Consider the following 71541-nt stretch of genomic DNA (forward strand, 5'->3'; position numbering starts at 1 on the left):
AAATGGGAGTTTTATTTCCCTTGTTTCTTTTTTGATGAAAGTTCTGGAGCTTTCTCCATCTTCCATTTCAATATCTCGATAAGGAAAGACTTTTCTTGTCTTTCTGAATTTGAATTCCTTCATTTCTTCGATTAGTTTTTCTAATCGTTCAGGACTTTCACAATTCTCAGCTTCTTCATAAAGATCATAGAGCCTCTCAGCTCTGAGCAGATGGACTGGTCTGCATAGATCAGCTTCCAGATCTTCTTCTGATATTGGTTCTTCAATAGTGGGTTTTGTACCACTGACACCTGCTTCTCTGGTGCTGTAGCTTCTTCTCAGAAGACTGCTATTTATCCTGATGTTCTCAGGACAGACATCACTTTTCCTGTGATCGTCGAAGTTGAGGCTGATTTCTCCAGTTCTTCTACTCTCGTAGATCTTTGCTTTTACTCTTTCCGGTAGCTTTTTTGGACCGGATAATTTCCATTCAAGAGGAAAAGTTACTTCATTCCAAGCAACCTTGTGAATTTGTTGTGAATGGTTCTTCTGGCTGGTGAGGAATCCAGTAGTGAGACCAGGGATGTTGGAGATCCGTGTCTTCGGCTCTACTGTGATGCTCATCAGTTTGTAGTATACTCTGTATACTATGGCCAATTCTTGCATTTCTTCTTTCATAGATATTCCATCTGTCTTGACTCTCAGTCTGAGACAATGGGCTGCATCATTCAAGCTGGTTGAGAAGTTGGGGAAGCAGTTAAAATATGCTACCTGGTTGCATAGTGATGCTTCTAGAGTTCCCAACAGACTAGCTTGGAAGTCTGTTAATCTGTTGTCTTGCAGGACACATAGGACTGAACAGTTGATGCCTTCTCTTGCCAACAATTTTATGCCGACTTGGACTGCTCCAATGTTCATAAATTGATACTGCTTTGCTTGTGCTCTGGCAACTTCAGCAGGGGTGATCATCAAGAGATCTGTTTCTCCTGTTGTTGAGGGGGTTGTAAATTCAAGTACTTTGAAATGATGGCTATCCATCAGGTCAAATGTTCCCCTTCTGTAGATCTGTTTAAAATCTAGTTTTGGAATTGAGGCGTTTTTTACCTCTTGCTCGATTTCATTGTATTCAAATTCTTCAGAATTTAGGAGTTGAACTCCTTTCTTTTTCCCAAAGATGCTTAACATCTTCATTTCTCTTTTTTCCGGGTTTTCATACCGGATACTAGTCTGACTAGTAGATGGTTCCAGAAAAATCATGTTAGGAACACGATTTGTATCTGGTTTTTCTAATGGTTTAAATCCATTAGTCTTCTTTTTTACTGAGGGCAATTTCTTTTCCTTCAGTATAGAATCCAGCGTTTTCTGCTGTTCTTTGATTTTTCTACTAACACTCGTTAGTTTTTCTTCTTCCGTTTTTGGAAGATATTTGATATAATGCAGTTTGTTTTCCAATCTTTCCAATTGGTGGATTATAGCAGGGAATTTTTCTAGAGTCGACTGACATCTAGATATTTCTAGTAACAACTTCTGATATTTCTCATCAGAAGATTTCAGTAGAGAATTTATTTTTTCTAATAATAATTCTGACATTGTCCCCATTAAGGAGGGGTTCTCCTTGAGCTATTTTACAAGCTTTGATACCAGTGATGTGCGGATCTAACCAATGCTCAAATAATCAAGAGGTTTTTGTTCCTCTTTCAGAACATATAAGAGATTTTCTATCTCTTCTTCTATTTTATAAATTCTATTTTGAAGTCTATAAATGATATCCCAATAGTTGGGGATTCTCTATCAAGATTGTCTCTATAGACCTTCAACTTTCTCAATTTTTCCTTTTCTTTTTGCAATTCTTTTTCAGTATTTTTGCAGATAGCTACTAATTCGAGTCTGTTAACGATCGAAATTATGAATAATAAGGTATACTGTTTACCTTTGAGATAGAGGATGAATTCTTATCATGCTTTCTGATTTAAACAAATAAACAAATGGGCCCACCACGTTTCATCAAAATTTTAAAAGAACAGAATACGTTATGCATAAAGTAACGAAAGGGTATTAAAGGAAGAGAAAAAGGAAGAGTTGGGTGAGAAGGAATGAAAGGGAAAGAAGTCTGGGTAGAGAGGAACAAAAGTAGTTTAGTGGGGTTTTTGGGAAGTATTTTGTCAAAAGCAGGGTGTATGAGCATTAACCCTATATATATATATATATATATATATATGTACAATCCAAATGCCATACATGTATATAGTGCTAGCTGATTTTATTTTTTTCAATTGCCTTTTAATTTTATTTTATTTTCCTTTTAATCATTTAACCTAACTAGTGGATTAGCCACTTACCTTAGTGGATTAGTCACTTACTTATTTTAGTGCCTAATTCTAGCCTATATAAACACATGATCTCTGTCATATTTCCTACAAGCTTAAAAATCAAGTGCAAAACTGATTTGAAGCCTCCTTAGTTGTAGAGAAAACTCAAGATTCCCACACAAATCCTTCATCCTTTTTCTCTTTAGAAGCTCCCTTTGTTTTTCTTAAATAAGTCCAAGCTTGAATTCAAGACCAAAATCTTCACCTCACCCCTGATTTTCTTAAGTAAGTACATGAATACATTTTTATGTTCTTTTGTCTTTAAGATTTATCAAACTACATAATCAATGATAAGATGGAAAAGGATCTGCTTTGCTGCAAACCAGTATTTTCGTATATAACAAAATCTGTTTTGTCAAAACTAATTATAGTATTAAATTCCTCATCAAAAGTTCTTCAATTTAGGCTTTTGAATCACTAAAAAAGGTTAAGAAATGAAGAAGTTATGGCTAATCAAAGTTTTCAACTTTTAAACTCGCTGGAAATCTCATACAGCCATCACAACTTCAAAAATTCATATCCCCCTCATTTCTTATCCATTTTCTACAAACTTTATATCAATTTGAAGCTTAGGACCTCTACTTCTGATATGGAGAGTTTGAGAAGTAATGGTAAAATACACAGTACGTAATTACTTAGACATCAAAGGACAGTATTAAAAATATCGGTTTCTGCACTGTTATGGTTCTTCACCATTTCTGGACTATATCACTCTGATCTGGACTACATGACTTATTCCATTGCATTCCTTGTGAAAAACCCTTTGAAATTGTGTACGCAATTGACTAATTCGGACTTGTGATGGACAACATAACAGATCTTGAAGTTTGATGACTCTAATCGGAGAAACATGAACATGGTTGAAGAACTTCAATGGATTTGGACATAAGGACTGAAATACTAACTATAATATAATTTTGTTAAATTGTTTATAGTTACTTATTTAATGCTTGTGCTTTATTATTACCTATTTTAGGGCTAGTTTGGGATTGCTGTGACTTTTAAATAAAACTATTGCTGCTGTGTTGTGAGAATAATCAGCTGTGAATTAAAACAGTTTCGTGTTTGGTAAATAATATTTTTAAAAGTGCTGTCAGTACATAACAACTACAGAGCGTGTTTTTATCCATAGCAGCTTCTAAAAGCAACCTCTAGGCTGCTTCTAAAATCTGCTGCCAGTGACCTGTAACTTTCAATTAAAGCTGTTTTTTATTTGTTTACCAAACACATTAAAATCTAAAATTTTGAACAAAAGCTGATTTTTTTAAAAGCAAAGCAATCCCAAACGGGACCTAAAGAATTCATGCTCAATAACCCTTAGATTTACATCCAATGCTGGAAAACAAAACACCTCAACTGACCAAATGAACATTTTCGAGTCCACCCATACAACTATTGAGCCACATTTAAAAAAAAAAAAAAAATTATTCACACATTGCAAAATACTGAATACACATCCATTTTTTCATACACCCGACATAAGAATTTATGAGTATATTAAATTACCAAAAGAGACATTTATATTAAAAATAAAGAAGCATAGTTGGAATATATCATCCCGCTTTAAAGTTTTCTTATCACGTACATGAATGACGTGAATGAAGATGCACACTTAAAACCAGTCAGAAACAGTTAAAGAGACCGATTGATGAACATCCATAGTTCCAAAAAAAATCAGCAACAGCGTAATGGATTATGATATTGGTGTTCTCAACCCTCAATTGAGGTATGACTAGCTTCTCCATCTTTGACTGAACTTTAGCTACAAAATTTAGGTTTTGAATTTCAATTGTTGTTTGATAGTATTGAAACTTGTTTGATAAACAAGGTCCCAGGTTCTCCATATATCAGTTTTATAGGGTGTATGACGATATCGTATCACGTCCTTATAATTTAATCTCTACTCTATAATTGTTATATTCACACTTTTGAAGGTTCCAGTACGTCTTTGTCTGTTGGCATCTTATTTGAAATGCATACAATGATTCTAGGAAGGACTAATAAGCTGACATTTGTATTGGAAAATAGCTTTGCCAATCAATTTGACAAACTAGGAGTTTTGCTTCAAAAAGAATTCGAGAGCAGAGAGAATAGTTGGGCAACTTTAGGTCAATGGAGGTAAAGATGAAACTAGATATAGTGATCTTAATTCCAAAGATTAAGGGTTTTTTTTCTCTTCAAATTAAGATGGTATATAAATATATATATAAAAAAATAAAAAAAAGATGTGTACAGTGTATTGTGAATGAGGATTGTTTAAGAAGTTTGAGGTTGTGTTTCTAATAAAATGTTAAAATAAAAAGTTAATAGGTGGTGTATCTGAGATGTGTATCTAGTATTTTACAATGTGTGAATAAAATTTTTTTAAAAAAAATTATTAAACAAAGTAAGACTCTTTTCTACTATCTTCGAAAGGCCCAGCCCTAATAGGTGGATAAATAAGCCTTGGTCCGGCCTAATGCTAAATTTTATTGACTTTATAACAAGGCTTGATCATGCCTGACTCTAAGCCTTAAAATTTAGGGTATATTATTCAAAAATTTAAGATATGACCGGCCCATAATGACACCTACACAGTTGAAGCAAACATGGGCAATGGTGGCTGGAACATCTGCCTTTTACGTCATAAAGCATTAAACCGTCAAACATAACGACGATGCAGCAACATTTGATGATAATGCGGCAATATAAAATCTTATCTTTTCTATAATTACTTTTGCTTTTGCTTTTCTATAAGTTTGTTTTTCTATTTGATTGAGTTCACCTTTTATCTCTTTGCTTTTGCGTTTAACGTTACACGAATAATTCATATGCTTTTATCATCTGTATTACTGTATACAATTATTGCTATTTGGTAACGTGGTCATACGCCTTTTTTTTTTTTTTTTTTTTGAGAATGTGCTCATAGGCCAACTAGTTGATGATGATGAAAAAGAAAGATTCCCAAGTGATAAGAACCCAAATCAATATCATTGAATCTATGAATGTTAAATTCTAATAACAATACAGTTGCTTTCACTTTAAAAAGAGAGTATGTAAAAATAACCCATGCTTTAGCCCAAGACGTGACATTTGAGTTCCTTTATAGCTGCAAACCAAAAGAGTTGCTTTACATTTAGCTTCTTCTATGCAGCAAAAAAAGCACTAAAATGAAACAGATCAGTTACTCTTGCATTCTTATGTCTGAAAGATTAAAGCTTCACTGCAGTGAAAGAGGTTTCGCAACTTACTTTGCTTCAAGTTTCATTTGTATTCTGATTTGATCTCTCTGCACACTTGCATATTTAGATTCAGCCTGGTTTTCGTATCCCTTGATTAGATTATGATAATATCTTCATTTTCCGGTCCTTTTACTTTGCCGCTGTTCTTCAAGTTGACGGATTACATTCTTACTGTGGTGTTCTAAGCGAAGGAAACTGAGAACCAACTAGATTCTTTTCCAAGTCATAACCAAAAGATTGTGGCATACAGGTACGTCCTTCAATTTCTTTCTTTCTTTTCTGCATCAATTTCCTTCTTCGTGTATGTTCTTCAATTATTTTCATGTGAAGGAAAATGCTAAATAAGACGTAAGATTTTGAGACCTTATAAATTGGTGGAATGTCTATGAATAAAGTCAATATTTGAACGACAATAAATAAAATAAAATAGATTGAGAACGATCTGACCTATTATCGATCAGAGATCAATGTTTTTTTGGATATACGAAGTGAGGTTTTACTAAGTTGATTATGAGGAAATCTTGAACTCGACCATTTATCCTTGCTTCAATAAAGGAAACTTGGGCCTCTTCGATAAAAGAAATAGTTATTCTTAGTCGTTTGCTAAATTAGTAGTGTACAATTTACGTTTATGTGATCCCACTTCTCTTTGGCAGTTAAATTCTGGTATAATACTTTTTGGTTATTGGGAGAACCCAAGTATTTTCTTTCGGATCCAGAAAGCAGCTCATAATAGTTTTGACTTTGAAAGCTGGCAAGTCTATAGTCTATTGGGATGCTAATGTCCAACTAAAAGTATCATATATATGCTCTTTTTTCTTAAGAAATATTACTTTGCTATTTAAGTTCAAGAAAAAGATAATCTTGTTCTCATTTGCAGAATTTTTAGTACTCCTACCTTCTCGGTGTTTCCTTGGAAATTTGAAGAGCAACGATCTTCATTTATAATACATAGGTACGTGCTTTGCTTTTATTTTTTATTTACTTGATCTAATGTGCTGTAGCAAACTATGAAAATTCTAAATCCATATTGGAGACATTCTGAGATATGAGATTCAGCAACTAGGTGTCTTGCTGTTATTTTGTCCTTCTATGGTTGATAAATCTAAAATAGGTTTATAAATAAATCCCAGCAATCACAATTAGGAATCGATGGTAGTATAGACAAGAGGGTGCCTTCCCAGAGAATTGTGGCTTAACAATAGCAAAACAAACTCTAAAAACAAAAAGTTATGAAACTGATACTAGACAAAGACGAAAATAAAAACTACATCTAAACTGAACTACAAATTGCAAAATTAAATCTACATATACTAGACTCGCAGACAATAATTTACACAAAATTTGGGGGAAATAGGAGATCGTTTACTATATTAACAAAAATAAACAAAACAGAGGATAGAAGAATCTACAAAAATAAAAGATTGTATTTGGGGTTTTTGGTTTTGGAAATCAAATGTAAGAAAACTAGCTAGGAACTACTTCTCACCACTATACAATGACTACACCTATGATGTATTTACTAACATGTTTCAATTCATTAGGATATCCTTACTCTAGCAAAGCCAATGATGTGCGGAAAGTAACATATTAAACTTTCTTACTTGGTATATTAAGTGAATGATGTGTGCATCCCAACTTAGCTTCTAGAATGAAAACTAGAGTCATGTTCTCGCATAGCTCTCCCCTAGAAGTCATTAAGATTGAAAAGATTGTGAATAAGGCTAGGCAATGTTGTACTTGTTAGGGAGTTACAATCCCTCCCGTCAAGGCTCATAGAGTAGACTGGTAGAAAAGTAAACAAACCACAAGACAAGCATTAAGAGAATACCAAGATTTAACGAGGTTAAGCACAAATTCAAGCCTAAGTCCTCTCGATAGTTACATGTTCTTCACTATGAGAATAATTACAGTAAGAGATACAATTGAGCTGAATCGTCATAACCCAACCTCGAAACCCTTGTACATCCACATTCATAGAATTTCTCAAGAACTCAAATCTCATCCAAGAGATATACTCACTCTTGACATCTATGCTTCCTTACCCAAGAGATTTACACCCTCTTCTCCATAATCGTATGTATCGACTATACCTTGGTTTACTACCCTTGCCTTGTATATATAGGCATCCCAATTACAATCGAATTAGTCGTAGGAAAACCAAACTTTCTCAAATAGGAGAAAACATCCTATTCCTGATAGGAATAAACTTTGACATAAATCATGTCCGATTACGAAGTTAAACCAAGTCCAAATAGGACTTACTTTTCCTAATTAATTCTCATCACATTAACAATCTTCACCTTGATGAAAAATGTCATGCTACCTTGCACCACTTTATCATTGGCCTTTTCTTGTACCAGCAAGACATAGCCCAAATCAACTGGAGTCCTCCTCGATTCGTAACAGCCAATCCTTTGTGTAACTGCACTGAGTCAACAACCATTAGTTGACTCTAAAGAGAGACCTCGAAACGACCCATTTCCTAGTGAGATTCTCCTTCTCACTATCGTTTAAACCTGGAAACTTGTCAACGACGTCTCTGTTGTACTCGCAAATGAAACTCGCCTTTAATTGTGCGCTCCTGTTTCCCACTATCCATCGAGGTATGACATACTAGATTATAACTACCAGATTGTTTTCCATGTACGAGGACCATATTTTTATGTGTGATTTTACCGTCTCCACCTGCTATAAAACACCTATAGCCCTTGGAATCCAACTGGCTCCTAAATATCAAGTCCTTATGTAGCTTTGGGACATATGTCACACCACTCAAAGTACACATCGCTCCAAATCTAATATCCAATCTAAGAACATGTTTCACTTATGGAGATTGTGAGAGCAGATCCTTATGAAAATTGTTTTCTGCTACCACAATGTCATCTAAGCCTTCCGCTCCATGTGACCCTAGTCATGGCACTTGTAGCACCCCTGCCCTTGGATTTAGACCTGTTATGATCACTAAATCCCCGACAGTTTCCCATGCATTATCCCTTGTCTTCTTCAGTTTCCCATCATTTCCGTTCAACACTTTGCTAAGTCCCATTGAACTAGGATGTCTTTTCCTCTCTTATACTCAAAGCGTGAAAATCCTTTTTCTATCAAACTACTGCACCTCAAACTGTGAGGTAATACTTGAAGCCATGACGAGCAACCACGATCAATATGCAAACCTTCGGCAAATGAATACCATGAACGACGAACAAGCACAATCATTGACAACAGGAACCACCTTCATGAGATAATACACTCTCACCACCCATCATTCCCTTGAGCCATATCCTGGTCCTTTGTAACTCCACATTTGATTAGGATTTTTCATGAGTATGGTTTGCACCACCTAGCCTCTGAGTCACTCCACCAATTGACTACCTCCTATAAGGACTTTCTTGAGTTTCCGGCCCACTCGCTCCACCTAGCTAGAACTTTTCCCCAAGCTGGCTTCACCTAATGCACCTTTGAGTTGTCACATTGACCGTCTGCCTGACTCCACCTTGAATGATAAGGTGTCCCAGCCGAACTTGGCTCTGATACCACTTGTTAGGGAACTACAATCCCTCCCGTCAAGGCTCATAAAGTAGACTGATAGAAAAGTAAACAAACCACAAAACAAGCAATAAGAGAACATTGAGATTTTACAAGGTTCTGCACAAATCCATGCCTACGTCCTCTCGAGAGATACTTGTTCTTCACTATGAGAATAATTACAGTACAAGATACAATTGAGCTATATCATCATAACCCAACCCCGAAATCCTTGTACATCCACTCTATTAAATTTCTCAAGAACTCAATCTCATCTAAGATATGTACTCACTCTTGACATCTTTATGCCATTACCCAAGAGATATACACTCTCTTGACGATGATCATACGTATCGACTATATCGTATTAACCATACCTTGGTTTACTACCCTTGCCCTCTATATATAGGCATCCCAATTACAATCCAATTGGTGGTAGAAAAGCAAAATTTTCTCGTAAGTACAAGAGAAAAGATCATATTCTTGATAGGAATAAACTTTGACATAAACCATGTCCAATCCAACTAGTACTTACTTTTCCTAATCAATTCTCATCACATCTTAACAATACTGATGTTGTCCTAATCTACCTAGATATTGGTTTATGTGAATGGAGCTGAAGTCACTCACTCGCTACTCTAGAATGCAAGTAGACATGGATGATCATACAAGACACTCGTAGCTTTACAACCTAGCTTGCATGCTAATGTTGCTCACCATCAATAGACATACTAAGTTCATCAATGAAGAAACAATAAACCAATAAATATCCTAAATTCTTGAAATACATTAAATAAATGCCAACTTCATAGTTTACATCATGTCTAGAGCTTAAAGCAGCCCTAACTATATGAAATTAGTTACTCATAATGATATAAAACACACAAAGCAAAACATAGTTCGAAGGGAAGAAAATAAAACCGAAAAGAGAGCAGAACATGGTAAATGACTGATCTCAGGTTTCTGACGATCGATCTTTGCAGACTTCTGAACTTCACTTCTTGTCCTTAAGTTGCCTGAATGGCTTCTTGCTTCTCTCGTGCATTGTAGACTTTGATTATGATGTCCAAAGGCCTTTTACTATGTTCCGAGACTCCTTGTTTCCTTTTGGGTCGTCTCTAACTCACTACTTCAAAGAAAATTCATAATCCAAATTTATGATTGGTCTGGCAACAATTGACATCACTTCATCCTATGAAAGCTCGCCTAGTCAAAGATTTTGCTTAGAAAATCTCCCTCTTTCAAGTAGCTTCATAGATTAAGCAATCCTTGGTCCATCAAGAATCCTTATTGCATAGGAATTCTATGCAATTTCCTTATTTAAGCTTCATTTTCCTAGTTTGTTTCGAAAAATTTAATAAAGACAAAAACAAATAAATTATTTAAAAATAAAATAAACTAACAAAGAAAAATATAGGGTTGAAAAATAATAATGTTGCATAGAAAAATTGCTCCTATCAATGGTCGTTTACTTTCCCTTTTTTTTTTAGGCGAAATGGTCATCTTCTTTAATAGTACAGCAAGCAGTATAATAATGACTCGCTCTCTGAGGGAACGTCAGAAAAAGTCATTATTTAGTGCACACTACTCTAACACACCCCTAATATACCCACGTTGTTGTAACTAGGTCTAAAACAAGGGAAACTAAACCTCCAAAGATGGAACGAAGCATCTCTTTTCCTTGTTGATCTTCTCACTCAAAAAAGATAAAAATGGGGACCATCATCATTTTGTAAAAAAGATGAAGACCCAAAAAAAAAAAAAAAAACCTAGAAATCCTGTTAACCCAACCCCAAGAGAAAGCCAAGATCCACTTGTAACTCCAATAGGCCCAGATTTGGAAAGCCCTAGACACCACCGACCAAGGCCAGGCCCACAAAGCCCACCCGAAGCAACCAACGCAACCCCCGCCATCGGAGATAGAGTCGCCGACATACCAGCTCCCATCACTCCACCCTCCAAAACCAGTCGAAACAGACGAAAATTGAGCATGGAAAACCCCCCTCGACCACCAAAGACCATTAACAGTGATTGTGATACCATCAGTAAGGTCGCCCACTGCAAAGAACCTCGCGCCTCTCGATCCGAGAATCAGCAACCCGAATCATACCAAACCAAGTCCAGAGAACCTCGCCCCACCATGCAGTCAGAACTCGGCGATTGAACAATCTCAACCCGTCCCCCATAGTCAGTTCGAGCACCATCAACGCCACCGTGACCAACCCCGAAACCCAAACCCAGATTGAAATGAGTCCGGAACGGTCCCGATCGCAACACCAAACCCGGAAATCCGTTGCCTATAGCCACCGGATCTCAATCACTTTCAAGAGCACACCCACCGAACCATCACCCTTTCCTACAACCAGGACGACAGCGCAGACAAGGAATAGGCAGGAGCCAAAATATAGGGCAGTTCGGTGAAGAAAACCCCCATAGGCCATAGCCCAGCCAAGTGAACGCCGGTCTCGTATGAGAGTCAGAGAGAGAAAAGTCATTCTCAATATAATTTTAGAGATTGTTTAACCTGTCGTTTAATTTCCTTGTTTTTATGTCCTTATAATTAATTTTAGAGAAAAGTCATTCTTCTGCCTCGATTGGTTAAATGCCACTATTTCCTGTCATCCTGAAACTTCCTCTGCATGATATCGACAGACATGGAGATTATTACTGGAACTGCTACAGATCTTGTTGGAAAGATTTTTGGGTACGTGGGTTCAACCGTTGGACGGCAAGTGGGTTATTTAATCCACTACAAACGCAACCTTGAAAATCTACAGAATGAAGTGGCCAAATTAAGAGTTGCAAAGCAAACAATGAGTGAGAAGATTACCGTCGCTGAAGCCAAGGGTGAAAAGATTCATTCGAAGGTCCAGGTGTGGCTGAAAGATGTGGCTAAAACTACGAAGCAGGCAGAAGGACTGTTGAAAGACAAGCAACAAGCAACTGCTGATGATGCAAACAATTCGTTGAAAGATGAAGGCCAACCAAAGACGGAGTGTGTCCATGGGTTTTGTCCAAATCCGATGCTCCGTCGTCGTCGAAGCAAGAAATCGTTGGCATTGATTGAGGATGTTACCAAGCTGATCAATGAAGAAAGAGAACTTTCTGACATTTCATACCTTCCCCCCAAAGATCTACAGACTGAAGTGGACAAATTAAATGTTGCTAAACGCACGGTAGCTGAGAAGGTCACTGCAGCTGAAGCGAGGGGTGAAAAAATCCATGCGAAGGTCGAGGACTGGCTAAAAAGAGTGGATGAGATTATTGAAAAAGCGGAAGCATTCTTGAAAGACAAGCACCAACAAATTGAAGAGGCAAGCGAATTGAATGATGAAATCCAAGCAATTGATGAAAAGCCAGACACCTCCTTAAGTCATGGAAGCAAGGAATCATTGGAATTGCTGCAGGTGGTTACTGAACTCTACGAGATGAGAGAATTTTCTGATATTTCATACGTTCTTCCGGCAGAAGATGTATGTATCGCATCTGACGAAGACTACGAGGAATTTGATTCAAGAACTTCAATACTGGAGAAAATCTTGAAGGAATTGGGAAATTCTAGTTCTGAAATGATTTTGGTGTATGGTGTTGGGGGTGTGGGAAAGACCACGCTCGTTGAAGAAGTTCTAAGGAAAACTCAAAAAGAGAAATTCTTTGAGGATGCAGTAATGGTACGGGATGTGAAAATTCCAAACTTGGAAGCAATTCAAAATCAAATTATTGACAAGTTAGGTGTGGACATTTCGGAAGCTCGGACTCTACCTGGAAGAGCCGATAAAATAAATGAAAGAATCAAGGACAAGAAGACTCTTGTCATTTTTGATGATGTTTGGGGAGAACTTGATTTGAAGGCTGTGGGACTTCCCCACAAATCCACTTGTAGAATATTGTTGACATCCAGGAGTCAACAAGTGTTTTCTCATAAGATTAAGCAAAAAGGGTTTCCGCTTGGGGTTTTAGATGATAAGGAGGCATGGGCTTTATTTGAGAAGAAAGCCGGCGATGTTGTTGCAGATCCTACTATTCAACCTATAGCAACTCAAGTAGCCAAAAAATGTGGAGGGTTGCCTGTTTTCATTATCACTGTTGCAAGAGCTTTAGAAAACAAGCCTCTATCCATCTGGAAAGATGCTTTGCGACGCCTCGAAAATTTTGATGAGAAAGAAGACTTAACTCAAAAGGCCTACTCGGGTATCGAGTGGAGTTACAGTCAACTGAGTGACAAGGATCAGCTTCAGCCATTGTTCTTGTTGTGTGGTCTTATTGCAAAGGGCAACTATGTTTCATTTGCAGACTTGTTGAAATATAGTATAGGTTTGGGTTTGTTTGAAGACTATACCGTGGAAGACGCACGAAATGCCTTGTATCAACAGGTTTACAAGCTTAAAAGTTCTAGTCTATTGCTAGACGGTGATGATGGTACATGTGTCAGAATGCACGATCTTGTACATGATGTTGCTAACAGGATTGCATACAGAGATCATCATGTGTTGGTTGAAGATGGAGGTCATGAGAGGAAAAAATGGCCAAATGAAGATTTCTTTACTGAGTGCAGTAAGATCTGTTTGCCTTGTCGCAATATTGCCACCCTTCCTCAAGTACCTTGGCAATGCCCGAAATTGGAGATGTTTCATTTGCACCGTGAAAGTGATGATTCCTCGCCTGAAATACCAAGCAACTTTTTCGTGGAGATGAAAAAACTCAAAGTATTGGGTTTAAGCAATGTGCCTCTTCTTCCGCTACCCCCATCTATTTCATTTTTAAAGAATCTCCAAACATTGTGTTTAGATGGATGCATGTTTGAAGACATTGCTCTAGTTGGAGAGCTAAGAAACTTAGAAGTTCTTAGCCTTGTAGAATCCAAGGTTAAACAATTACCCAAAGAAATTGGGCAGTTAACCCGTCTGCGGTTGGTGGATTTGTCTGATTGCTATGAACTTAAAGTGATTCCAGCTGGTGTCATTTCAAATTGGACAAGACTTGAAGACTTGAGAATGAGAAACAGCTTTAACAATTGGGAGAGTAGAGAAGTCATCTGTGAAACAAGTAATGCTAGCCTTTTGGAGCTGATGAACTTGCCCAAGCTAACCGCATTAGAAGTACACATTCCAGATACCGACATTCTTCCAGCAAAGTTTTTCTCTGACAGGTTGGAAAAATACCAAATATTTATTGTGTCGATGAGCTGGTGGGATCGTATGTATGAAACAACCGTCAACAAGCTTATACTAGGGCCCAATACCAGATATGAATTGGACCAAGGTCTAAAAGCATTGCTGAAGAGATGTGGAGATTTACGCTTTATTGGGGCGCAAGATGTTGATTTTTCATTTATCTTGAAGACAGAGGTACGTTTTTGATTTCTTTTTCACATTTGTTTCATGAGCTAATTCTGCTAATCTTCTTTTCATTGTTTATTTTATTTTAATTTTTATCCAAGGGTCTTTGACCAATAAGGGGGGGAAAAAAGTTCATCCAAACACAAAAAAACTAAATAAGACTTGAAGCATCGAATAAGACTGAACAAATGTAACAGACAAATTGAAACGTTTGCTTCAATTGCACAAAATAAATAATAGCATAATTAAGGAAAATTCTTCTATGCATCGACGGTATAAGTGAATCAACAAATCTAACAGATCTCAGCTGTTGATATTTATAAACAATTTTTTTCTAATAACAAAAGAAATGTGCTTGATGTTATCCAACCGTCAGTTCTTGTTGATGCAAGTGCACATCGGTTACACTGAATATTCTTAGTATTCATCTAATCCACATACACGAGCATGTTTCTTTACTATAATTTAAACATATAAAAAAATATAAGACGATAAAACTAGGTGTGCTTGAAGAACACCAAGGCCCCTAATTCATATCTTCATGACTTTCCTCATCCTCATCCCCATCCACATAAGCATCGTCGTCGTCGTCATCATCATCATCATCATCATCATCATCTCTAGAATGATGTATATTCCAGCCTTCAGTGCGGCAATTTGACCCTCCATATACTTCGATATGCCCTATAAGTTTCTCCATTGTGCTTGCCAACTCAACCACTTGTGCTCTGTCGTTTAGGAACTAGTAGATATAACACTTGGGGAAGAAAGTTGGTCTACCTCTGAGGACCATAGCACAAACAGTGAATTCCTCTGCCCGATATATAACTTAATAAGATCAACATGCATGGTTTTATGACTCAATGAGCTTGGAAAGGCATGAAAAGACATGTTTAAAAATCAGTCATAGGCAGCATAGCGACTCAAAACATATAGGAAAGCCGATAAGAAAGGTTTCACACTTCCAAGCCAAAGATGTTAACTATGCAGGCACTTTCATCAGTCAAGATAAACTACAGTGCTACAATGAATTTCCAACAGAAAAAGTAAGAAATGGACACTTCTGCAGGAATTTTCAATTCATTACACAAATAAATCACCTTATGTAAAATCAAGAACTTTATCCTACATCCAGGCTATTCTAATTATATATGTATAAAACAATCAAACTAATGGAGAACATAAAGCTGTACTGTAGCCGTAGAACAAAGAAAAGCATAGATAATAGATTAAAGTGCAAATTTTCTCATGCCTAATAAACAGAGAAATCAACGCATAACCATTCATTTATTTATCTATCACCAAACAGTACCTCGTCGGGAGGGTGTGCTTCAGCATATGCAGGGTCATAGCACGCTTCTTGAAGTTTGTACAACCTACTTCTCTAAGATCTATACAACTTGGCCATCTTATCTTCAATGTATCTCATCAGATCCCGGTCCCTCTAGTCGAACCCAAGCATAGTGTAGCATAAGAAGAAGGAAAAAAAGTCAGTTAATTACACAAAACCTGAACATAGCAAGATATTTTATAACTCCCCCTCAATGAATCTGTGATGATAGCCTTATCCTCCTTGGATTCCTCTTTCCAATTCTTGACTGTGTGGAGCATATTTGTGTGTGAAGAACCCAATCTCCAAAGAAAACACAGGTTTCAACATTCAAAGTATTTAACATGTTATAAACAAGCAAGATAGGTTATGCAGATACATTTAGAGCATACCTGCCACAGCATTTGTGATTTCAAGTGATCAAAGACCTAGTTTGAGTGCCAAATATTAACAGAACCTGGAAAGGTTTGATATTACCCTTTGAGTGCCAAATAACATAAATCAATATCAAATAGCAGACAACAAGCAAAACCGAAATCTAAAACAAGCACCCACAAAATCCAACACATCTAAAAATGCTACATATCAATAATCAAATCATTCATATTCAGGAATAGATGATAATACTAAATCATGAAACCCATTGCAATGAAGTAGATGAAGATTTACCTCCCCCCACAACATGAATCAGAGCTGTACACAACCTTACTGAACACACTAAAACGGAAGTGCTATATTAGATCATAATTGTATAAGAGTAGCGAAGAAGAGACTCCAAAAACCGAAGGTAGGAGATGCGATACTGCGGATCAAATTAAAATTAATGGTTCAAGTTAACAAATGCAGAAAATACCCATTCAAATTATGCATCAAAACCTTTGGACCTTTAAATCCTTGAGAAATGAGGTAATTATACGGAGGTGGAGATCGGAATTGCGTTGGGGATACGTAAATGAGGGCCGTGGTGTGGGAGAGGATAAGCCGAGGAAATCGTGGATGCGAGTTGGGTGCAAAATATGGAGAGTGAAAAAGAGAAAAGCATGTAATTATAAAAATCACCAATTGTTTTTCTTCCTAATTACAAAATAGGGTACTTTTGATCAAAAGGACTAAAATGAGTCAAAATATCTTATTTATTTCAGCAATAGATTTTTATTCTCACTAAATTAATTTAACAATTAAATGATCATTTTACCTTCAATTCAATTAATGAATTACAACAACTACTACTATTACTACTCTCTCTCTCTCTCTTTATATATATAATAAAGGAGTGAGGGTAAAATGGTCTAAAAAAATATAATTGGGTATTAGAGAATATCTTATTAGAGTTTTCATGGATAAAAGAGAATTAAAAAAAAACTTAATGGGATAAATGAGAAAAAAATTCCTAGAATTAAGATAAATGGTCAAAATCCCTACAAAATAATTTAGTGAAACGAATAGATGATATCATCTATTACAATACCCATTATTCTTAATTATTGATTAAAAATAAATTAAAAATCTTCCTTATTTTTTTATCAAAAGATAAAAAAAATCGTTGTGAAAGTCATTAGATTTTTTTTCTTTTCAAAAGCATGCTTTGATATGTTGAGGACTTGAGGTGTGCTAGCTACTAAGCTAATCTTCAATCCTCTTGCAAGGGTAGTTGACTTTATCTTATTTACCGTCATATGATAGTAGGAAATAATATTTCAAATGTACATACATAGCTAATTAATAATCTATGTGCACTGCAGGTTGTGATGTCCAGCTTAACAACTTTGGAGGTGTCAAATTGTGATGGTTTAAAATACTTGTTATCATCTTCTATAGCTAGAAGTCTTGTAAAACTCAAAAAGCTCAAGATATCATGTTGTAAGGCCATGGAAGAGATAGTATCAACAAGAGAATCCCAAAATAACATAATTTATAAGCTAGAAATCCTGGAACTGGAAGAACTTCCAAACCTTGCTAGATTCTGCACAGCTGGAAGTTGTATTGAATTTCCATCATTGGAGAGACTGTATATGGAAGATTGTAGTAATAAACTAGGAGAAAGTACTGCAAAAGACACTACATTCCGCAGAGAGATTCAAGAGAGAGAGTTGGATGAGAACTTTCAGGCCCACAATGAGACTTGTAGCCAAAACTTTCTTTTTGACGAAAAGGTAATTTTTATATCTGGTTCTCGATCAATCTTTCATCATGTTTTCAATTATAAGTCCACTTCATTAAAATAATATGCACATAAGCTGAATGTATATAACATATGCAGATAAGATCTCCAAGACTGGAGATATTGCAAATCATCAATTACTACGGCATGGACTATAAAAATAGGTTCTCGCAGACCATATGGCACAATCAATTGGATCCAGACTCATTTTGTAGACTCAGAGAAGTCTCTGTGGAAAATTGTGTCAATCTAAGAAGCATTTTTCCACCTAGTATGATGGGAAGATTGAGTGCTTTAGAAACCTTAGACATAAAAGGTTGCGAGTCAATGGAAGTGGTATTTGATGAACGTAGAGAAACTAATGTCAACGAAACACATGGCACATCAACCACTCAGTTGAAAGACGGTCAAAATCTAAAGTCAGTGGATATATACAATTGTCACAGATTGAAATACATTTTTCCCTCATCTATGGTAACTGGTGGTCTTCAACAGCTGCAAAAGATGAAAGCGGGTCGTTGTGATGAAATGGAGAGTGTTGTTGCCAAGGAAGAGGGGACTCTAGAATCAACAAGGCATCCCAACTTTGTGTTCCCAAAAGTTGAATCTATGATTTTTGAATCTATGCAAAGGCTTAAGAGCTTCTATCCCGGAATGTATATTTCTGAGTGGCCCTTGCTCAAACATTTCAAGTTTGAAGGTGAAGTGGAGATTTTTGCTGCAGAACTATCAGTCTTTCAGGAAAAGCAAATGCATGCCCCAACTAAACAACCTTTCTTGCTAATTGATAAGGTATGTAGGAGTACTTTTATCAATTTACTTATTTGAAACTCCTCTCTATATTATAATTTAGTGTGTGTATATATATCTATACTATACTATTATTAAGAGAAGAGAGCTTACTCTGCAAAACTGAATTTTTTTTACCAATTTAACCTTTATTTATTAAAAAATTATGAAATATAATTAATTAATAGGAATAATATGGTAAATTGTAAAATAGAAAACAAAATAATAGAAAAAAAAAACAGAAAATGTGGTAGTTGTACTAGAAGTTTCTCCACTACCTTTAACTTCTTTCCACACACATAGTGGGTGAGCCCTGCTAGTGTGTGTGTGTGTGTGTGGAGTTGCTCACTCAAGGAACAATGTTTTGGGGACTATAAGGGCAAATGAATCTGATGGCTGAGGATAAATGCATAATTTTTAGTTGTTTTAAGTTTTAACTTCTGCATTTAAAATACATGTGGCTAGATCTACTTGTTCCTCACCATGTCTGCATTACTTTAATTGTCATTACTTCAACGCTTTTAAACATCACCATGACTGCATGAAAAAGAAAGACATGTGGTTACAAACCATTGTTGCTAGATTATACCCGCGAAGGCTTTCTTTTAGTTCCCCATGCTAACCATTGTTACAAACATCTTTTGGCTAAAAGTTACTGGATGGAACCCACACACAGAAATGTGGACTGTAGAGTGTGGGATTTATTTTATTTTATTTTCATTTTTGAATTAGTTAAACACCTAACAGACCAAAAAAAAGAATTAGTTGATATGTAATAATTTTGTAATATTATATATGGTTTACAAGAGATATTCTCTTAAACATAATATTATAATAAACGATCTCAATGGTTTTGGTCAGTAGGGCTATCACTTGGTTTGGTAATTACCAAACCGACTGAATACCAACCGATATTTTAGGTTTAGTAAACTGACTTTTTAGTAACTGAGACCAATAAAACTAAAATAAAAAATTACTGAAAAAGTTAGTTTGGTTTTGGTAAATACTTAATCTACCGATTATCTAAATATTACCTTTATATATTATAGTTTTCAATACACATACATGTATATTAAGAAATAAACATAAAAAATTTAATAATAGTATGAACATTACTACGTATACTACATTAATAGTACATGTATTTTAAGTAACCTGGTCAAAGATGGTTAAATAATCTAGTTTTATTGAAAATGGCTAAACTTGATGTTATATGTACAAAAAAAACTATAATAAGTAGATGAATACAAAGTTTACGACTATAATATTGAAAAATATAGTATTGTTCGTTCTAATTTATATTACAAAGAATTAGTTGTTCTAAAGTTAGTAATACCAAAAACTGAAATACCGAATTTGATAGATACAATTAAAAACCGAAAATTTTAGTTGGTAATTGATAACTCAATTTTGAAACCTAAAGGTTTGGTTTTGAAGTTAGTAATACCTATTACCGATTCAAACAAACCGAGTGACAGGCTTAGTTTTGAGATATGCCTTGAACATTATTTTAATTGATGAATTTTTGCCAAAAATAGCCTTTAGATCAACCCTGATCAATTTCACAAACCTGGGTGATAGTACATACTAGGCATTGCAGTGGTATATTATTAATATGTTCAGCTTAATAATACAACATTTACAAATATTAAATACATTACATACGTACAAATGGTATTGTTTCACATTTTCCAAAATCTGGTGTCTCAACCAATTGGTCATGGTACTGAACTAAGTACTATGGTAAATAAGTGAGGGCTTAGGCTGGTGATTAAGAAATTGTAGGGGTCGATTCAAAAAAGAAAATCCCTGCAAAAATACTAAAAACCTTCCATTCCATATCAATTGGTCTAGTCCTTTAAGCTCAACCAGTCTGCTGGAACTTCTGGAATGTAAGCCTGCAAAAGTGAAGTCAGGAGACCTTATGAGATAATTTTCATATCCAATCATAACACTATACATTATTCAAGGTTTACATAGAAGGACCAATAAAGAGGTCAGATACTCATTAAAAGTTGTACAGCTAGCGGATACTTGATCAATTTTAGAGATTGAAAGAAGCTTAACATGTTATCAGTGCCATTCAATAGAGTTACCCAAATATGTTTTCGCTCGATAACACCATTTTAAAATAACCAAAGACATTCTTAAATGTAAGAAGAAGAACCAATTAAAGATAGAACTACACTTACCAGGAGTGCCTTTTCACAATATTTTACCCTAATGTAAAAAAAAGGCAGAAGTTCTTTCATTTTTTCTTTCTTTTTGAAAAATTTCACCACCAATTATCTAAAACTTTCTAAAGCTCTCTACCCTATACTTGTTAAGAAATGCTTAACAATCCATAAACCTGGCAAAAAAAAAACTACCCATATAAAGCTATTAGCTCTCAATTTTCCTATCCAAAGACAAAGTCTGGATGCATATAAATTGAACCTTCACAGAAATCCTATTATATCCAAAACGATGTTCAATAAGATTTTGCTACTACTACATACCAAATTCTTTTATTTTTGAAAGGGCCTATACCTGATTAAGCTGACCATTTCTGTAGGTCGTTTTAAATAAGAACACTAAACTCCTAAACCCATAACCGTACATTCCCCAACATACTGTGAATATGTTGTACACAGCGTTATTCATGCAATCAATGCAATCACACATTTCAGTTTCAGTGTTTGTTTTGTTCTGAAGCCTAAAGGTAGAAAATGCAAGCATATGAATTCATAAAAAAACATTGAGAAGTGAACAATTGATTTAGCTAACCACAAATTAATTGGAATAAATGCTAACACTTCCCAAGAAAGCAAAAGGCATCAATCCAAAAATTAGAAACCAAAGTACATAGTACTGTTAACTACGCTTGTTTGTTGAAATCCCAACCAGATGCAGACATTGTTATATTACTAAAATCAAAGCAGAAAACTGATGGGTATCTTCCTGATAGTACAAAGAATTAAACAAACCTAAAATGGTTATTTAATTTAGTTTTATTAAGATGCTTTCAATATTTTTCTAAACAAACCTATGTCTATTAAGCTTCCTTTTCTAAACAAACCTAGAACTAATAATTTTTTATAAGACCCTCAAACAGGGTCACTAAAGTTTTAATTGCTAACCGAAAATTACATAAAACTGATCAGCAAGTTTCTTGGACCAAAAGCAAGAAATCCAAAAGAAGCCTAGCACCAAAAACCTGCACTTGAACACAAAGAAAATGCAGAATAGTTAATGAAACCATAACATTAATAATATAAAACTGAGCATATGGTATTAAAATTTGCATGAATTTCCAATTCAGTAAAAAGGAAACCAATCTGATTAAGATCTAAAAACTGAAACTGAACCATAGCCAATTCCAAATTCAACAGGAAAAAGGCTCACTTAATAGCATATTGTAAAGCTAAAAACAGGTGTAGTCAATCAATAATATGGAGGAAAAACACAGACACACTACAATCAATAACATGCCCAATTACAAAGTCCCAATAAATTTTGATTTGTAGTCCCTAAATGCTTCATTTTGCTTAATCATTTTTTTTTTATTACAAACCCCAATTACAAAATCCCAATAAATTCGCAGCAAGAAATAAATCATATTCAACTATTTGTGGAAGTAATTACAAGAACCCTAGCTGAACCTTATACAATACTCAATGAGCATTTTCCGCTACATTCATCCAATACAGAATTAAAGAACTAAAACCTTTCAACACTACTGAAATAACCCAATGATTGATTCTATAATTGACAATAATTGACTGCCCAAAACCCATAATTTAGCACAATTGAAACACCAAAACAAAAACCCAGAAAAAGAAATACAACCTCAGACAGCTTGTGTTGATAGTGCATTCATTCTTATCGAAAATCCAGAAGCTCCAAAATTAATAACAATTTCAGCAACCTCTGCATCACCCAAACCCCTAATCAGAGACATACAAAGATTTAGAGTGAGTTTGCACATACAAACCAAGAAAACCCTTCCCAACCTTTCTGTAATCCACACAAAATCGAAAACCCCAGTGCAGAAATTATCAATATCAAAACCCAATAAACAAATTTGCAAACCACCAAAGAACAAAAACCCAGATACCCAATCCCAAATTAAAGCCCCAAACACCGAAAACAGATAAATCGATACTGAATGTTTCAAATTGAAGAACAAAGAGAGTGGATACTTACAATGTAGAGAAGCCATTTATAGTTAATCAGGAAAAATGTAATTGGGTTCTGGAGCAAGTTCCGACGCAAACAGGAAGCAAGCTGGCGCTTGATCGTTTCCAAGCTATTATTTGCGTCTGAACTCTCTGTGAATTCACAAAAATTCATAACTGAAATTAATCAAAATCAAACCCATAAAAACATGCAAACACAGCAACCCATAAATTACAGGGAAAAAAAATACCAATACCTACAAACAGATCGGGTTTTGATTCCGAAAAAAGAAAAAGAAAAAATAATACCAAAACTCTTTGGCAATCAAAACAAAACCCTGAGAGCCTCTCGTCCCCCTCTTCTGCTTCTCTGCGTTCTCTCCCTTATTCCCCAGTTCTATTCACGCTCTTTTTATCTCTCTCTGTCGAGCGAACAACCCATCCCAAAAGAATGAAGATGTGTCCTTCTCCAGAGCAAACACGCAGAGCAAGCCATACCAACACCGCCTCACTTGCAGCCAACACCTGTAGGGGGCAATCAAGCAAAAGACCAGAAAAATGCATGGCATAACCGTCAAGTCACTGTTCATTTTGTTTGTCTTCTAGCGAGTTGGAAACCAAATGTATTTAAGCATTCTGGGCCCGAAAGTCACAGAGATCATTCATATCTTTTACTTTTTTATTGTGACATTATTAGCGCACTTCTCTCTAAACCAAAGAAAAAAAGTGATGCCATAACTTTCTTCAACTTTTTGAAGTGTATAATTATATAGCTTGTTTAAATTTCAATCCATACCATAACTACTATTCAAGATATAAATCATTATATTTTTAGACTTAAAAGTATGAAATATCTCTCTGTGTATGCTATTTATCATCTATCTTTACATTGATGCACGTATTACACTATTTCAGGGTTCATTCTGTTAGAAACCAATTCACAGTAACTTCACACAAGGTTTGATGGATCACTTCTCATACCGAATTACTGAAAGATTCTGGCTTATAAAGCCAACACATGCAACAGAAAAGCATAAAAACAGCTCACGAACTAACAAACTAATATCGTGGCTGATTAGCTAAGGAAACAGTCAAAACCCAATCAAACTACAACGAGCTCCTTGATAATAGGAGTTATTTGCTGACTTGAACCAAAAGAAACCTAACAAACTGCTGACTCTATCAACGAGCCTTTTGAAAACTTCAAACATCTCTTAACAAATCCTCCCCTAAACTGAAATTGCCAACAAGCAATCAGTTTACCTCAGTCAAAGACTTCACTCCCAGCATCCTTCAAAGTTTCTCAAAACTCTCCAACTTCAAAGGTTTAGTCATGATATCTGCAAGCTGCTCACTTGTACCACAGTACCTCAACTCAACCACACCATCTTTTGTGAGATCACGTAAAAAATGAAACCTCACATCTATGTGTTTGCTTCTACCATGTAAAACTGGGTTTTTAGACAACTTAATAGTGGATGAGTTATCACAAAACACAGTAATACACTTACTTTGAGAAGGACTGAGTTGATTGAGCACTCCCCTCATCCAAATGCTTTGACACGCACATGCTGTAGCTGCCACATACTCTGCCTCTGTGGTGGAAAGTGTTACCACAGCCTGCTTCTTCGAGGACCAAGCAACAGCTCCTCCACTTAACTTGAACACATATCCGGACGTACTTTTCCTGTCATCACAATCCCCGACATAGTCACTGTCCGTGAATGCAGCCAGTTCTCCTTCACCTCCTCTTTCATAAAACACGCCAAGCTCTATAGTTCCCTTTAAATACCTCAGCACTCTTTTTGCAGCAAGTAGATGCATCTCAGATGGTTTAGCCATATACCTGCTAAGGAGACAGACACTGTACATCAAATCTGGTCTGGTAGCCGTCAAATACATAAGGCTACCAACCAATTGCTTATACCAAGTTGCATCAATCTTCTCTCCTTCACCTTTTCTAGTTAGCCTCGTACCAGGGACTATTGGGTTCCTTACTGAGTTGCAGTTTTTCATGCCAAACCGATCGAGAACTTCTTGAGCATATTTTCTCTGACAAGCATGAATACCCTTGGAACTTTGCTGAATTTCAACACCTAGGAAAAATCTCATCTTTCCTAAGTCTGTCATCTTAAACTCAGACTTCATTGATCGTTTAAACTCCTCAATCAAACAAGCATCATTACTAGTACAGATTAAATCATCTACATAAAGACTCACAATTAAAATCTTCTCTCCTTCTGTTCTGATGAATAAGGTGTGCTCATGGCTGCATTTTTCGAAACCATTCTTAAGGAAATAGCCTTCGATCTTACTGTACCATGCCCTTGGTGCCTGCTTCAACCCATACAAAGCCTTCTTGAGTTTATAGACTTTATGCTCCTCTCCTTCCTTCTCATAACCTTGCGGCTGCTCCAAGTATACTACTTCACTCAGCTCTCCGTGCAGAAATGCACTTTTTACATCAAGCTGAAACACCATCCACCCATTTCTTGCTGCCGAGGCTAACACCATCCTTATCGTATCCCAACGAGCCACAGGAGCAAAGACTTCATTGTAATCAACTCCTTGCTTCTGAGTGTAACCCTTCGCCACTAACCGAGCCTTGCATTTATCTACCTCCCCATTCTCATTCAGTTTTGTTTTAAATACCCACTTTGCTCCAACTGTTTTTGCTCCCTCAGGCAAGTTAACCAACTCCCAAGTGTTATTCCTTCTAATTGCCTCAATTTCAAGATCCATAGCCATTCTCCACTTCTTGCTCCTAGCTGCTTCCTCGTAGCTAGTTGGATCTTCCTGTGAAGCAAACATCACCAAATTATGCTGTTCATTATCATCTTCAGAGAGCCCTTCTCCACTCTCATAGTCCTGCATCCATACGGGCTGCCTCCTATTTCTTGTTTCAGGTAAGTCTGATGCATTTTGTTCAGATGAACTTGGTGTGCTTGCTCCAGAACCCGTGCTTGTTCCAGAACTCTCATTAGAATTAGGTTCTTCATTTTGTTGGTCTTCTTCACTTTCACTTTCACCGTCATCTGCATCACTGAATTCACTCTCACCCCATTCCAGAACATCGGCCTTGACCTCATCTTCACTCCTCCCCCAATTCCAGCTTTCATTTTCATTAAACTGCACATCTCGGCTAACCACCACTTTCTTTGTCACCGGGTCATAGAGCTTGTAGGCCTTTGACTCTTCACTTACACCAATCAATACACATTTATGGCTTTTGTCATCTAACTTCACTCTTTTTACATCTGGAATATGAACATAACCTATACAGCCGAAGACTCTGAAATGCTCCACGCTAGGTTTTACTCCACTCCAACTTTCCTCTGGTGTTTTATCCTTCACCGCCACAGTTGGGCTTCGGTTAAGCACATGAACAGACCATCTCACCGCTTCCGGCCAAAATGGCTTAGGCATCTCTTTTTCAGAGAGCAAACATCGAACCATATTCATTATGGTACGATTTTTGCGCTCTGCAACCCCGTTTTGTTGGGGTGTGTAGGCTGCAGTAAGTTGGCGCTTGATCCCATGAGCTTTGCAAAACTCATTAAACTCTTTTGAGGTAAATTCCCCACCTCGGTCTGTCCTCAAACAACATATAGATAACCCTGACTCCTTCTCAACAAGATTCTTAAAGTACTTGAAAAACATAAATGCCTCTCTTTTCTCAACAAGCAAATAGACCCAAATCTTTCTACTACAATCATCAATGAATGTCAATAGGTACCTTTTATTACTGTTTGACTCCGGAGTTATGGGACCGCATATATCAGCATGGATTAATTGAAGTGGCTGAGAACTCCTCCACTGACTCTTTCTTGGCATCGCTTCTCGATGTTGTTTCCCTTTCATGCAACTTGTACACATTTTGGTTGAAACATTGAGTTGAGGCAGCCCCTTTACTAGCTTTTTGTACTGCAAGATTCTCAGGTTCTTGTGATTCAGGTGTCCGTATCTTCGATGCCACAGCTCAGAGATGTTCTCAGAAGCTACATTCAAGCATGGTGAAGATTGTGGTTTCATGTTTGCAATCAGAACGAACATTCTGTTGGAAGTCATATGTGTATGCATAATGAGCCCCCTCCTAGAGTGATAGATTCTGCATTATCCATTTCGAATCAAAATAGCCAACCCCTTCTCTTGCAGCTGACCAATACTCAAAAGGTTATTTTTTAACTCAGGTATATAGTACACATCCGAAACTACCTGAGTTACACCTCCTACATCGAGTCTGATGTTGCCTCTTCCCATCACCGGCATCCTGAAGTCATTCCCAAGCTTCACTGAGTGCCTGAATTGTTCATCCAGATCCACGAACCATTCCTTATTCCCCGTCATGTGGTTTGAACACCCTGAGTCCAGAAACCAAACCACCTCCCTTGTTGAATTGTTGAGCTCAACATAGGACATCAGAAGGAGCTCCCTCCTCTTCATTGAGTTCAGCATAATTGGCCCTTTTTTCCCAGTCAGGACATTCATATTGATAATGTCCCAACTTGTGACACTTGAAACATTCAACTACTGCTTTATTGAAAGGTTGTCTCACTCTACCTCTACCTCGGCCTCCTCTATAAGTAGTTCTTCCTCTGCCTCTTCCTGCTCTATCTTCATGAGAGACCTTCAGCACATGTTCTTCTTCATCATGACTCTTCATTCTCTGCTCATGGACGAGGAGGCTACTCTGTAACTCGTCAATTGTCATTGTCTCCAGGTTATTTGATTCTTCAATCGAACACACAACATAGTCAAACCTGGAGACCATGGATCTCAAGATTTTTTCAGTAATCACATTCTCTCGCATACACTCACCACAAGCTTTCATGTTTTTAGCTATAGCTAGTGTACGCGCAAAGAATGAATTGACTGTTTCACCTTCCCTCATTCTGAGAACTTCGAAGTCTCTGCGCAGGGCCTGCAACTGTGCTCTCTTCACTCTTGTTGAACCTTGGAACTTTTGCTTCATAGAGTCCCAGATTTGCTTGGCTGTATCATCGTGGAGAATGGTCTCCATGATTTCTCTATCGATGGCCTGATAAAGATAATTCTTTATCTTCATATCCTTCAGCTTCTCCTCCTCAATCAGCTTGACTCGTGTCTCTGTAGGCACTGCTCCCTCTGGTACTGTAGTGATTCCATTCTCTACAATACTCCAGTACTCTTTGGAACGAAGGAAATTCTCCATTAGCTTCGCCCAGTGTTCATAGAACCCATCAAATTTGGGAATGGCAGGTTGCACATACTTGCCATTGCTGCTTTCTGCCATTTTCTCTTCAACACACTCACTCTTTCTCTCAGTGTTTAACTCACTCCTTCTCACTCAATCAGGCCCCGATGATGGGGCTCTGATACCACTTGTTAGAAACCAATTCATAGTAACTTCACACAAGGTTTGATGGATCACTTCTCATACCGAATTACTGAAAGATTCTGGCTTATAAAGCCAACACATGCAACAGAAAAGCATAAAAACAGCTCACGAACTAACAAACTAATATCGTGGCTGATTAGCTAAGGAAACAGTCAAAACCCAATCAAACTACAACGAGCTCCTTGATAATAGGAGTTATTTGCTGACTTGAACCAAAAGAAACCTAACAAACTGCTGACTCTATCAACGAGCCTTTTGAAAACTTCAAACATCTCTTAACACATTCCCCGTCTTGGAAAAATTGAAGGCGTCTACCGCGGAGATTTTGTATGGTCCATCTTCATCCCCAGTAGAGTCGATCTTTAGCAAACTGAAATCTATTGGTTTTTATGGGTGTGAACCCTTCTCCAAGCATGCGGTGGTACTTTTCCTTCAGAAATTGCCTAATCTGGAAGTCCTACAATTGTACCTAATATTTCAAATGTACATACATGGCTAATTAATAATCCATGTGCACTGCAGGTTGTGATGCCCATCTTAACAACTTTGGAGGTGTCAAATTGTGATGGTTTAAAATACTTGTTATCATCTTCTATGGCTAGAAGTCTCGTGAAACTCAAACAGCTCAAGATATCAAATTGTAAGGCCATGGAAGAAATAGTATCAACAAGAGAATCCCAAAATAACATAATTTCTAAGCTAGAAATCCTGGAACTGGACGGACTTCCAAACCTTGCTAGATTCTGCACAGCTGGAAGTTGTATTGAATTTCCATCATTGGAGAGACTGTATGTGCGAGGATGTAGTAATAAACTAGGAGAAAGTACTGCAAAAGACACTACATTCCGCAGAGAGATTCAAGAGAGAGAGTTGGACGAGAACTTTCACGCCCACAATGAGACTTCTAGCCAAAACTTTCTTTTTGACGAAAAGGTAATTTTTATATCTGGTTCTCGATCAATCTTTCATCATGTTTTCAATTATAAGTCCACTTCATTAAAATAATATGCACATAAGCTGAATGTATATAACATATGCAGATAAGATCTCCAAGATTGGAGATATTGCAAATCATCAATTACTACGGCATGGACTATAAAAATAGGTTCTTGCAGACCATATGGCACAATCAATTGGATCCAGACTCATTTTGCAGACTCAGAGAAGTCTCTGTGGAAAATTGTGTCAATCTAAGAAGCATTTTTCCACCTAGTATGATGGGAAGATTGAGTGCTTTAGAAACCTTAGACATAAAAGGTTGCGAGTCAATGGAAGTGGTATTTGATGAACGTAGAGAAACTAATGTCAACGAAACACATGGCACATCAACCACTCAGTTGAAAGACGGTCAAAATCTAAAGTCAGTGGATATATACAATTGTCACAGATTAAAATACATTTTTCCCGCATCTATGGTAACTGGAGGTCTTCAACAGCTGCAAAAGATGAAAGCGGGTTGTTGTGATGAAATGGAGAGTGTTGTTGCCAAGGAAGAGGGGACTCTAGAATCAACAAGGCATCCCAACTTTGTGTTCCCAAAAGTTAAATCTATGATTTTTGAATTTATGCAAAGGCTTAAGAGCTTCTATCCCGGAATGTATATTTCTGAGTGGCCCTTGCTCAAACATTTCAAGTTTGTACGTGAAGTGGAGATTTTTGCTGCAGAACTATTAGTCTTTCAGGAAAAGCAAATGCATGCCCCAACTAAACAACCTTTCTTGCTAATTCATAAGGTATGTAGGAGTACTTTTATCAATTTACTTATTTGAAACTCCTCTCTATATTATAATTTAGTGTGTGTGTCTATATGTATGTATGTGTGTGTGTGTGTATATATATATATATATATATATATATATATATGTATGTATATATGGAGTTGCTCACTCAAGGAATAATGTTTGGGGGATTATAAGGGACGAATGAATTTGATGACTGATGATAAATGCACAATTTTAAGTTGTTAATTATAAGTTATTTTAAGTTTTAACTTTTACATTTAAAATATATGTGACTGAGATCTACTTGTTATTCACCCTTCAATTTATCATTACTTCAACTCTTTTAAACATCACCATGACTGCATGAAAAAGAAAGACATATGTGGTTACAAACCGTTGTTGCTAGATTATACCCGCGAAGGCTTTCTTTTAGTTCCCCATGCTAACCATTGTTACAAACATATTTTGGCTAAAAGTTTTTTTTTTTTTTTTCAGTTTTGCATCTTTTGGCTAAAAGTTACTAGATGGAACCCACACACATAAATGTGGACTGTAGAGTGTGGGATTTATTTTATTTTATTATTATTTTTGAATTAGTTGATACCTAACATACCAAAAAAAGAAAAGAAAAAAGAATTAGTTGATATGTAATAATTTTGTAATATTATATATGGTTTACAAGAGATATTCTCTTAAACATAATATAATAAACGATCTCAATGGTTTTGGGATATGTATTTTAATTGATGAATTTTTGCCAAAAATAGCCTTTAGATCAACACTGTGAAATTTCACAAATCTGACGGTATATAATTTGGAAACCAAATGGATTTAAGCATTCTGGGCCCGGAAGTCAGAGATCATTCATATCTTTTACCTTTTTATTGTGACATTATTAGTGCACTTCTCTCTAGACCAAAGAAAAAAAAGTGATGCCATAACTTTCTTCAATTTTTTGAAGTGTATAATTATATAGATTGTTTAAATTTCAAATCCATACCATAAGTAATATTTAAGATATAAATCATTATATTTTTAGACCTAAAAGTATGAAATATCCCTCAAATAGCATGCTATTTATCATCTGTGTTTACATTGATGCACGTATTACACTATTTCAGGGTTCATTCCCCGTCTTGGAAAAATTGGAGGTGTCTACCGCGGAGATTTTGTATGGTCCATCTTCATCCCCAGTAGAGTCGATCTTTAGCAGACTAAAATATATACATTTTTGGAGCTGTAAACAACCCTGCCTCCAGCATGCGGCAGTGCTTTTCCTTCAGAAATTACCTAATCTGGAAGTCCTAGAATTGTACCAGTCTATGGCCAAAATATTTGTGGACGAAAGAAATGGTTGTGGGGAAACTGTAAGAGTTGGGTCCCTCCCACGTGTAAGAGTTCTAGGGCTCTCCTCTGTGGATGTGAGGCATATTGGAATAGAGAACCAACCAGGGGGCCCAGTTTTTCCTAACTTGGAATCTCTTAACGTGAGCCACTGTCTCAGACTAGAGAATTTAGTGTCATCTGCAGTATCCTTCCAGAATCTAACAACGTTGGAAGTACATGGGTGTGATGGATTGAAGTGCTTAGCACCTTCTTCGGTAGCTAAGAGCTTAGTGCAACTCACGAATTTGACGGTGAGATTTTGTAAAGAAATTGTAGTATTAGTGGCAGGCAACGAAGATGAAGATGATGATACAGAAAATGAGATTGCGTTCAGCCGGTTGCAATATTTGACACTTGACCGGCTATATAGTCTACAGGGCTTTTGCTCCCGAAATTGCACTGCCAAACTGCCATTGTCAATCACTGTAGATGTAAACTACTGCCCGATTCAGTTGAAGATTTCCCCTGATGGGGTACCAATAGCAGAAAGCGATGAAAAAATGAAGATGGATTTGGAGATGTACATGGAGCTGGAGATGGAGATCAAGATGCAGATGGAGATGGAGATGCAGACGCATTCGGAGATGGAGATGAGGATGGGATGGAGATAGAAGATACAGCTGACGATGACCACTCAACTGTAAGTTTTTATCACCAAATATATATCTTATATCTGGTTTTTCAAATTATTTGAAGCGTTCACTATGTCATGCGATGACTGTACTATGCATCACAATTGTGGTCAATAACAGAAAGATCATGACGACGTAACTGTAAGTTTTTATTACCGAATAAATATATCTTATATCTGGACTTTCAAATTCTTTAAAGCGTTCACTGTGTCATGATGGTGAATATATACTTATGCATCACAATTGTCTGTAACTGCGTGTATAACATACACTCTAGAATTTCCCAACAATTGTGGTAAATAAAAATTTATCAAACAAATAATAACTCTCATAGCTAGGCTTTTCTCATACATTCAAATAAATAACTACTGTTTGCATGTTCATTTGGAAGGCCAAGTGAAATATCGCGGAAGAGGCCCCTGCTATCGCTTGGCCATAACAATGGCGTTGCAAGACATTTGATATTTGTAAGTTTCGATTGGCCATAACACGTACATATTTCTCTTAGCTACAAGAATTCTCTGGTTAATTGTTTCTGACAAGTCTTTCTTCTACCTTAGACTTGCTGTCCTCGGGAATGCTGTCAGTTTCGATGTTAAGCTTAGTTTGAGATAAGACTTGCAAGCTACTGCCTCAGAGAGAAATTCCAGAAGGCAAGCCAAGAAATGTGGAACACTCATGTGTGCACCATATAAGTGTTTGGAACTGCTTGTTTGATTTGTTCGTATAGACACTGCTGCATTCCTTTTGTTAATTGTCTGTTTTTAGTCCACCTTTCAAAACTGGGACATGAAAGTGCGGTAGTAGGTAATAATTCATTAATCTATCCTGGGTGCTGGACTGGGAGCCTTGTTGAATTTGGATTTCTATTCGGCTATTCCGTTTTGTTTGCTTGATCTCCGCATCGTGTTTCTTTCTATTCTGTTTTCCCATCAATTAAGCAATTTAGGAAACACTCTTTTCAGTGAGTAATTTTGCTTTGAGTATATGATTAGCCTTATTACCAACTCAAAGTATAAGGATTGAAAATTGTGACCACAGATATCACTACCGTTTCTGTTTGGTTCACCCCCCATATCCCCCACAAATAAGTGGGACTTTGACGGTACATAATCACCAAACTAGAAAATTCAACATTCTGTTTGGTTCCCGACTCCTGAGTAAGTAGGATAATAACTGTTTAACTGAAAGTACTGATTTTACACCCCCGTTTTGAACAAAGCAAGTGACTAATTCAGTGCCATAATCTGATCTAGTGAGGGCTAGAATTTCTAACATCTCCCCCACATTTCTTACCAACCAAAACAGAGCCACGAATTGCAATTGAAAACAGGGCACCCGACTCTATGCTGCAATCTTTATAAACTGTGATCGTTTCTTCATCCTTAGGTCACTTCTCACCTTGTACACTAGGGGTCTATTTCAGAAATAAACTAGTCTAAAGTTCAGTTTACGGAATGTCCATACTGGGGACTGAAATGAAGTCCAGTTCCAAAATATTGGAGTTTCAACATTTCATATATGAAATTGGAATTAATTGCGTCGTTCCATTCCCATTTCATTTTATTAACATTTAGAGCAAATCGTATGTACTTACTTTCTAAAAGATATATCAGAAAAGGAAATCGATCATGCTTTTTCAGTTGTCTGAGTTGGACATTATTTCAGTCAAAGAAGGCGCTCTATAAGTTTATAAAGAAGTACTCAGCTAATTATCCATTATGCTAATTAATCTCAACTAAAATTATAGTTCTAAGCTACTTGAGTAGATCATAAAATTAGTGTGTTAGAGATCCAGGTTCACAGACCATTTCTCTTTTTAATTTCATATGAATGTATGATTTTTGGGGCTGATTTTGTATTTGCCACCTAAGTATATGAATCCCTACGTATATTTAAAACACAAAACCGGAAATGTTGACCGTTGTCTGCCATTATTGAACGAGACTCGAGCTTTCAAGTCTTGATGGAAGCTTCTGATAGGCCGGAAAAATCATCTTATTTTTTTATTTTATTTTCATTTTACTGTTCTCTGATATTGTGGTAATTATATAAGTATATAACCTTTTCTCAAGGAGTACTGGGGTAAAACACTAATCATTGGAGATTTGGAGATATATATATATAGAAACTCGCCATGCTTGTTACTGGGACAGTGAGACTACTACGTAGTTGGAATGAAATGGGTCGGTACCTAACGTCGGAGTTTTCACTTTTCACAGTTCCCCTGGCTGTCCGTACCTCAAGATCGACTAATTGTACTTCCAGAACTTCAAACTAGGATGACTTGACTAAAAGATTGATGTATTGAATTCACACCCTGAATTGAAAATTATATTCCCTATTTTCACATGCATATAATCAAAATTCTACAGCTATTGAAAAATTTAAAGCCCTCGTCCACACTCCATAGATCTACTTCCTCGAAGGCTATAAATACCACATCAAGTTCTCATACTTTCCCACATCTAATACCGTTTACCTCCAAAGTTTACTTGTTAAGTTTTTCCATCAAATTAGTAACTTAAGTCATCATCATGGGTGTCTTCACTTATGAATCTGAGTTCACCTCTGTCATCCCACCAACCAGGTTGTTCAAGGCCTTCGTCCTGGATGCAGACAACCTCATTCCCAAGATTGCTCCCCAAGCAGTTAAGAGTACCGAGATTCTTCAAGGAGATGGAGGTGTCGGAACCATCAAGAAGATCAACCTCGGGGAAGGAAGTGAATACAGCTACGTGAAGCATCAGATTGACGGAATTGACAAGGAGAACTTTGTGTACAAGTACAGCATGATTGAAGGAGATGCTATCTCAGACAAAATTGAGAAGATCTCGTATGAGACCAAGTTGGTAGCATCTTCCGACGGAGGCTCCCTCATTAAGAGCACCAGCAACTACCACACCAAGGGTGACGTCGAGATCAAGGAAGAGCATGTTAAGGCTGGCAAAGAAAGGGCTGCTGGTTTGTTCAAGATTATTGAGAGCCACCTTCTGGCTAACCCTGATGCTTACAACTAAGAACTCTATCTAGCTATCTATGGTACTAGCTAGATGCTAGATACAACAATCATGTATCCTCATTTCTATGTTTGTGTGGCTTTCGTTTTTGTTTTTCTTTTGGTGTGAAGTTGATCATGCATTTTGATTGAGTTCTTATGATACGGTACATCATATACTTGTATTTGATTTCAATCTCAATAAAGAAAGCAGCAATCATTTTTGCAACCTGGATTTGCATAGACATCTTTATTCCTATGTTATCTGTTTTCGTAGTTAAATTCAGCTCACACACTAATTTTTTTGCATTGTTGAACGTTTAAAAAAGTTTTAAGTCCTATTCTTTTCTTGTCAGTAATTTTCATTCACATGAATTTGTTCTACATGACAAGGCTTTCACTGTTCATATGTAATGAACATTCCTCATTCTATATTCATACAACTTCCGTTACTATCCTCCTCACTTTCATTTCATTTTTCTTGCTCGTGTCATTTTCGAATGAGTTGTTTATTTACAAGATATACTCGCACAAGCCCAATTCTCAAAAAAAGAAAATGCCAAACTCACCCCAAATACTTAATCATATAGTTGCAAGCTCTCGTAAATTTGTTCGAATGGAATGATGCTTCTCTGAAATGTTGGAAGAAATTAAATCGTTACAAATAATGTGAAAATTTTTCAGAAGTTAATTACAATAGCATGGCTACTGATCATAAGGTTTACGGCCAAATTAATTTCAGTCACTGGAACATTGACTAAAAGATACTATTATGTGATTAGAAAACTGCAAATATTGTCGTGCTTCAATTATTCAGTAATGAAGCAACAAAAATGAAGCATCTGACCACAAATTAAGAGACCAACGGATTAATATGAATATATGATATAGTTTAATTTAATTTAATTCAACACATACTGTTTCATTTGTAAAATAATTTGACTTTCAATTGCATATTAATCCATAGGAATTAATTATTATAGCAAATGCTCGTTTTGAACTAATAATCTAATCAGTGTTAAATTCGAGCACGATTGCACCAAGAGACCCATAATTCCTTCAGCATTCATCTCATTGCTTTGGTGAATTTCTCAATAAAAGAAATTATGTCTCCTTACCCCGTATGATGAACAGACTATGAATATTTATTGTAAAATAGATATTGTTAGCGATGTCGTGGGCTCAACGCTTTCAATCCATCTATTTTAGCATGCTTTCCGTTCATGTTCTTGAGCTTACAAACAAATACAACATTAACAGAGGAGCACAATCAAGTAAGGAAGTTAATACAACATTAACAGAGAAGAAGTAGATAGGAAATTAATTAGTGACATTATATGGGATAGTCGCAAACAGTGATCCCTTTAAACTGTCTGTGATGAAGCAGCTATGTTGTTAGACTTCATAGCATGTTGAGTTTCTAATTGTTTATGGTTTCCAATCACTTAAAAAGGATCATACACTTGAGCAAATGTAATATACAGAACAAAAGGAAAGCTGAAGCTCCATCTATTAATATCACAAGGCAGAATTTTACATCAAATGTCAAAACTCTTAAGGGTTATAAAAGAATAATAGATACAATGAGGTGATGCAAGTTTCTATGATTACCAATTGGAGTGAAAACCCATAAGAATCTCATTCCCAGAATTCGCATGTCCTCACATTCAGATCTGGAGATCATCCAATGAGAGCTCATTCTCTGTCAGCATTTTTAGTCTCTGCAAGTTCAAGAAACCACAAGCATTTTCAGAATAACTACTCAGTCTGAGGTTGATGGAACACTTTTCGAAGATGAAATATTAAGTTCATTACCGTTATAAAGGGTGCAGGATCATCAAGACCCGAGGAGCCTAAAACAACTTCCCTCTTCAACTTAGCTGTGAGTTTGTGGCAAACCCTAAGCTGAAATTGAAACACAATTTGTAAGCTCAATAGGCTAAAAAAAAAACAATTATTAACCTTATTTAAGGACATGTGTAACAGTTCCATACCTCTGATCTAGTAGCTCCACCTACTATTACTACAAATATGCGTTGGCCCATCTTCTTGAAATCACTAGATGCATGCCTTAATACTGAATCACTGTCGGCAGCAGGAGAAAATAAAATCACAGTTCAGGGGAAATAAATAAATTATTCATTCAAAGGAAATTATTTATGGGAGGCTTTAAAAATGCATCATGGGGGAGTCATATTTTGTCCATAACCACGAAATACAAGACAGCAGTAGAGAGGAAAATAACTTGGTCCAAAATACAAAATTATCCAATTTGAGAGGCCAGATACCTTGAATACCCATCATCGGAATTCCGAGGCCGGGCCCATGTTGGCGTCCTTCTCGATCTCATTGAATGAGCAGCCGGTTGCTGATGTACTGGTGCACTTTGTGATGTCCCATGAAAACTTGGACTTGGGTCATTCAAACAAGGATAGTCTTCCTTTGACAGTTCACCTTTGCTAAGATTTTCTATAAGTTCCTGAAAGAAGAAAAAGACATTAATATGGTAATCCATGATTATGAGAGGCGCATAATAGTTCACTCTCACAGGATATAATGATGAGTATACAATGGGATCCCTTAATCGTTCTACTTCTATGATAGTTAGCAAGGTATGCTACAAGTAAGCAAAGAAAATTTACTCATGCATTCTTCACTGGAATAAAAATTATAAATAACCATAGATGGAATGAAGTCTAGAATCCAGACATTATTGCTTTAAAGAAGCAGTTCCAAGGCTCCAAGCCCTCTTCTCCATCTAATAACAACAGCACCATGAAATAATACAGTGCATAACCAAATAAAGGTATATGCAGTAATTGCTCTTCGCTAGCAGAGAAAGTGCCCAAGAAGATTAAAGCATTTAGTTGGAACAATTCAGTTATTAGATGACTGCTTAAAGTTTTGTAAATTAATTATCCAAAACAGGAACATCAGATTTCTCTATAGGTGTACAAATTATATGGCACCTAACAATAATCAGCATAATCATTGCATAGATACTTAGATCTGCAAAGAGGAAACCACCTCTATAATGGGATAAAAACGCGAAAGCTGCCACGTTTCTTGTTCATTTGGACGCTCTTTCCTAGCTGCACGTTTCTTCTGAAAATGAATGGCTTCTTATTAGATATTTTATCAACTGATTGAAATATCTCAAAAGCATATAATAGGTGCATTCACCTTATGAAGATCAAACTTCAAAGAAAAAGTTCCGGTTGAGCTTTTTTTGCTATCTAACGATTCACCAAGCAGTCTCATATTAGACACAGCCTTCATATCATCGGGTGGTAATTTGGCCAACTGAAAACAACGAACATTACAACAAGTGAACACTTGACTAAGACTACATATACTGATTAACCCCAGCTGGTACCAACCTTCATCAAATTGTGACCCTTCTCACCCTCAAATTTCTCAGGATAAATGGCTGCAAGAATCATCAACAAGCGCAACTTATTTTCACCAGTTGTATCCTGCAGAAAAATGGTATATGTATTTTACAAAATATAATGAAAAGGAGTCTAGTGGTTTCATATATACTTCTACAGTTTTCTTACCTCTTTTGTTGTCAAAAATTTGATTACATCTTTCATCCCCGCATCTCCAAAAACAAGATCCTGCTCCAACTGCCCAAGTTCTCGCAGCCCAAGCTCCCTGATAATTTTGTTAACTTTCCCCGCAATCTGGAGCAATAAAAAAAAAAATTTGGCTCAAGCCATGATATCCATGCTCAAAGTCAACAATTTGAAATTTCATTCAGTCATTTGATATCCCATTACTTCCGATTTGTTGGCAAAAGCATAATTTGTTACAGAACATGCGACAATGCATATAAGTCATCCCCAGTTCATTAAGGGCTGAATAACATGTTCTCATTTAAGGACTTTATGAGACAAATGAACATTAAATATTGTCATATACTTATATTTATACTGTCATATGTAGTCTTTATAAAGACTTAACAGCTTAAATTTTTAGCCAAACTTTTGATCTAATTGGTTATTTTAATGAATCAGATACTTCAATAAGATACTACTTCAAAGAGCTAACCTCTACATGCAGGGAGAGCTTGTCAATTTGTTCACTGTATTGTGGCAATGCTTGAACCATCTTTTGCAAGTCCCTTGTAGATAGTTCGTGAGTATCTCTATATAAGAGTTGGAACATTTTAGGTGAGAAACAAAACAACAGTCAAACACTGACACCATGTAGACTTGCTCATGCTATAAAATTTATACACCAATAAACGGTTCAATACTTAAACTAAAGAAATGGGGAGGAAAAAAAAGAGAGCAAGTTAAGTATAAAGAAATTCGAGTAATACATATTTATATATAATATCAATAACAAGAAATAACAAAAAAAAAGACAGCAAGTACAAAGAAATTCGAGTAATACATATTTATATATAATATCAATAACAAGAAATAACAAAACAAAATGCTAAAGTCAGCAAGGGCCAAATAGAAAATTGGATTGATGTATAGAAAACCATCTCAGGTACAGCCCAGGGAGCAATTCATAAGAAATGTTGAAGCAGTCACTAACATCCAGACCGGACATGTAAGGTACTTAGAACTAAACAATTTCAAGTAAAATCTCAAAATTTGTTGACTTAGAAAATAATTTTGTATCAACTTTATATCACGCCAACCCCCACACAATAGGGTTCTCACACACAAGCTCATTCTGTCTAGTTTAAGTAAAAAAATGAATGCTCTACTAAAAGACCACACAAACTGAGGCTCAGCGTTTCGCGGTATTTGCCCACATATTAGTAACAAGAGAAAGGTGGGTTTGAAGACCAGAAAGGAAAATCCCAAGCTCCAATAAAAGACTTAAGATATGGTAGGTACACACGTCACGGGTCATGTATCAATGATTTGCACAATGAAGGATTAACGCTGCCAAGTTGTGTTATCTTGGAAGATATGCGCCCAGATAAAGCAAATCATGGAAAAGAAAAATCCAGAGAAGCAACTATATGCACATATGAAGTGAGAGCTTTGGTTGCTCTGATTTCATAACAAGTCCAACTTTTACAGTGTTACATGTATGGATATCTTTACAGGAATCTAGTGCACAACAACACTCCTTAGTATGTAACTATTTCCGAAAAATAGTCAAAAAAATCATAACCAAAAATGCTCCTTCCAAATCATGAGCCAGAACAGAATTAAAACTACATAAGATAGACACAAGGAACGAAGACCAAAAGGCATTTGATGAATTAAAATATATCTATATCACATACTGAAGGAAACAAATAGCAATTTAGAAGGCATCTAAAAATCATGAAAGTCGTAAGTGATAATTAATTTTTCACAAATACACTAACCTGGACCCATGCATTTGTGCAGCCTTATTCTTTGATACAAAGTTGGTCATTTTATCGTGCAACCGTTCACTAGCCTGTCACAGTCAATGGTGATTAAATGAAAAGGGGAACTAGGGAACTAATTTCATTTATAGGAAAACCCAAAAAGATAAGTACAGGCACAGGACATACATCTGCTATATGTGCATGGCGAAGCTCAAGCCAGACAGGATCATGATCCTCTAAGAGAACCTCTTTTTTCTCTGGTGGACCACCATTTTTGCCAGGAACCTGCATGTGAAATCACATGATAAACTAACCTAGAGACCAAAAAAAAAAAAACTTGGAAAGCATACATAATTAAATGCTATTTGAACTTACTTCTTGCACATATTTATTTCCATCCATATTTAGCAAGTCATGACACATGGCATCATACGTCCATTCGTGTATGATTGGTGCAATCTGAAAGTTCAAATAAGAATATCCATTATAATAATGACAAGGATGCCCTAAATATGATATGTGTGTATAATCAACACATGCACCTAAAAACCTGATCTACAGATCTGTCAAGGATAAGCAACTCGCATGTTTCTGTCTCAGGGAAGTTCGGAATTGTTTTTTTATATTTCATGAGACAATCCCAGATCCCCGCAGCAAGCTTTGTAGGAATTAAATCACGAAAAGTTGTCATCGTGGTGGCATCAAGTGACTTGGCAGCTCGGTATCGCACATGAGGAAATTCCTAAGAAATTAGATTAAATATTAGCTGCTAATTTTTCAAAAAATCTTTAACCAAAATTAAACAATAGGTCATGTACCCTTAAAGAAGCAAAAACCGTGGCAACTCGAGTTGCCATCACATTCAAACATGTAACACCTTTGCGTGAATTCTCCTCATCCCCATAAAGTTCCTCTAAAGCCTTCTCATTGTTGGTTACAAAAGCCTTTGCATCAAAAATCACAAATTAGATAAACAATGAACCTTTTTTTTTGAATAAAATCAATGCAGGAACAATTTTAACTATATTTAGAGTAATGGAACTGTGTAAATAAGTTATGACTTTGAGTGTCATTTATTTTTACAAAAAACATAAACGAGCGTCCAAAATAGGGATCCAGACAACAATAAGATAACGGGTGTGGTTATCAAATAGGCTGTGCCTCCACCACAAAGTACCCACAAAGTACTGTACAATGTCGAACTAATAGGGGAAAAAAGAACTATTACAATCCCTGACCACATTATGGCATTGAAAAGACAAGAACTTTATTGAATGATTGAATGCAAGTAAAATCTTGAGTAAAGCCTTAAAACATAATTAATCATGTTTGACATGTTTAACTCTAAACTAGAATGCCAAAAGTGCGTTGATTCATACATTATGGGAAATATAAGGTGCTATAGCCGTACTGATCTGGCATCCTCTAACTTATATAGACTGAACCTTAGATTTTGGTAGATCAGTTGTCAAACTTTATCTTTCAAAAATGGATTTTACAAGAACATTAGTAAAAACTACATATAATCCAGACAGGATTAAATGAATTGCTGAAGTAGTACCACATACCTGGCTGTCTATAGCAAAATATTCCAAATTCATCTGCACAATTATCCAAATTAGAATAAATTAGAACTCCTAAACAGCAAGATGCAACTGGGGCTGATACATAAAGTTCTGCAATCTTATCAATCTAAGAACAATAATTTCCCATGAAAGAATTGCAACCTCTCTCAAAGCAGATATGCGAGTTAAGACAGTTCCATCCTTCTTGATGTGACTGACCAATTCTTTTGGAATCGGTGAACTGAAGAAAACAAATGCCCTACACAGACGGAAAAAACAAAATGTGGGAGAGGGCATTGAAAGATTAGGACTCCCATTAGAAAAAAAACACACAAACAAACAAACAAAAGAACAAATGCCCTACACATACTTTCTGTATAATGGTGATCTTCCAGACATGTCTGACAAGAACATGATAACACTGCAATTAACACCATAGTGAGAGTTAGAAGCTTTTTATCTATAGGCCTGACGTAAAAACCCAACAGGAAACCTACAATGCTTCCAATAATCTTTGAAATTGTCATACTTTTGTAACTGGGAAATTTTGTTATTTCACATCCTACTTCCAAAATAATCCAAACATGTGCATTGATATATAATCAGGAACAGGAATGAGAGACGGAAATTGTTTTTGGTTGAACGAAAATGACATATCAAAGGAAATTTCACCAGACATAGATGATGTAAGAACAGAGAATAACTGAATCAGTAGTGACAATCCAACAAAAGGACAGTTTTTAGTTCTGAAATCGTGACGATCCAATAGTTTGAATTTTTTTTTTTTCAGTATCTCAACTGTAAGATCATTTATAACTTTAAGCCAAGGGAAATGACAAAAACATAATGACACACAAAACAGATAGAAATAACCACAGAAAACCCAATCATTTCCAGTCAGATAGTCAGTCACAACAATAAAATTGGCAAACCAATAAAAAAGTGGTGTCAATCTTCTTAGTTAAAAACAGTGATAGTGTATAACATTTAAAAAAAAAAAAAAAACGTAGAACGTATTACTTCTCTTTGGACGGCTGCATAAAGTATATAGCATCCATGGAGGGCAACGGCTGCCTTCGCCTATATATATCTTCAACCACTGCAGGATAATATGAATACCAGTCAATTGCAGAAGTAAAACATTTTTAAAGTCACACCTACATTTGGAAAATATTCCCATTAAGAATACTTGTGATAAGACTAAGAATCAGGATATATTGTCTCTTTTCTGTAATCTTGGTTATGATTATATTTAAAGTTTCTTTCGTATAGTAGTCTTCTACTAGAACAAGTTCATCCTATATGGACAAGTTCAACTCCACATTCTGGGCTCAGATTATGTAGAGAAAACCCACATATGAAGCAGTTCTTGGACCACATTCTAGCATCTTAAGCTTTGAAAATAGTGGTAAACCAACAATGGAACATGTGATGTATTTCATAACCAAATGTGTGTGTGTGCGCGCGTGTGTTTGTGAAGTGATGTATTGACCTCTGATGCAAGTAGTCAAAGAAATACCATGCACCCCTTTATTTTACAGCTAGATACACAGTGAAAGACGAATAAAGAGGAAGATAATGACGTCATTGAATATTAAGATAACACAGCATTCTGTTCATACCACTGACAATAGAATCAATAGAGCAAAAAGCTGATAGGAAGGCAAAACAATCGAAGAAAAGAAAAAGAACAAGAAGAAAAGGAAAAATTTACAGAGGAATCCCTTTTGATTCTTACATGAAACTCCTTCATCTGTAATATCAGCCATTTTGCATGCATAAGACATTATCTTGACAGTAAGTTTGTCCATAATCAGCACCTGCAGATATATAGGACGACATGAAAATGCTAAGTAAACAAAAAAGTGTCATAATAAGGAACACAACCAAGAACGCGCACGCGCGCGCGTGTGTGTGTGTGTGTGTGTGTGAGAGAGAGAGAGAGAGAGAGAGAGATACTTGCCAGAATAAAAAGTAAATGTACTGCAACTTATCATATGGATTTACAAAATAAAAGAGATAACATTTTTTCACCCCAAAGCAAGCACCTTTTGAAATTTCCCAACCTATTAAAGAAAAACTACAAGGTTTGATTGAATCATTCACTTGCAATTTATTCCAGATTACATAAAATGTGAAAACACACTTAAGAGTCCTTAACTTCAGTTATTTCATCAATTATAAACACAAAACCAACAAAATGTATCCCATTCCTATAACATGTCCACGAAGCATATAAAAGCTCTTTTGAATTATGTAAACAAAAATCAATGGATATTTGCATGGTACTACATACACACACACACGTCTGTGTTTGTAGACAATGAAGAGAGGAGCATGCATCCACCAAAACATCCACAAGAAGTACAGATACCAAACTTTGTACTACAAATGACATCACATATACAAGCTGTATGTACCTTCCAAGTTGATTTTGAGTCCCCTGATTTACAAGATCGAAGCATTTCATGCAATAGCCCTGAACAAAAAAAAATTAAGAAAAAGAACAAAGCAGGGTCAATAAACAGTCCACCAGTCAGCAAAATGGTAATGCCACGGAGCCGCCATTGATATAAAACAACAATCTCACAACACTGATATATACATTGATGACAAGTGACACAACCAATTATAATCTACAGTAACTTAACAAAAATATAAAAAAAATTATAAACCAAAGCAACTGCAAAAACCATAACAAGTTTTCTTAGTCATTAAAAAGAGATAAACCAAAATTTTCCGAGTTCCGCAATCTCCCTATTCAAATATTCCCTACAGCTGAAGTCCGGTGCACATTGCACCATATCAGAAAAAAGTTTCCCTGCCACATTCTACACGTATTATCTGCCTCTCGGCTTAACCATCCCTATTAGCTAGCCAGCTGCAGCCGGTAACAATTAAAGTCTCTACCATTACTAATTGCAGTTACATATTACTAACTCTATTAATCATTCAACTTCCAGCTTCACAAAATTTACTTCCGTTTTACTAATCACCACCATTCTTCACTAACCATATCAATCCGAACCAAACAGCATACGAATTCATTTCCTCGAATCATCAAAATTCAGAATCAAAGAAATTGAAGTAAGTAGGATAGAGAGGAAGGGAAGGGAACTCACGATCACGGCTGATTTGCTTGAAATTCTTGTAGTCGGCGCCGTAGGACGACGAATCGGAGTCGGAGAACGACATGTCGGATCCGGAAGCTCTTTGTTTCTTTCGTTATCTCCGATCGAATCGTTAGCAACAGAAACCGGAGAGAGAAGAGAGAGAGAGAGAGAGAGAGAGAGAGAGATCGCGTACGGACGGAGGTCGGAGAGAGAAGAGAAGAGAAGAGAAAGAGAGAAGAAATGGGAGAATAGATCCTTTTTTTCTTAAAAGGGGAAGTTAATTACGAAAAGGGACGATTTTTATTACGGGTGCTGACGTGTTGACTTTGAGGTGTGCGGGGGAATGTTGAACCGGCTAATGAAACTTCGCGTTTTGGCTTTGAGGGATATAGGAAAATGACTTGATCCCTCCTTTTTTATTGTTTTTGCTTCATTTGATAGTGTTTTTGAATTTTTAAGGAGATTCTAGTTTGAATTTTTTGATTATGATATATAATCTGGCCTGCCATGAGTTGTCAGCTTGCTGTAATTCAAGCTTAATGTTTTTCTTAACAATATAGAATTCATTCTTATCAAAAAAAACAATATAGAATTCATTTATTGACCATAATATGGAATCAATTTGGATGAGTGGGTGATTATGGTTAGTTCTACAATTTGTTAGCCTCTGATTTTTTTTTTAAAGGAGAATGTTGTTCTTCATGAGTATTCTATTGAAGGGAGAGGAAATAAATTCGTTCGATCTTCTAGATCATAGTCAAGGTTACATGTATCAAAACCTATCTACTAGTTTTTATTTAACGTCTATGGAGAATGGACTAGGTATTTGCTTAACAGAGAATCAATTTGACCCATTCACCTTCTCCCTCTCCTATAATTCCATCTCTTACAAATATATATGTTTGATTCGAAAATATTTCGAGACCAAATTCATTCATGTCACTCAGATCGAAGATAAAAATAAAAACCAAACTCGACAGTTAGACATTCGAGCTACATACTAATCAAGACTAAATAGATAAGTAATGATTGAGATATACTCTTACAAAAAATAAACAGCTCCTTTCTTGGCGAATTCTAGTATGGCCAGCACCCTAGTTCATCTTAGGCCACATGGAATTGCAGAGGTTTTCAAGTTTTCTCATCTCATTCTCATAATTTTCACATTCAGCAAGTTTGTTCTCATTCTCATCAAGCCATGACATGACTACTGTTTCAACTGCATCTACAATTTGTGTCTTGTCTGCTTCGTTCAAATTTAGGATGTTAGAAACTGTGTCCACCATGTTAGATGCATAATCTTTCAATGCAAGCTTAGCCTCCATTTTCTTCTTCTTCTCCCGATCCTCTAACTTGTACTTCTCTGCCTCCTTTACCATCTTCTCAATGTCTTCCTATGATAGCCTACCTTTGTGGTTATTGGTGAGTGTAATCTGGCTCCTATTCCGGGTTGATTTTTCCTCGGCAGAGACAAACATAATCCCTTTGGCATCAATCTCAAAGCAAAGGGTGACCTGAGATGTTTCCCTTGGAGCAAGACGGAGGCCTTTGAGCTTAAATGTACCCAACAATCTGTTATCTTTAGCTATTGCGCTTTCACCCTCGTACACTTTAAACTTCATACATACTTGTCCAGTTCCGACATTTGTCTCACCTTTTTCTTTCTTAGTGTGGAGGATAGTGTTTATTGGGACAGCAACATTCATTTCTCCATTAAAATGCTTTGCACTAAGGGAAAAGGAAGTGACATCCAGCAAGATCAAGTCATGAACCTTCTCGATATTTTTCTTCACCGTTCAAAATTACAGCTTGTATAGAGGCACTATATGCAACTGCTTCATCCAGATTGATACTTTTGCAAAGCTCCTTGCCATCAAATAAGTCTTGCAATAGCTGTTGTACCTTGGGAATTCTTGTAGACCCACCAACAAGAACAACATCATGAACAATGCTCTTGTCCATCTTAGTATCTCTCAAACATTGCTTCACATGCTCCATACATTTGATAAATAGATCCAAGTTGATCTCTTCAAATTTTGCTCTCATTATTGTCGAGTGAAAGTCATTACCTTCGAATAAAGATTCAATCTCAATGCAGGTTTGCATAGTGGAAGAAAGAGTTCTCTTTTCTCTCTCACAAGATGTTCTCAATCTCCTTAGTGCTTTGGGGTTATTACTAATGTCCTTTTCGTACTTCTTTCGGAACTTTTGTACAAAATAGTTCACCATTCTATTATCAAAATCTTCACCCCCAAGATGAGTATCACTAGCTGTAGCTTTCACTTCAAAAATACCTTCTTCAATTTTAAGAAGGGAAACATCGAAAGTACCACCACCATGATAAAAAATAAGAACGTTTTTTCCAGCAATATTGGTGCCTTTTCTATCAAGACCGTAGGCCATGGCTGCAACTGTTGGCTCGTTGATAATACGAATAACATTCATTCCTGCAATTACACCGGTGTTCTTTGTGGCTTGACGTTGTAAGTCATTAAAGTATGCTGGGACAGTGATAACGACATTCTTTACCGTCGATCCGATGTAGGCCTCTGCTATTTCACGTATCTTATTGAGAACCATTGCAGATATCTCCTCAGCGGCAAACTGCTTTTTTTTCATTCTTATAATTGATCATAATCATGGGTTTGTCCCTAACTCCACGAACCTTGAAATGCCATAATTTCATGTCATTTTTTACATTTACATCACTAAATCTTCTTCCAGTCAAGCGCTTTGCATCTAAAGAAAAACATAAAAAGTTAATAAAAGTAACAAGTATGAAGAACAATAATATACATACAAACGATTCAGCATCACACTAATGAAACTGCCACATTATATTTATAATAGAAAATATGAAGAACTTACCAAAAACAGTGTTGAAGGGGTTCATTGAGACTTGGTTCTTAGCTGCATCACCAATTAAACGCCCAGTGTTTGTAAAAGCAGCATATGGATGGTGTTATTCTATTGCCCTGATCATTGGTTATGATTTCAACACGCCCATGTTGCCAAACACCAACGCATGAGTAAGTTGTTCCAAGATCAATTTCTATGAAGATCAATTTCAACACGCCCATAGCCATTAACATCTATATGAGTAGACAACTTAGACCAAATACTGTATATACAAAGGGAAAAAGTTTTCACATAATCGATGAATGTGATATACTACACTATATATAGAAACAGAATTGATGCTTCAGTTTGATGCAGTTTGGGTTTTCATGTAGCAAAGTATTTCTTTTTTCACCAAACAAAGGAATTCTAATTGACGTCCGGCAGCGTGCCCTCGGAGCTCTGTCGTCGGACGGGCTACGTTGTTTCCACCTATACGTCGGTGGAGGAAGTGGTGTCCTCAATTGCAGGAGGTTAAATCTGGGCTTCTGCGGTTTGAGGAAGGTGGAGGAGGAGATTGCGGCTACTGTCGAGTGGAGATCTAGTTCCGGTTGGTGGGGTTGGTTGCTGAGGGCGCCGTTGCTTGGTTTCGTCACCGGTTGGGTCAAGTTTTGGATTGCAGCGAGGGTTGAGTCGAAGGGTGTTTGGCGGATCTGGGTTGATATTATCGATCTTTCTGGATCCGATCTGAAGATGGAGGATGGCTGGGCTGGTGGTGATCGGGTTGACAAACGGCGTGTGATGCCTCTGAAATTCTTATTTATTATTTGAGGATTTTTCGGGATTAATTTGGTGGTTATTGGACGATTTCGTGGCTCGTGGATGGAGCGGAAGTGTTTTGGGCGAATAATTATTCAAGAAGCGTCATTTTAGGGGGAGCAAGGGTTGACTTTTTATTCATTGGGTATCTCTGAAAATTTCCTTCATGAAAGTTGTAGAGCGTTTCTATATGAGTTCGTGGATATGTGGAACTCGAGAATTGGAGTTCGTATGAAGAAGTTATTGGTTTCGGAAAAAATTTCTATTTTTGTATAAAAAGACAAATTTTTGAGAAAATTGCAAAAGAGCCCAGATTTCCCACAAAGGAAACCCGAGCTTAGTCTCTCTCTCCCGAGCCTGCGCGCAGCCCAGCCATTTTGCTGGCTTCGTTCTTCCTCCTCCGGCCACCATCGGACGGGATTCCAAGTGGGCTTTCTTCGCCTCAACATCCTCTACACGTCTGTGGAAGTGATTCTTCACGATTCGAGCTGTGGTGGATGCTGCAAGGCCGAGAAGAAGTCGCGTCGGGGATGAAATCGCCTTCGTCGGAACTAGAGATTCCGGCCACCTTTGCTGGTGATTCTTGAGGGCTTTTGGAGCTTAGAGGACGTAGATGCTTTCCACAAGGTGGCTTGCATTGATTCAAAGTGTGGAGGTTGAATTTTGGATTTGAAATTCTAGGGTTTCAATCGGCCCGATTTGTTCTAAGGTAAAATTTGATCGATTGGTGTATAATTGGACTTTGGTGTAGTTATGAAAGTTGTAATTGAAGTTGAGATGAAGAACTTTTGTATTGGGGGTTTTGCTAAATTTTGACTTTGGATTGGTGGCGCCGCCGCCACTGTGGTGGTGTTTTCCTACGGTTTCCGGCCACCTCAGGGATAGTTTCTGTTCCTGATTTTGATCTACTCGTTCATACGAGCATTTCGATATATTGTTTGTAATTTTTGGAGATCGTATGAGCATGTTAGGGTTTTTGTGATTTCAATAGTTTCGGTTATAGATCTGTGAGGATCCGACTATCCGATCGACTTGTGGTTTTGGCATATCGATCGTAGAAGTATTCAGGAGACATGGGTGGTCTCGGATGTGGTTTCGCCTCGATTGGCGTCACTTTTGAAATTTTAGTTCAAAACAGGGGTTTCAGACTTAAATCATTTGTGAATCGTTACTGATTTGAGTTCATTGGTGATTTGGACGAGTTGTTAGAGTGAGTGTTAGTTCGGTTCTGTATAGAAGACGCAGCGGGATTCTGAGATGAGTAACCTCACAAGGTATATTTACGAACAGAATATCCTTATCGTTTTGAGAGTTATTTATTAACTGCAAACTATAGTTGGTATTAGTAGACATTCCTGAGCGGATGACTACGTGTGTATATATATATATATATATATATATATATTTACTTGAAATATATATGTGTGGATGAGTTCATTCTCGTTTTGTGATGTGACTTCTCGGAAAACAATTATGGTGGGAAATGGTATTTCTATTGTTTTGAAAAGTGTTTGAGGATTTGGGGAGTTGCAGGTTGTGATTTCTCCATTTGGGTTGGGTAACATTTTCAGGTCTGGTATGACCATTTTAAATGTTTTAATCTGACGACCGATGGTCTGAGGATTTGAGAGTCACAGGTTGTGATTTCTCCATTTAATTTGATTTAACATTTTGGGTCTAGTGCGACTCATTTAATGTTTTGATCTGAGGGTCAGGTTGGCCTAAGGATCCGGGGTTGCAAGTTGCATCCTCAGGCAATGTTATATCGTAAGGTTGAACCTTGGCCGAGTGACAGGTTACTATTCAGTTAGAGCTCTACTCTGTCTACCATCATACCTCATGGATTTAAGTAGGTTACTTAAGACTCCTGGGTACATATTTTATCTAGGCTGGACCAAAGAATCATATTCTATTTGTTAGGTTAACGATAGATATGATTGATGTGTGTTGATATTTTGTCCAAGTTGGACCAAAGATTCATATTCGATTTGTTAGGTTAACAATTGATATGATTTGATGTTTTGTCCAAGTTGGATCGATTTGATGTTTTATCCAGGTTGGACTGATTTGTTGTTTTGTCCAGGTTGGACCGATTTGATGTTTTTTCCAGGTTAGACCGAATTGTTGTTTTATCCAGGTTGGATCCATTTATCATATTTGAATTGTTAGGTTAACGATTTATATGATTTTGTCATGGTGTGACTTTCGTTGTTTTCTTTTGGGAACAGAGTATTGTTTTGGGAAGCATGGTATGTTTTCTTATTCTCGAGTTGAAAGGTTTTCCTCGTTTTGGATTGCGTTGTGTGATGTTTTGTTTTGAGTTACTCATACGGGCTTACAAAAGCTTACCTGGTTTGTTGTGTGACAACATGGTGCAACATTCAAACGGTGTAGGGTTTAATCTTGCAGGTTAGGATAATCGGGGCTGAAACTGAGATTGCGTGCTTACAGCTATACAGTAGGAAGTCATTTTTGTGATTTTACAGTTGATAAGGACTTCCGTTGTGTAGTTAACTCAGAGGAGCATTTACTTTTTATTTTGTGTTGACAATTTAATTCGTAAATTTATGTAGTATATGACTCTGTGCAGCGGGTCAATATTGACACAGTGGGTTCAGGGCATCAATATGTATGTTTAAAAAGGGAAAAAAGTTTACAGGTATTTTGTATTGATGGCTGAACGATCACGCATATATAAGTACGGGATTGTATATCGATTTTTTATTTGTGTTAAAAATCAGGGGCGTGACAGGGCGGATGGTGTTGACGGTGCAGGTGGTGGTGCGACAGGTTCTGCGGCTTGGCGGTGGAGCTGTATCAGAACTAGGTTGGGCCTGGCTTATTGGCTGGGCTCTCCTTGCTTCTAAGGCTTGGGCTTGGGCTCACAGTTTGGGCCCAGACCAGGCTGCTATTTTCTTTATAGTTTTTATTTTTTTCAGTTGTTTAGTTTTGTTACCAGTTTTGCGAGTAATAAATTCCTACATTTGTTGTGTAGGGCTGGTTGGGCTTTTTTCCTGTGTATGCACTCTAAGTGCCTTGTCTGCTCTAGGTAGGCGGCGAGTTCCTTACTTCGTCAAATGGTCGCTACCTCCTAATGGCAGGGTGAGACTAAATGTCGTTGGATTTATCCTCCGGCGGCAACATAGTAGGAAAGCTATGTGTATGGTAATTAAGCTATGTTGTAATCGGGTTACATATCGAGTTATGTTTGCGTTATGTCACCGCTATGTCAAAGCAAATAGAGTCGCTAATAGAGTGCTCTTTGCTAGTTGGTGCCTAGTTGAATATAGTTATGTGGTAGAGACTCATGATAATAGTTAATGTTTTCTATATTCTTATTGTAATCAGGGGTTTAGGCTCAATGTCCCCCTTGTATTTGACAGTTTCATTATTCAAGGTTTGAGGGCAGCCGCACCAGCCCTCTATTAAAAAAAAAAAAAAAAAGGAATTCTAATTGACATTAGGAATCAAATTAAGCAACGTCCTTAAAACAAACAATTAGTTTTTTTTTTTTTTGGACCAAATGAAAAAGGAGAGGAATTGGTGACAAGTCAAAGTAAGTCTATTAGGATCAGAAACATAATCCAACTAGGGATAGAAAACATAATCAAACTAGACTAAATTATGTAATTCAATTTGGTAGGACGAGTTGGGCTTCGTGTCGGTCTGTGCACCTTGTGTGCCTTGTCTGCTCCAGGTAGGCGGCGAGTTCCTTGCATTGGCAAATGATCACAACCTCTTAGTGGCGGTAACGTGTCTGCTCTAGGTAGGCAGCAAGTTCCTTGCATTGGCAAATGGTCACAACCTCTTAGTGGTGGTAACGTGTATGCTCTAGGTAGGCAGCGAGTTCCTTGCTTGGTCAAATGGTCGCTGCCTCCTAGTGGCAAGGTGAAACTAAGTGTCACTGGATTTTTTCGGTAGCAACATAGTAGGAAAGCTGCGTTATTTGTAATGATGTTTCTTCTTAATAGAGTTATATTTCCGGTATGTCACCACAGTTGTAAAGCGAATAGAGTAGCCAGTAGAGTACTCTTCGCTAGTTGGTGCTTGCTAGAATACATTGTTTTAGTTGAGATGCTTGTTATAATCTCAGGAAGTTCTCTTGATGCATATTGTAATAAGGGGTTTAGGCATCATGTCCCCCCCCCCCCAAATGTATTATGTAGTTTCATTAATCAAGACTTGAGGGTAGTCGCACAGACTCTTCTTCAAAAAAAAAAATTAAGAAAAAGAAAACGTCTATGGACATTATTTTTAGCCTTCTCAATAGTTCAAAAAAAAATTAAAAAAATAATGAAGTGTTCAAAAATGTTGTGAAAAAGCGAAGATGGAGGAAGGCAAGTACTGCCAGAGCCTACCATAAGTTGTTACAAGTTTTAGGTGTAGTGCTACTATCAATTATCCAAATGCAATGAAACATTTTGGTTCCCATTTATCTACTAAGTTAGAGATAAATATTTTATTATAAGGGAATGTTCAGGGAAGAAGCTAAACCCAGGGACGACTAAAATGGGGTTGAGGTGGGCTATCATCCACCCCATTGTCGAGAAATGGGTAACCATCCATCAATTTGACCCAAACTATCTTAATATATAATCATTGGAAGTTTGGGGTCTGTGTATATAAATTGATTGAGATCCTGAATAATGAATCTTTGTGTTTGATAACTAAAATAACATATGTGTTTGAGCCCAAAAGTAATTTTGCCAAAATCCTTTAGTGGGTTTGAGCCAGTGGGCCGATATCTGCGGCCCAAAAGTGGGACTATACAGATTTGGGTTGTGGTGTTGCTCATCCCGTGTTTCATAAGAAGATATCGTCCTTAATTGAGCGCTCATGGGGGCGTAAAGATATATTTGCAATTAATACGTGAGTATCCTACTGCTTGCATCCAGCGATCGTATCTAGGATTTTCACAGAGGCAATTAATCCTTGCCTATATTCTAGCGACGATAGAAGAGGATAGTTATCACCCATAATAATATCAAGGCTATCAAGAGTTTTGATTTGATTCAAGGCCAATAACTGTGGCCCAAGATATAGTATTCCATTCCTATTAGGGAAGTGAATAAGTACAATAAGCCTATATATAGAGGCTAAACACGATACGAGAGGAATTTTTGACCTTTAATCTCTCTGAGTAATCAATCCCAGCGATTGCAAAGCCTCTCCGGAGCAAACCCTCAACTTCGTTGAAACCCGGTGACCGCCCGCCAGTCCTAGTCTCCCCGCGAGCCGACTGTCAGCCTCACCAGTTCAACCCGGCGACCGTACTTCCAGTCCTAGTCTCCCCAGGAGCCGACTGCGAGCGCAACCGCCACTGTTACTTCCAGCGAAGCTAGAGTCACGCTTTAGCAAACCCGTGTTCCTCTCCAACTTCCCAGTGATTGCTCTGCTCGGCTTTCAAGTTGAGTATCGATTTGGTGAACGCAAAGAAACCACATCCAAAGCCCTTACCCGTGTAAGGCAAAGAAGTCCTTCTCCGGAAGGCAAGAAAAGAACCCTGTGACGAGGTTGGTGCTCTCCTCGTCCACAGCGCTTGAAGAAGAAGTCAGGTCACGGGACTACCCCAACGACTGCACCCCGCGGTGCTGGCACGCCTGCGCAACCACTCGCCCAAAAGAGACTGTTTGCACACCAGCTGGTTTTGGAGCCAAACATTTTGGCACACCCAGTGGGACACAAACTAGGGTTTCTTTCTAAACGCAACCATTGGGAAGCCCAGCGATAACCCTTACCAAAAAGGTTACGCTAGCTGCCCAAAGCATAAGACCTCCAGCTACAGATCGCATTCTCGTGCGGACTGTCGTGGTCTATCTGAGGAACAAGTGACGCAACGATTCTCTCTGCAGACTCAATCACCCAATATGTCAACTTCACAAGGTGAGAATCGCTCGACCGCGACTGAGGGTCAGAGCGTCAGTACTAATCAGGCCAGCGAGCCTGTTGATTCCGCCACTGTCAACACTGTAGTGGGCGGTGATGAGGAAGAGGCTTTCGTTTCGAAGCCTATCCCGGAAGGAGCAACCTTTGACGAGACAATTGCGATCCTCATGGAGAACGTCGAGAATCATCGCAAGAAGATGGACGCAGATCTCGCACGGGAAACCGCAAAATCAGAAAGGCTCCTCCGCGAGTTCGAGCAGCGTATGACTCTCTATGCAGAAAATACCAGGCAGCAGGTCACACAGACAGAGAGCACCTTGAAGGCGCAAGCTATAACCATCGCTGCCGCACAAAATGAGCGTCATACGACCATCCTGAATGCCATAGCGGACCATTCCAAGCAAACCGCATCAAACATAGCAGATCTCCGCAAGGATGGGGCCAACTTGGCAACTGAAGTGGCTATGCAGAGAGCCGAATTGAACCATGCGAAAGAGGTGATGCATTCGGCCTTAGGCGATCCTAATACTATCCTTGGTTCTCTTGCCCAGCCGTCCAGTTCGGGCAAGTATGTGCACCCAAATCAGCGCGAAAAGGCCAACCAAAACATTGGTTCTTCGTCAGCTACTGCGGCTGCTACTCCATCAAAGAACAAGGAGCAGGCCTTGGTCATTCCTGGCAGCAAGGAGAAGACTGCTTCATCAAGTGGACAGACCGCCAAGAAACACCAAGTCGCGAGGGGTGCAGGGACTGCGTCAGAGCCTGTGACTTTTGTCCAGTACGACAGCGACGGAGCAGAGGTGGTGTATCAAGAGTTGCCGGGAAGCTATTATGCACTCGACCAAACTGGTATCCCGATCAAGATAACCGCTCTGTCGAAGGAAGAAGTTATCCCCGCAGTGACTCTCCAGCAGCAAGCTACTACCCGCATTGTGCAGGTTGGGGAAAGATCAACGATGGTAAATCAAACAACCCCTGGACAAACTGTTCACCGAGCTGCGGTGATACCTCCTCCACCCCCGGGCCCAGAATATGTGAGGCGTGAGGAGGTTGAGGAGATGATTAGATTGGCAAACCCTAGGGCCCAGCCGGATGGAGTATATGAGGGACCTTTCCCGCCAAACATCATGCTCGCACCTTTTCCTCGAGGTTATAAGAACATTATTTTTTCTACTTTTTCAGGGGAAGACACAAAAGATGCGGCCACTCACCTGGCCAGGTTTAGGGTGCAATGCGGCCAATATCAGAATGACGACGTCCTCAAGTGCAGGATCTTTGGCACTTCCCTATCTGGCGCTGCTTTCAGATGGTTCTCTAAACTTAGGCCAGGGACAGTGGCAGACTGGCCGGTGATGGAACTACTTTTCCGGGAAACATTTGGGAATATTGAGCCTGAGGTCGATTTGGCCTCTCTTACTCAGATGGCCCAACAGCCTACGGAGTCAGCAGTCTCCTATCTTCAGCGCTTTCAAATCCAGAAGGCCAAACTGAATGTCATTCTGCCCGAGAAGGAGTTGGTCAAGTTGGCGGTTAAAGGCCTGGAGCCCCGGCAAAGAAAGAAGCAGCATGGCAGCATGATACAGTCGATGGGAGAACTCATCACGGAGGTAGGCAGTTTTGAGCATCTCCTTCGAGAGACGGATGCAAGGAAGAATGCGTCCAAAGGGACGTATGTGCCCGGTAAACACCGTACGGTAGCGGCCCTGAACTACCAGCCAACCACTTACGACCCTTATTATAATCGCGGTACTGGAGAAGGGTGCCAGGACGATGAAGAAGACGAAGACAATGACATAGCAGCTTATGAACTGACCGGGAAGAAAAACCCGGCTTTGAAACAGCTGAAGATCTCCAAGGAACCTATTAAGCTCAAGTCGATGGCCTTCACCAAACCAGAGTTCGCGGCATATACCTATGATGCCAACAAGGCTCACGAGATCCTCGACGAAATGATTGCTGCAAAGATGGTGAAGACTGATTTCGGGCCTTTTCCGCGACCAGGGCAGTTGAAAGGAAAGAAATACTGCAAGTTCCATAACCTGTGGAACCACAACACTGCGGACTGTGTGAAGCTCAAGGACCAAATACAGGTTTGGCTTAATAACGGCAGCTTGCAGGTAGAAGCTCCAGTCACCGCTGCAGCACTGGTTGATGTGGACCCTTTCCCTGACACCGGGGTCAATATGGTCAATGTAGATTGGGACAAGAAGTTGTAGAGGAAACCAACGCTGGATCTGGCCACGAGCAAACAAGGTCTAAGGTCCACCACAGATGAGGTGTCAATTAAGGATAGAACGGAGACGACCAAATAGGCCTCATCCGTGATTCTGTGTTAGCGATGTAAAGAGGAGTGTGGTATCCAAATACCGCACGAGGAAGTCGAACAGACGTTTCATTTCGGTTCCCTGCCACCAGTCAAGTGGACCTCCCCGTCGAGGAACTATTAGCCTGCCAGCCCGAGAGAACGGGAGAAAGTGACATCACCACCATCCCCCAGAGACTCTAATTTGTTCATGAAGTTGAAAGCAACCGCCAGCGAACCGAAACAGGAAAAGACCAGAAGCGGTTGCAAAGATGTTCTGACCAAGCCCTATATACCACCTGCATCAGCTAATCCTATCAAAGAAGGCAGATGGTACACAAGGGAGAAGGGGAAGGCAGTGGAGATTAGTCCATCCCGGAAGAGAAAGCTGCAGCGCAGGTTCGGCGAAGCCAAGCGTGCTCTAGAGGCTTTAGATCAGGGCCTGATAAAACCTTCCCAATTGGTCAAGTCGCCCGAACAATACCAGGAAGAGATGGAGGCGTTGGCCTCCAAACCGTTGAGACCTCCACGTGGTCTTAACAGACAGACAAATTCACTAATAGGGGCGTCAAAACCCAGTGTTTTTTGCAAAATTACTAAAGAGCGCTCGCCACCGCCTGCCCAAAGGAACAGCTCGCCTACTCAACGACCGCATGTCAGGCGCAGGCTCTCTAATGAAGCACCGGATGTAAAGGCTTCAGTCTTCGACAGGCTGGGGGGCAAGAACACAGTGGTTAGCACCTTGCAATGGCGACCCAAGAAGGTCCAAAGTGTAGTCATTTCCGCCCCAAAGGAGCGTACGGGACCCGAAAATCCGGCGCCTTCGGTAGGTGAGCAAGAACTCGAGTCACAGGGGCTTGAACACTGCCAGGTAAAGGGCCTTACAGAAGAATCGTTAGTAGACCGCTTGGCTCGACAGTTCCAGACTGATACCCTGTTGGAAGAACCCAAGCTGGAACTGGCTGTCGACATAGGGGCACTGAGTCAGATGAGGTTTCTTGCAACATGGTTTACGTGCTCCCCGCAAAATATGCCTTGCCAGTCGCTGCTCAGGAATGCGTGGAGATCGAAGAAGAGGGTACACAACCATTGCAGGTCACTTCAGCAGCTACAACACTTGTAGAGGACGGGGCCTTACCTGAACCAACAGAGGTCCCAGACAAGGGGGACTCATGCACTTCTCTAAGCCAACGCCAGCCATGGTCCAGCACATGCGCCCGCTATACATTACAGCAGATATCAGCGGTATCAAGGTCAGCAAAATCATGATTGACACTGGGGCGGCCGTTAATGTGGTCACTACTCGGACCATGCACTTGCTCGGAATCAAGCGGGAGAAAATCCAATCCACCTCTCTTGCGCTCAAAAATTTCGCAGGAACTGTAACCAAAACCCTAGGGTTATTGTTCTTGCGCATTAAACTCGGACCAGCAGAGGGAGTGTATGCTTTCTTTGTGACGGATAGTTATGCGGCCTACAGCGCCATTCTGGGCAGGGATTGGATCCATCGGAGTTATTGTGTACCGTCAACACTTCACCAAGAGTTGGTTATGTGGAATAGCGAAACAGACATGGCAGAGGTGGTCCCAGCAGATCCCCGTCCGTTTCCGGTCTCCGCGAATTATGTAGATGCCAGATACTATTTGGAACCTATTACTCCATTGCAAGTTAGTGGCATCGATGATAAGGGCCGCCCCACAGGGGTGACGGCCTCTGAACTAGCACAGTGGGGTCTCACGCTCGCAAAAGAAGGCTTGGAGCGGCCCAGCCACGCTGTGCCCAAACCTCTAACCGATTAATGGATTACGACCTCACTGAAGAGGGAATGGAAGCCTTCCACTCGATACACGAACGGTTGTCATCATACATGGTGGAAAAAGAGGCTTACGATCGCATTGCGACCTTGGAGGTCGTCAATGAAGAATTTGCTGATCCGGAGGTTGAGGAGGAAGTCCATATTCAGCTCGCTCCGGTGGCGCTGGACGATACACCTCCCAAGGTTAAAGATCCTACTGAGAAGGTCAACTTGGGTATTGTAAGTGAGCCCATGGAGGTCTCTATCAGTGCTTACCTAGAGCCTAGCGAGAAACAGAGGCTTATCGACCTATTGCTAGAGTTCAAGGACTGCTTCGCGGAGAAGTATGAGGACATGCCCGGCCTGTCACCAGATTTGGTCTGTCATCAGTTACCAACTCTTGCCGACAAGAGGCCCGTCAAGCAGGAACCTCGACGAATGAACGCGGAGACCCAGATTCTGGTAAAGGAAGAGGTAGAGAAAATGCATAAGTCAGGCATTATAAGGGTCGCCAAGTATAATCAGTGGCTATCGAATATAGTGCCTGTCCGGAAGAAAAATGGCAAGATAAGAGTCTGCGTTGATTATAGAGACTTGAATCTTGCTACGCCCAAAGACGTTTACCCCATGCCAGTCGCGGATATGCTAGTGGATGCAGTGGCAGGCCATGAATTGCTATCCTTCATGGACGGTACTGCAGGTTATCACCAGATTCTGGTCGCTGAAGAAGACAGACACAAGACTGCTTTCCGCTGCCCTGGTTTTGCGGGGGTTTTCGAATACGTGGTCATGCCGTTTGGCCTGAAGAACGCCGGTGTGACGTATCAGCGAGCTATGAATATGATCTTCCACGACATACTTGGGAAAGTTTTGGAGATATAGATTGACGACGTGGTCGTCAAGTCTCAACAGAAAGGGGATCACATCGCGGATCTCAGAAAAGTATTTGAACGCATGCGCCGACATAGACTCAAGATGAACCCGGCCAAGTGTGTGTTTGGGGTTCAAGCAGGGGACTTTCTGGGGTTTATAGTCCACCAGTGAGGAATTGAGGTCCCCGAGGATAAGGCAAGCGCAGTCATTAACGCATCTCCCCACGGACGAAGAAGGAATTACAGCGTCTTTTGGGTAAGATTAATTTTCTAAGGCGTTTCATCTCTAATTCTGCAGGGAAAATTCAGCCCTTCTCACCTTTGCTGAGACTACAAGGGCAGAATGAGTTTGTGTGGGAATCCAAGCATCAAGAGGCTTTTGACAGTATCAAGGCCTATCTGGCAAACCCACCAGTCTTGGTTCCACCTAGAACCGGGGTCCCATTGAAACTGTACATCTCAGCAGCTGACGCCTCCATTGGTAGCCTGCTCGCTCAGGATGATGGGGATGGTATCGAGCACGCTATATTTTATCTCAGCCGTGTACTAACAGATTGTGAGACAAGGTACACCCCTATGGAAAAGCTGTGCTTAACTCTATATTTTTCGGCGTGCAAGTTGCGACATTATATGTTATCTTTTACTACTTGCATCATCGCTCAGACCGATTTGGTCAAGTACATGTTGTCCCGGCCTATCTTGAGAGGCCGCATTGGCAAATGGGTATTGGCTCTTTCAGAGTTCTCGCTCCAGTATGTACCCCAGAAGGCGGTCAAAGGGCAGGCTATCGCAGATTTTCTAGCGCATCATCCTCCGCTAGAGCTACCCGTACTGAAAGAGTTGGAAATTGCTTGCAACACCGCGACTCTTCTAGATAAAGCCTGCATCCCGGAATACGCGGTCTGGTATCAGGCTACAATCTCTTTACAGCCTTGGGTGTTATTCTTTGATGGCTCAAGAACGGACGCTATGGCTGGCGCGGGGATTGTTTTGGAGAACCCGGCAGGTGATCGGTTCTCTTATTCTTTCCAGCTCACGTTCCAATGTACTAATAATCAGGCTGAGTATGAAGCTCTCATCATTGGACTAGAGGTCTTGTTGGAAATGGGCGTCCGGGACGTTCAGATTCGCGGCGATTCTCAACTCGTTATCAATCAACTCCTGGAGAAATATCGCTGTACAAGTTGGCTGCTCATTCCATACTTGAATCGCGCCATTGAGCTTTTGGACCAGTTTACAGACGTCGACATGGAACACATACCACGTGAACGTAACTTTGCTGCTAATGAGCTAGCTCAATTGGCTACAGGCATTACCTTGAAGTATGGAGTGCGCGAGCGCATTCTGAAAGTTGAGCGTCGCACACTACCTTCGTGGCTTGCTCGACCTGATCCTCCAGATGACCCCATGGTCGCGGTACTGGAGCCCATTGATGTTGATTGGCGGATCCCTCTGATTGAATACCTCAAACGACCAGACTCCAGCGCTGATAGGAAAATTCGTTTCCTCGCATTGAATTACTTCCTTAGGGGTGACGAACTGCGCAGGCGTGGAGAAGATGGTGTAGACTTTCGATGTGTCTACGGTCGCGAAGCTAAGAGACTGATGCGCGAGGTGCACATGGGAATATGTGGATCTCATCAAGCTGGACCTAAGATGCGGTGGCTCATCCGACGTCATGGTTATTACTGGCCCAGCATTTTGAAGGATTGTATTGCATTCGCCAAAGGCTGTGCGGACTGTCAAGCACACGGTCCTGTCCAGCATGTTCCTAACATCCCTATGCAACCCATTATTAAACCCTGGCCTGCGCGAGGCTGGGCACTGGACTTAATTGGGATGATCCATCCTCATTCTTCCATACAGCACAAGTTTATCATCGTCGCCACTGATTACTTCACAAAGTGGGTTGAAGCAGAGCCTTTGAAGGAGGCCTCCGGTGCTACCATTTGCCAGTTTATCTTCCGTAATATTCTTTGCAGGTTTGGTATCCCTGAAGTGTTGGTGTTGGACCGGGGGGCAGCGTTCATGGGAGGCCCCGTTGAGGAGCTAGTGAATGATTTCGGTATTCAATTCATACATAGCACCCCGTACTATCCTCAATCTAATGGTCAGGCGGAAGCGAGCAACAAGACCATCATCACCTTACTGAAGAAGATGTTGGTGGAGAATCCTCGACAGTGGCATGACACTTTGTACGAAACACTTTGGGCTTATCGTACTTCTAAACGTAACCCCACCGCCACGACGCCATACGCGCTTATGTTTGGACATGACGCTGTCTTACCATTAGAGATTAAAGTCCATTCCCTACGAGTCCAAGAACAGCATCATTTGATTGGCGAGGATTATGTTCAAGCAATGTGGCAGGAGCACGAAGATTTAAGCGAGCAGCGCTTGGCCGCCTTGGACAATTTGGTGATGGAAAAACAGCGTATCGCCCGCGCCTATGATCGGAGGACGCGGGGTCGCAGTTTCAAAGAGGGTGACCTTGTTTGGAAGGCCATTTTACCCTTAGGTGAGAAGGTAACCGGTCGTGGAAAATGGACGCCACGATGGGAGGGGCCTTTTGTTATCCACCGCATACTGGAGTGCGGTGCTTTTCACCTCAAAGACGTCGACGGTGATATCCATCGCAACCCCATTAACGGTCGCTTTCTGAAGAAATACTATCCAAGTGTTTGGGAGTTCGATGATCCTCCAGACCCTGTTCTTGCTCCGGCTGGGGGGGCAACCGTAATCTTCATCGGCTCGCAGCATTATGGTTATTCGGCCTTTTCTCTGTGGCCTTTTGTTTTGTATCTGCTCCCCTCTAAACATTGGGGGGCACCTCAGTATCTACTAGGCCTATACAAGAGGCTTTATTATTTTTGTGGACTATTTTTGTATTTTTGTACAAGCCTATACAAGAGGTTTTGTTAATTATAGTCCATGTAACCAGTTGCCCGGCTTTATTTTATGCATTGTCTTGACAAAACGTGTTAAGAGTAAATACAAAGGCCTATGCAAGAGGCCTTATTTTTGACTATTTTTTGCTCTGTTTTTTTTACAGATTTTTGAGTAAACCAAGCATTTTATTCATAAGGTGGCTTTGCAGCCAGAAGCATACAACAGAATAGAGCAATACAGTTTCACATGCGAGTACAAGGGCTGGCTACAGACATAAAAGTTTAAAATGGTCGTCGTGGCCGCGTGGAGAAGGATCTGGGCGCTACAACCTCAGAGCATTCTTCCCCCTACGACAGATCCTCCTCCCATCTAAGTCGCCGCTGCTCGAAAGAGAGGGGAAAAAGAAAACCTTCATGCCCCTTCCTGGGGCCTCTCCTCCAAACTGGAATTGGGCTCCGGAGCAGGCGCGACTCACAACCACATCTACCTCCTGGGGTAAATCAGAAAGTGCGGACCCAGTCCCCAGAGGTAGACCGCGGGGGCAGAAAGGTAAGCCTCAAAGTGGCCTTCCTCCCTTCCTCCACTTGCTCCGCGCGGGCAGTCTGAAAAGTTGGACTCCTCAGAATGTGGTTCTGCCGCGTTAGGAGCGCGGCATGTTCTTCGGTTTAACTGAGATTGGCGAGTTCATCCAGGTTCTCAGTAACCAAAGACATGCCGCCGGACCTGAGATTAGGCCATGAAGCCTACCCAGGTCTTGAGATTAAGCCATGAAGCCTAAGAATTTGTGGCTAAGGGTAAGATCACGGTGGGAAGATTTTAGAAACTGAAGAAAAAGCAACAGGGCTTGCGAGTTTATCCTTGGAAGGAACATGATGGTTCGGTGATCGTTCTTCGTTGGATGCTGGTATTTATAGGAATAATCTCACACCGTGCGATAAGCAGTTGAGGCGCTTTCAACGCCATCAATGAGAGAATCAATGCGGATAAATGCGATGATCTCGGAAATGGAAGCTGTTGAAACGCGTGGGAAGCAGGACGGCCTCCAAGGAAGCAACCGCCCAAAAATGGGATTATCTTTTCAACGGTTTTGCTTTTCATTAATTGGCAAGCCTTAAATGATATTTGGGCCGAGCAAAAGCGGGCTGAATATTGTATGTATTAAGAATATCCTTATACAAATTAAAATGGGCCTAAAACAAGAGGCCTAAAGCTTTCGACCTGCATGGGTCAAGCGAAGCAAATGCTCATCTAGACGAAAGCTAGCATCGGCAGCAGCGCGCTCTGCCTGTCGAACTGTATCGCGCGCTTGAGCCAGGTTCTGAGACATCGCTTCTAGCGCCGTTAAGGGCTGTTCTATCTGGGGCTCCTCTTGCGCCAGTTGGGCCGTGACCGTAACTAATTGGGCCTTCGCTTCGATTAGTTGGACTTGGAGGTCTTGAATGTGGGTCTGAAGATGGTTCTGTGAGATCCTCAGATCCCTGACACGAAGCGCTCTATCACCTAGGGAGTCGCAGGATGCCTCCGTTTGTTGTGCAAGGCCGCGATAGTGAGCCTGAACCTGCCTGACCTGTGCAGCCGCGGTCGTCCTTTCATTAATCCGCGCAGGAAGGTTTTACAAGAGCTCATATGTTTCAACAAATTCATCTTCAGTAATGGTATGTTCTCGGCGAAGTACCATCAGATATTCTTGAGCTCTGGCAGCGGCGCCCGGCAGTAGAATGTCAGGATCCAGGAGTCGCTGCAGATTATCCCTCGCTTCATCTGCGACCCCTGGAGGAGCCACTTCTAGTACACGAACAAGTCTTTCCAGCCTATTAGGAGGCGCGGGAGGAGGAACTTCAGCGATGATTTCAGCATCATCAGCAGCAGCAGGACCTACTGGAGGCTCGACGATCGGGGCCGCGACTTGTGCTGGTACTGCATTTATATCAGCATCTACTTCTGGAACCTGGGGGGCAGGTTCTTGATCCGCCATGCCTTCATCAGCGGGCTCAGCAGGGTCAGCAACAGCGACCTCCTCAGCGGGGCCAGCGGCGGCGACCTCCTCAGCAGGGACGTTACTCTGCAGTAAGGAAAGACGGTCAAGTATATAATGAAGAACAGGAACTAAGGCAAACATTTTCAACTAAGAATACCTCCGCGACAGGGCTCTCGTCTGAGATATTTGCGGGCGCGAGTTCTTGAACTTCCTCATCAGGAGTGCGAACAGGTGACGCGAGCACTGGCGGTTGTGTAGCGATCGGATCCTCAGGTGGGGCGTCCGGAAGGGGAGCATTCTCTTCCGTTTCATCGGAACTATCCTCTATGATCTGCACAGGAATAGAGGCTGAGCCACCATCAGTGCTGACAGGAGGTGGAGGATTTTCAGGTCCCACAAGTGTAGACGCTCGCGAAGCAGTTGTTCCTGGAGTGGCAGCTGAAGAGCCCTCCCCAGCATGTGTAGATGACCTGCGACAAACCTGTAAAGGAGAAGGGTGTGAGACATTTTGGGCAGAAATAGTGATAATTTCCAACATAGGCTCTCGGTCTCTTACCAGTCGGTCAGCCATTGGTTCATCTCCTTCCCAAGGATCAGCATAAGTATCCGAGCGGCTACGCTTACGGGCTATAGCAGCCATAACCTGTGAGAAGCAAAGGGTTAGTAGTTAATTCACAAAGTTGGTTCTGAAGACAAAGAGTTCTTACAGTTTGTGGGTCATCGTCATCAGAAGAAGAAGAAGGGTCCTCAGCTGTGGCTTCAGCAAGTACTGCCTTCTGTTTCCCAGTTTGTTCAGCGGCCGGCGAAGCACTGTTTGTGCGGCGGCCAGGGCGCAGCGCACTCCCCTAATACAAACAAGTATGAGTAAAGGAGGAAACAATGAAGGGGCTTGCAGCGATTAGAGTTGCAATACTTACTTCTTGAGGTGGTTCACGAATTACGATGCCAGCCTGGGCCGGGCGAGGAGCTCGCTTAGGCCTAACCACTTGGAGGGGTCGAGGCCTGTTGGCGTCCTCAGAAAAGCGAGCGAGCACCTCAATGTCAGCAGGGTATGGTTTCCTAAGCTCGCCAAAGAGAGTAGCGAAGAGTTCGTCATCTGGTTGAGTCCAGCAGTTGACAGAGACTTCTCTCCACCAAATCTCATACCCTTCTTCGGTCCCGTCTACAGCATCAAGGTTTTGGGCCCAATCGGGAAGGTCGACCAGCGCGAGCATACTTTGTGCCGGTGGGGGCCCAGAAGGTGGACCGAATCTTCGCCAGGAAGTGTTATAATTCCAGGCATCATACAGAGGGACTGGTACCAATTGGACAAGGCCAAATTGGCGGGCGAAATGATTAGGAGCGTAGAGCTCATAGCTGAGTTCCTCGGCGGCAATCCGGATGTCTGAACAGGAGATGGCGCGGCGAAACGCCAGGTGGGTGCGGTCGGGATAACGAGGATCATCAGGAAGGAAGCCATATTGTAGCACAGAAGGGAATCTTCTTCCCAGAATCAAATCACAGTATGGCATGTCATCTAACAGGTACAGATAAGAAAAGCATTCAGAGTAAGGGGGAGATGAATACTTGTCCTCGCGGAAAAACCATCGACCTAGCAATTGATCGGCCGGCAGGGATTGCGGGATATCTTCACGGCGGAAGAATGGGAAGTAGGTCTGGATCCAGAAGTCCAGAATCCAGAAGGGTCCGGAAATGTTGATCTCGAAGGGATGCATCGTCGCTTGGTATAGCATGCGATAGATGGCACCCAAGACCGGTTGTCCGAGCCCAACGTTGAGGCCGTTGCTAAATAGGTCCAGGTGCCAGTGGGCTTGCAGGAGGAGGTGCAGAATATGAATTTACAGAGCCAATATTCAAGGAAAGCGATCCCTCCGGTCGCATTGTGTTCCCGGTGGTAATATGCCAGCCATCTTGGGTATGAGCCGCTATGAGCGCTGCGACCTTGCTGGGCCATGGTCAAAGTGAAATCAATAGAGTCGAATTGACCGTGCACATATGGCTCGCCATCGATGGGGAGGCCAGTGATAGCGAGGATGTCCAACAGAGTAATGCTCATTTGACCAAATCTGAAGTCAAATGTATTGGTGGCGGTATTCCAGAAACAGAGAAAAGCAGCGAGCGGCGAGCGATTACCACCGCGTGGAAGATGGAAGCACAGATCAATAGTGTGGGTGATACCTGCAGCGTTCCAGCGACCTAGATCTCGCGCCCGAGCCTCGCGATACCAAGAAATCTCCTGTGCACTAATGGAGGATGGCCAATTTCCTATCTTGGCTCGATGGTTTTGGACACCCAGCTGCTAAAGTCTCCGGGAGTCCTTCGGAGGACTGGAATGGGCCGTCGGACAGGAAGACCGTACATGGCAATGGCATCATCTGGAATAACACCTTGCGGTGCTGGGCCTAACCCGGTATGGTGATCGGAAAAACGAAGGAGTAGGGGTCGGTGAATGGTGGTCTCTAGATGAATGCGAGCACCGATATGGGTGCCCCAGGTCCGAGCAGCCGTTTCGTTCAGTTCTTCTTCCTGATCGATGATGATTTTCTTTGGGGGAGCCATTTTTGGATCGTTTGCAAGGAAGATGGGGCAGAGATGGGTTTTTCTGGGGTTAGAGTTTGAAGGAGTATCTGAGGTGACAGGATTGCGGCTATGCTTTTAAATAAAGAGTTTTTGTGAGGGAAACGATGCGACAGAAACGTTTCAAAAATGAAGGGGCGTGACCCTCATTAATGGCATCGTTTCAAGCGACCAACACGTTTTTCTAAGTCCCCTTCAATCAGTTGCATTTTAGCAGGCCTGATTTCGGGGCCTGGGGGGCAATGTTTGAGCCCAAAAGTAATTTTGCCAAAATCCTTTAGTGGGTTTGAGCCAGTGGGCCGATATCTGCGGCCCAAAAATGGGACTATACAGATTTGGGTTGTGGTGTTGCTCATCCCGTATTTCATAAGAAGATATCGTCCTTAATTGAGCGCTCATGGGGGCGTAAAGATATATTTGCAATTAATACGTGAGTATCCTACTGCTTGCATCCAGCGATCGTATCTAGGATTTTCACAGAGGCAATTAATCCTTGCCTATATTCTAGCGACGATAGAAGAGGATAGTTATCACCCATAATAATATCAAGGCTATCAAGAGTTTTGATTTGATTCAAGGCCAATAACTGTGGCCCAAGATATAGTATTCCATTCCTATTAGGGAAGTGAATAAGTACAATAAGCCTATATATAGAGGCTAAACACGATACGAGAGGAATTTTTGACCTTTAATCTCTCTGAGTAATCAATCCCAGCGATTGCAAAGCCTCTCCGGAGCAAACCCTCAACTTCGTTGAAACCCGGTGACCGCCCGCCAGTCCTAGTCTCCCCGCGAGCCGACTGTCAGCCTCACCAGTTCAACCCGGCGACCGTACTTCCAGTCCTAGTCTCCCCAGGAGCCGACTGCGAGCGCAACCGCCACTGTTACTTCCAGCGAAGCTAGAGTCACGCTTTAGCAAACCCGTGTTCCTCTCCAACTTCCCAGTGATTGCTCTGCTCGGCTTTCAAGTTGAGTATCGATTTGGTGAACGCAAAGAAACCACATCCAAAGCCCTTACCCGCGTAAGGGAAAGAAGTCCTTCTCCGGAAGGCAAGAAAAGAACCCTGTGAAGAGGTTGGTGCTCTCCTCGTCCACAGCGCTTGAAGAAGAAGTCAGGTCACGGGACTACCCCAACGACTGCACCCCGCGGTGCTGGCACGCCTGCGCAACCACTCGCCCAAAAGAGACTGTTTGCACACCAGCTGGTTTTGGAGCCAAACAATATGCAAAGTATGATATGTACGTAGTTATGTAGAAGGTAAGTTTTGTGAATAATGGAATCCATAACTCCATATATAGGATCTTGTTAATTTCTGTTAAGCCAAATGAAAGAAAATTGAGAGGAAGGCATATGTAAAAGACATACTTGACATAGTGTCACGGGCCGAACTTTGCAATGCTCAAAGAGGACCGTGCGGCACTTGCTAGCAAGCAAGTTAGCCAAGTATGTACCTTGCAAGGAACAATGAAAGCCACACGATATTAAAATAGAGCTAGCGTCAAGGAAGAACATAATTATATAAACGTTGGGCAACCACGAAGAACAATGAATAATCAAAAGAAAAGATCAAGGAGCAATCTCACGGGACACAGATGATTGAATAATTCCTCTTTTATTGATGGTAAGATGGTAAGGGAGGCAAAAGTATATGTGCTTACCTATACTAGTTCCGTAGTCCAAACTATGCCGACTAGGAACTCCTCCCCAAAGAGCTTATCAGACTTAAATGACCAAGGCCCTGAGAAACGTGCACTTGGCTGAGGAGACTAAGTGCTAAAAAAAATAAATTACATAAGCAAAACACCCCAAGCACACAAGCAACCAACCAAAGGCTTAACTAATGACCCTGGACAAGGTTTCTTGTGGCATTACAAATGCGACCCCTAACATCCTCCCCCACTTAAGCTGTCGGCACTCTAGACGACTGCCTTGGTCTTGAAGTCTTCAATCTTCTGCTTGAACTTCTTCTTCAGTTCTTCAGCATTCTCTCAACTTGTTTCTTCATCTCCAAGACCCTTCCACTTGACAAGAAACTGCTGGCGCAGGTGCTCTGATACTTGGATCACTCTCTCTACAAGGATCTCCTCCACTTCTTTTGGCTTGGGTGGTCGGATGTCGACGTGCTCTCAAACAGGCTGGTTGCTTGCTTGATCTTCAAGGTCTGGCTGGTGCAGCTTGAGGTTGCTGACGTGGAAAATGGGGTGAACTTTCATCCAAGTTGGAATGTTGACTTTGTAGGAACACTTCCCCACTTTAGAGATGAAAAGGAGTGGTCTTTCATACTTCCTGAATAGTCGCTTGTCTCTGGAACGTGTTGAGTCACAAATTACTTATGCAATTGTGCCCCATAATTATGAAAATTGATTTGTCTTCCATGCTATTTTACCCTTTTTAATTCATTTCCTTTTATTTGTAGGAAACCTTGCATTGAGAATAAAATGACTATTTGAGGCTTGAAATGTGGAGATTTGAAGCTAGGGGAAGAAGATACGGAGATTGGAAGAAAATTGCAAATCGACTTTTCCGGCGACTTCTCCGGCAAACTTTTTCGGCGAGCCGCCACTCATGGAGGGTCTTTTCTCCAGCAAAGGAGGACCATGGTGGTGAGAATATCCCATCACTTGGAATTCAAATATCTCCCTACACCTTGTCCTTTTATCACCTTGCCAATTTGGGACCATTTGGGGGACAATGGTGTAAGAGCATCTCTTGCACACTTGGGGACCAAAGATGACACACCTAGCTGATCAAAAAGAGGCCAAAGACCAATTATTCAGAATTCTTGACTCCATTCAATCATCTTCATCCTATCCAAGATCCATTTTTCTCTCTAGAGAAGACACTACCATTTCCACCACTAAAACCACCATCTCCACCTCTAAAACCTCCATTTCCACCACTACAACCTTCATTTCCTCCACCATTCAACACCACAACTCATCTTAGAGATCCCAAATTTCACTATTCTTACCAATATCAAGAGCTTGGAGCAAGGAGAAGGAGGTGACTACCACCACATCATGTTCTTGGAGACCCATCTCCACCACCTCTTCCGGCATCATCAATAGTCACCCTTTACTCTCTATCTCTTGATGTATTTGATGTTTAATAGAATGTTGAAGCTTGTGTATCTAGCTATGTGTGAGTAGTGAACTAGTTGGGGCTAGGGTTGAAAGCCCTAGCCAAACTTGCTTGGATTGATGCTTTTGTTTATAAATTGATGAAAATTCATGTTGTCATTCTCACATGCTAAGTCAATAGTTGAATGCATTACTTAGACCTTATCAATTTGAGTTATGTGTTTGCCATGACATGAAGTTTTTCCTAGAGATTGATTACTTCTAGGCAAAAAGGGAGCATGAAAGCACACCATGTGTGCATGTGAGGGTAGTGAGCTAAAATCACCTAGAGATAGGATTGGTTTTCTTGCTTGGTTACCTAAACTCTAAGCTTTATGCATTTAGGGGCAAATGATTGAGACCTATCCGGTAATTGACTTTGTCTCTAGGTAGTTAACTCTAGACTTATCCGGTTAGAGTTAATAAAATGAAAGGGGTTTAAGCCTTAGTAGTCCTATCCGGATGCTAAGAGGGTAGTTGGACAATTAGCTTTGCATCATTCATATTCAATTGCTTTAATGCTTGCAAGGGAGGCAAAAGGTGAAACCCGATGCCCTAACTCCCATCCATTTGATAACAACTTGTTTTGTTTAGGTTAGTTTATATTACTTGCTTTCATTGTTTCAATTTGAATAGAAACCAATCTCAAAATCAAAATCAAATCTCTACACACCATCTTGCACATACTCACCATGAACTTTGGTTCACTTGTGAGCCTTTGTTTGTGATTGTATATTTGCATATTCTTCTAGTTTTTCCTTAGGTTTTCCCTAGCTAGGAAAGGATTTACCAATCCTCGTGGGTTCGACATCCTTACTTAATCCCCTATTCTATAACTTGTACCTCTTGCACTTGAGGGTGGCTTTAATGCTAACAGAACGCAGGAACATGAGTTGTTCCGGAAATAGCTTGACAAGGACCATGTCTCCTGCTTTAAACTCCCTGGGCTTGCAGCCTTGATCTGTCCACTTCTTCATTCTCCCCGCCGCTTTCTCTTGGTAGGCTTGAGCAATCTCGGCATTGGTTTTCCACTCTTTTGTGAAGTTGAAAGCACGCGGATTCGCCCATTTGTGAAAGAAGCTTTGTAAACTTCTTGCACGGTATGAGGCAAGAGAGGTTGTTGACCAGTGACAATTTCAAAAGCACTCTTGTTGGTGGATGAGCTCTTCTTCAAGTTGAAACAAAATTGTGCAAAGTCCAACAATTACGCCTAATTCTGCTGATTGTCATGGACGAAATGGTGCAAATATTCCTCCAACATCCCGTTGAATCTTTCGATTTGTCCATCAGTCTGTGGGTGATAACTTGAAGATATGTTGAGCTCGGACCTAAGCAGCTTGAATAGCTCGGTCCAGAAGGTTCCCGTGAACCTGTTATCCCGATCGCTAACAATGTTTAGAGGCACACCCCAATACTTCACTACATGCTTGAAGAATAGGCTTGCTGTATCTTCGGCCGAGCAATACTTCGGGGT

The 71541-nt window shown here is 39.8% G+C and overlaps 4 protein-coding genes, 1 long non-coding RNA gene and 1 pseudogene across 9 annotated transcripts; 3 read left to right on the forward strand and 3 right to left on the reverse strand.

Moving 5' to 3' along the window:
• Positions 1-5402: 5402 nt before the first annotated feature.
• LOC112176076 lies at positions 5403-32885 on the forward strand. Of its 2 annotated transcripts, XM_024313893.2 has the most exons (11): positions 5403-5564; positions 5722-5819; positions 6450-6524; positions 11750-14445; positions 17509-17919; positions 18027-18719; positions 28773-29183; positions 29291-29983; positions 31093-31997; positions 32381-32456; positions 32550-32885. In XM_024313893.2, exons 4-9 carry the CDS (start codon positions 11752-11754, stop codon positions 31966-31968), a joined length of 5778 nt encoding a protein of 1925 aa, XP_024169661.1. In that variant the 5' UTR covers positions 5403-5564; positions 5722-5819; positions 6450-6524; positions 11750-11751; the 3' UTR covers positions 31969-31997; positions 32381-32456; positions 32550-32885. The 2 variants fall into 2 exon arrangements, with proteins under 2 accessions (XP_024169661.1, XP_040365819.1); XM_040509885.1 differs by lacking the exons at positions 5403-5564; positions 5722-5819 and adding an exon at positions 6301-6323.
• Positions 14717-16794, reverse strand: LOC112176077. 4 transcript variants are annotated; one of them, XR_005802629.1, is made up of 4 exons: positions 16436-16794; positions 16159-16223; positions 15749-16069; positions 14717-15218 (listed from the first exon to the last, which is right to left on the reverse strand). It is a non-coding gene; the product is annotated as an uncharacterized LOC112176077 (long non-coding RNA). The 4 variants fall into 4 exon arrangements; XR_005802627.1 differs by having other exon boundaries at positions 15749-16223; XR_005802628.1 differs by having other exon boundaries at positions 16159-16793.
• A 1555-nt stretch (positions 32886-34440) lies between the features above and the next one.
• Positions 34441-35177, forward strand: LOC112178810 (major strawberry allergen Fra a 1.08). The gene has a single exon (XM_024317038.2). It carries the CDS (start codon positions 34527-34529, stop codon positions 35007-35009), a length of 483 nt encoding a protein of 160 aa, XP_024172806.1. The 5' UTR covers positions 34441-34526; the 3' UTR covers positions 35010-35177.
• Positions 35178-36466: 1289 nt separating this feature from the next.
• Positions 36467-45247, reverse strand: LOC112179017 (SNARE-interacting protein KEULE). Its single transcript, XM_024317314.2, has 21 exons — positions 45001-45247; positions 44299-44357; positions 43617-43698; positions 42899-42977; positions 42249-42299; positions 42041-42137; positions 41882-41914; positions 41132-41257; positions 40864-41055; positions 40689-40772; positions 40500-40598; positions 40329-40402; positions 39041-39137; positions 38548-38673; positions 38368-38463; positions 38171-38290; positions 38015-38092; positions 37276-37466; positions 36982-37072; positions 36803-36892; positions 36467-36708 (listed from the first exon to the last, which is right to left on the reverse strand). The coding sequence occupies exons 1-21, from the start codon at positions 45071-45073 to the stop codon at positions 36655-36657; spliced, it is 1992 nt and encodes a 663-aa protein (XP_024173082.1). The 5' UTR covers positions 45074-45247; the 3' UTR covers positions 36467-36654.
• Positions 45248-46085: 838 nt separating this feature from the next.
• LOC112177541 lies at positions 46086-48077 on the reverse strand (annotated as a pseudogene).
• A 10557-nt stretch (positions 48078-58634) lies between these two features.
• Positions 58635-62567, forward strand: LOC112177542. Its single transcript, XM_024315825.1, has 4 exons — positions 58635-59105; positions 59187-59445; positions 59802-61861; positions 62556-62567. Exons 1-4 carry the CDS (start codon positions 58635-58637, stop codon positions 62565-62567), a joined length of 2802 nt encoding a protein of 933 aa, XP_024171593.1.
• Positions 62568-71541: the final 8974 nt, after the last annotated feature.

This window comes from Rosa chinensis, chromosome 7 (genome assembly GCF_002994745.2).
Source record: "Rosa chinensis cultivar Old Blush chromosome 7, RchiOBHm-V2, whole genome shotgun sequence".
NCBI classification, from domain to species: Eukaryota; Viridiplantae; Streptophyta; class Magnoliopsida; order Rosales; family Rosaceae; genus Rosa; species Rosa chinensis.

Bases quoted from the DNA above. Each gene is read 5' to 3' on its own strand.
- LOC112176076 (XM_024313893.2), top strand. From the start codon at position 11,752: ATGGAGATTATTACTGGAACTGCTACAGATCTTGTTGGAAAGATTTTT. The intron at 14,446-17,508 runs GTACGTTTTTGA...TGTGCACTGCAG, and splicing joins CATTTATCTTGAAGACAGAG to GTTGTGATGTCCAGCTTAAC. The intron at 17,920-18,026 runs GTAATTTTTATA...TAACATATGCAG, and splicing joins ACTTTCTTTTTGACGAAAAG to ATAAGATCTCCAAGACTGGA.
- LOC112178810 (XM_024317038.2), top strand. From the start codon at position 34,527: ATGGGTGTCTTCACTTATGAATCTGAGTTCACCTCTGTCATCCCACCA.
- LOC112179017 (XM_024317314.2), bottom strand. From the start codon at position 45,073: ATGTCGTTCTCCGACTCCGATTCGTCGTCCTACGGCGCCGACTACAAG. The intron at 38,291-38,367 runs GTTGGTACCAGC...CGTTGTTTTCAG, and splicing joins AGGGTCACAATTTGATGAAG to TTGGCCAAATTACCACCCGA. The intron at 38,093-38,170 runs GTGAATGCACCT...ATTCATTTTCAG, and splicing joins TGAAGTTTGATCTTCATAAG to AAGAAACGTGCAGCTAGGAA.
- LOC112177542 (XM_024315825.1), top strand. From the start codon at position 58,635: ATGGATTACGACCTCACTGAAGAGGGAATGGAAGCCTTCCACTCGATA. The intron at 59,106-59,186 runs GTAGAGAAAATG...CCTGTCCGGAAG, and splicing joins AGATTCTGGTAAAGGAAGAG to AAAAATGGCAAGATAAGAGT. The intron at 59,446-59,801 runs GTGTGACGTATC...CTAATTCTGCAG, and splicing joins GTTTGGCCTGAAGAACGCCG to GGAAAATTCAGCCCTTCTCA.